This window comes from Microcaecilia unicolor, chromosome 5, assembly GCF_901765095.1.
Source record: "Microcaecilia unicolor chromosome 5, aMicUni1.1, whole genome shotgun sequence".
Taxonomy (NCBI): Eukaryota; Metazoa; Chordata; class Amphibia; order Gymnophiona; family Siphonopidae; genus Microcaecilia; species Microcaecilia unicolor.
The window spans coordinates 359234410-359305228 of NC_044035.1; the positions used below are offsets into that span (position 1 = coordinate 359234410).

Below are 70819 nucleotides of genomic sequence, written 5' to 3' on the forward strand. Positions count from 1 at the left end.
GAGCTCCCTCAATATCCTGGGGTGGATCCTGTCCGGTCCCACGGCTTTGTCCACCTTTACATTTTCAAGTTGTTCATACACACTCTCTTCCGTGAACGGTGCTATATCCACTCCATTCTCGTATGTACTTTTGCCAGTCAATCGCAGTCCTTCTCCAGGATTTTCTTCTGTAGGGTTGGGAAAAGGGGCAGGAGAGACACAGCTCAGGCTTGTGGGAGAAGAAATAGGGACGTGTGCTCGTCTTTTTTTTTTAATTTTCTTTGGCCAACTAGTTACAAATAGGGTCCTGTTGGGAAGACAGAACGTACTCTAAGCACTACACAGGGAGACAGGGGTTTCTCTTATTGTTTTTTATTTGTAAGGTAGTAGGTACCTCCAGACTGTGTTCTGTGTTCCCGTGGTATGTTCCGCAAGCAAGCGACAAGCTGGCTAAGAAAGAAGGTTTTGTTTGAAATGACTTTAGTGTGTTCACCCATTTTTTTTATAAATTTTCTTCTTGTTTTTATGAAGCTGAGTACTTGGGCTAATTCATGGTAACAGCAGAACACTACAGCATCTATTCTTACCCGTATGTGCGAGGGATAGCTGCTTTGGGCAGTAAATCGCCTGAAAGGAAGCAGACACAGAAAAACGGGTACTTAAGGGAAAAACAGTAAGCGTTAATTAAGAACAATATGGCACTGGGCATAATCCAGTACCTCACGCCTTGAAATGCTGAGCTAGCAAGAGAAAATAAAAGGGAAATGGTTAAATACTTGGGGGGGGGGGAGTGGGGGAAGGAAAAAAATGTTAACAGTTGAAATTGTTTGTATCTTAGAAGTTTTTTGAGGCCTTATCTTCAAATTTGATTCCTACAAGATCACTATTTAATCCAACACCTCGTTACCAGATTTTGCAATAGTCCCTATAACCACCAAAATCAGAGAGGCAACTATTCAAATGTGAAAAGCCTCCCCTGTGCTCATTGAAGGTTATCCGTGCTGTATTCAAGCTTTACATGTATGGGTGTGAAGCTGGGAAGACCAGCACCTTCACAGCAATGGGCGTTACTCTCGGAGACTTTAAATGCTAATATTGCCTCAGGAATGTATTAGAATGAGGGGTCTTAATTATGATTGATAATTGACCTGCATAAAGGGTGGGGGGTTGTGTTTTTCTGTGTTTTGTAAACACAGCTGAATACATTTTTGAATTTTTTTTTTTTGTTAACGCTTTTGGGTGTTTAAGGGGAATCCTGTAGCCCCCCCCCTCCCCCCCCCCCCGCTCCCCGCTCGGAGGCCTGTGGGTCTGTAGTGGCATTCTCTTTTGAGGTTCTTGCTTATATTGTAGTGTTTGTTTGTTTTTTAACCCTTCCTTGTGTGTGCAGAAATGCCAGGCCAAAGGCTTCGTGTGTGAACTCTGTAAGGAAGGCGACGTGCTCTTCCCTTTCGACAGTCACACCTCCGTATGCCAGGACTGCTCTGCCGTTTTCCACAGGTGCGTCCCGGTCATCGCCTTCCTCAAGACATCTGAGGCTTCTCCACCTGCAACGTAACCAGTTCTTACCCACTCAAAAATGTTAGGCCAAAACCTCTTCCATACCTTGGAACTGATCTTTTCCTTAGGATACCACATAAAAATGCATCATTTCAGAAGCAGTCGCCAGCTGGAGATAGTTAAGCAGGAGGAAGAGGCCTTCACGAACATTCCCACCAAAGTGCTGTGTGATAAAAATCAGTGCGCATAAGTTGATAGATGTACACATGGAGGGGAGGAGAATGAGGAGTAAGAAGCGGCAGGGAGTTTGCTAAGTGATATGAGGCACAAAGTTGGTTGGTTTTTTTTTTTAAATACTTGGTAGATTTTGGTTCCACATGGAAGACTAGGTTTGGGTCTAACATTGATCAAACTGTTCGTAATTCCGTAAAATTCTTGCATCCCTCAGGGGCCAGAGTTTAACAGGGTCCTGCCAGTTTTAACATGTAGTTAATGTGCATTATCTCTGGCAGTAAACTGTCCCCCCCCCCCCCCCCCCTCCGAGCGTACGAGGCCCAGTGCAAGCAAGGGAAAAGGGAGGAAACACAGTCCGAGACCCTTCTGGGCTCGTAGCTGAAGTGCAACTTTCCAGTGTTGCTCCCGTCTTCTAAAGGATTACTTAAATATTGGAAAAAGATCACTGAGCAGGGCAGTGACCCGGGAGCATTTACGTATGTTGAACTTTTGGGAGGTGGGGGGAGGTGATATGATGGTATGCGGCGCACATGCTGCTCTTTATCTCTGCACGGGTGGGATCTTTTCACTTCAGGAAGCGTGAACACAAGTAGAAGTGAGTTGGACTGGTTGTTAAGATCAGCCAGAGCTACTCAGACGGGAGACCCAGAGCAGGCAGACTGGCGGAAGGGGTTGTCTTGTCCTGTGACCTACTGAAGGTCTCTCTTTTTAAAGCAAGGTCAAAGTATCCCCTGTCAGGGCTTCAGTGACTGGAGAGTGAGAATATTATACACTCGTATTTTTTTTTTCTTCTCTCCAGGGACTGCTACTATGATAACTCTACCACCTGCCCAAAGTGTGCTCGGCTGAACCTCAGGAAGCATGCGGTGGTCCAGGAGCCCAGTCCAGATGCCCTGGAGTAAGTTACTTGCATCTGTGGCTCCAGCACTGACCAACACCAGCCTTCTCAGGGCGCCAGAATGCCGGGCGATGGCACTCTGCAACTGCTTCGGTCAAAACGGCGGCGCGTTCTGCCAGAAAGAACTTGTCGGGGCTGGGATGGTTGGATTTGACGGATGCGGTATTTGTTTAGGACCTTTTTGAAGAGGGGGGTGGACGGGCTGGACAGTACAATATCTCATCCTTCCTTGCAGTGCAGCCCCCCTCCCACCCCTTTTCAAGAGTGACGTGTCGCCGGGCTGTGTTGTGTGTGTGGATATCACTAGCGAGAGTGGGAAGCACTAAAAAACGGGGTGAAGGTGAAGATGGCTAACGGTGCTCTGCTTCCAACAGGCTGCTAACGGCTGTGAAGTCAAAAACATGCACAAATGCATTCTTGTTTTTCATTTTTAAACAACCACATCGATGACGGGACCGCAGGACCCTGCTGGCCATGTCCTGTGCTACATGTCAGAGGGAAGAGGCCTGGCTGGATCAGTTTATTAATCACTTCCTTTACTGTGTAGTATTGAAGTAGTCTAATTACATTCACCATCCAAGCATGGTAGACTCCGTCGCTAACGGCACATCCCAGTGTGTCTCTTAACTTGGGTCACATTTATCGGGGCCTCACAAACCACCTCAACCTCTTTGCCAATGAGAAGCGAGAGCTGCCTTTGCTGAAGCTCCGTCGTGCTCAGCTGTTCTCTAGGCTTCGAGGGACCAGGAGCGTACAGTTCTGGAAGCTTCTCACTGTTGCCCTGTGCCAGCACCTGGGATCTGCCTAAAGACGCCCATATTTCCTTCAGAGCAGGGTGGTCCTGTTGGGGAGTAGCTGGATCTCTTTACACCTGAAGCTGCAAAACAGGGGCTGTGGGAGCAGGAAACAGAGCTTGGCAGCCCAGATGGGGAGGTGTTGGTGGTGCTGAACTTGAAGGGAATCAGTGGCAGGGGCTCAGGAGCCGTGACTCTGAAAGAGGCATGTTGGAACCTTTCCCCTACGTACGTGCTTGCTTGCATGTCTGTCTGTCCCTAGTTAACATTTAATGTATGTAAATAAGTCAACTCATCCCTGTATATATACATATAGGAATCTCATGGTATGTTCAACGTACACTACTGGTGTAATGATGGCTGCGTCTGGGGTCACTGCAGTCTAGCGCTTAAAGACATTATTTCTTGTTCAGTATTATGGATGGAGCTAATGAATTTATTCCCAATCACGTCACATCTCTGTAGCGGGGCTTTGTGCTTGATCGTGGCTGACTTTAAGGCAGTATGCGACGCTCCAGCGGACCTTCGATACACTGGGGAAAACATTTTAAACCAGATCTTAAGTGGATTTATAGCTTTAGTTAAGGAGCCTTTCGCCAGTCGCTCGAGGCCACAGGCCGCTCAGCTGTCGGGGACATTTGGTGTCTGGGATCAGTCTGCTGGTGAAAGTACTGGATACCCACCTGGGAATTCTGAACTGAAACTGCGTGGAGGGCACTAGTTTTTTTTTTTTTTTTTTGGGGGGGGGGTCCCCAATCCCCGCCAGCAAAGGTATTTGTTTTTGCGAGGTGGTGGGGGGAGGGCGAGGCGGTAGGCAGTGGGGGGAGGCGGCGGTGGCACTCAAAATGTGCCCCCAACCATTTAGACCAGGGGTGGGCAACTATGTCCTTGAGGGCCACAAGCCAGTTGGGTTGTCAAGATTTCCACAACGAAAGTGCTTGAGATTGATTTGCATGTACTGCTTCCATTTTATGCAAATAGATCTCAATTCCGTATTGATTGTGGAAATCTTGAAAACCTGACTGGGTTGTGGCCCTCGAAAGCTGTGGTTCCCACGCTTGATTTAGACCTCCCCCCAATCTTTCCCATTTATAGAAAAGCAGCTGAGAAGGGAGATTTCCTGCCTTGCGGCTTTAATGAGGGAGGGGGAAAGTAGCAGTGCTGTCTGAAAACGCTTCAGTCCTTCCCTCCCTCCCTCCCGCATCCTGGTTTTTATTGAAGCCATAGATTCCAGCTCTTGCAGGAACCTGAACACCTCTGTTGACCCCACACTGAAGGAGTTTGCTCATTTCACTTTTGAGTTTTGAAATTGTTTTGCTTACGATTGAAGCTGCTGTTACTTACCATCCTTTAGGATGTACTTCAGTTGGCTCAGACATGTGATCACTGATGCTCGTACGTGAAAGATCTACCATTCCACTGCGTGTAGCCGTCCACAGAGGATTTGTCAGTCATGGATAGCGGAAGATGCTAGGTGACAGGTACATGTTTGAGTGCTAAGTACCGTTAAGGAACCTCCATCAGGGGATGTGATGTCCTCCGCGGCGTAATGGGCATCGTACCTACCATTAAGTGAAAGGAGGTAGTTGTGGCTTAAATTTGCTTTTCACCTGAAAGGGCGAATGAGTAAACTCCATGCAAGATCTATATCGATTGAATTTATCAGTGGCCTTGGAACCTCCTAATCTAACACTCTGCCATATCTTTATGGGAAGTAGTTCTGCTTAAATGAGAAGTGTACTCCGTAATGAGCGCAGGACTGTGTACAGCCCCTCGGGCAGGATCCAGCTGCCCCGTCTAGAAGGTACCAAATGTTGGTTGGTTTCCTGGGCCAGAAAGAACTGGAAAAGGAGCCAGCAAGGGAGGTTCCACATACTCCAAATGGGATCCCATGAAGAAGATTGTAACAATATTTATAAGTAGATCAGAGTTTATTAAATTATTTTGTAATCTGTGTGTATCACTGGAACCAATGAGTATCTCTAATAAATGTAAACAGCTCTTTATATTTTGGTATTCGGAGATTGATTGTAATGCGGTGTTGTGCTTTTACTAGCAACAGTTTCATGAAGGGGACCCTTATTTTTTAACTTTTTATTAACTTTTCCACATGGTGTAGGAATAAAGACGCCCTGAGCGTCGGCACCCAAGAAAAATCTCAGGTGTCATTGTAGACAATACACTGAAATCTGCCAAAAAAAGCAAACTGGATGCTAAGAATTATTAAGAAAAAGGGATGGTGAATAAGACTGTGAAAATATTATAATGCCTCTGTATTGCTCCATGGTGCAACCTCGCCTTGAGTACTACGTTCAGTTCTGGTTGCCGTATCGCAAAAAAGATGTAGAAGAATTCTAAAAAGCTCAAAGAAGAATAACCAAACTGACCCATATGAGGAAAGGCTAAAGTAGGCTTGGAAAAGAGATGGTCACCTTTCTTTGAACCTTTTCACGTGCTACTACATCTCTTTGGAAATACGATGACCAGCATTGCACACAGCACTCAAGGTGAGGTTTCATCATAGAGCAATACAGATTGTCTGTGCCCCGCTCTGCATCACCCACACGTTGCCCATGCTAGCGGACTCTGGTCTGCCTACTTTGTTCTAAAATAGTGACTGACAGCTGGATGTGCTGTGTACAACTAAAAGCGCTTCCCCTTTAAGGGCTGACACCAAAGTTCAACCTCCAGCTCCTTGTGTAGGTGACCTCAGGATGCCCCACCCTTCCACTCACAGATGCACAAAGGTCCCCATGTAGCCATCTGAGTAATACATTAAAGGCTTCTAATGAGCATGCCAGGCGATGCACAGCTCCAGAGCAGCCGTAAGATCTGATCTAGGTTTTATGTCCATGCTGGAGCTGCTGGAGGGAAATAGGTAGCTGCAAAGGCTGCCTATTTGTGTTTCCTGTCTTTCCCCTCCTGACCCCCTCCCAACAAAAGATCTCTTAAATATTCCCTGTAAACCCCAACACCCCCCCTAAGCAAAAGAACACTGGTGATCCAGTGGACTTCCTCCTACCCTCCATTGTGGTCTACTACTACTATTTGACATTTATAGAGCGCTACTAGGGTTACGCAGCGCTGTACAATAAACAAAGAATGACGGTCCCTGCTCGAAGGAGCTTAAAATCTAGAGGACAAGACGGACAAGGAGAGCAGACAAGCAATAATTGGAGTAGACAATCAATAGTTGGAACAGTCTAGGTTACTAGGTACAATGTTAGGTTCCGAAAGCGACATTGAAGAAGTGGGTTTTGAGTAGAGATTTGAAGATGGACAGTGAGGGTGCTTGGCGTATGGGCACAGGGAGTCTGTTCCAGGTATAGGGTGAGGCGAGGCAGAAGGGGCGGAGCCTAGAATTGGCGGTGGTGGAGAAGGGTACTGAGAGGAGGGATTTGCCTTGTGATCGGAGGTTACGGGTAGGTTACGGCTAGTTACCACACACATACATATACCCATGGACCTTGGATTTGCAGGAGGGCAGGAGCAATGCTCCCTGCCTCTAGCCCCCTCCCAGTGCATCCCACAATGCACCAGGTGGGAGCTGAGCCCAGAGGCAAGACGGAGGTGGCGTTGCTTCTGCCCTCCTGTGGATCTAAAGGGAGTTTTTAAGAGATCTTGGGGGGGAGGGGGCAGGTGGGAGGCAGTGCACTGGAGCACTAGGGGTAAGCTGTGAAATGCATTTGACAGCTTCTAGTCGCAAACAGCGATCTATGCACAAAAGGGGCTCTGTGTACCTCATTTGCATGTTGCTGTTTTTGAGCCGGTAACTTTCCAGTAACAGCCGTATTTATCAGGTTCCGCTCTGCATTGCCCCTCAGTGCTTTGTTGGTCTCTGCAGTGTTTGGGCTGCGTCTTTCACTCCACCTCAGTGCAAAAGCTCTTGGACTGTCTTTTTAAGAGGTAGATCTAGTAGTAATATTGCCACTGCAGTACTGTTTAACCCTCCAGTGCCCAGGGATGCAGCGGTTGCACAGCAGACTGGAGTTTTCATGGAGGCCAGTGAAGCCAGATGGAGTTGTTTGTTTTTCATTGTCAGTTGAAAGAAATGTCCTAGACTAGGATGGAAGGAGAATAACTTTGCATAGGGGAAATGGACGTATAAGTTTGTCCATTTAAAAATATGCACTGAACACTTTGTAAAATACATATAACCCTACTGAAGAAATGTAGGTATTTGATGCTGAGTACAACACCTAAGGCTATTTTGTAAATGAATGTTTAAAAAAGGGGGGGGAAGCGCTGCATTTAAGTAAGGCAACATACCTGCGTAGGATGTGATTTCTCTATTTGCACGTCTGTGGCACCAAATTGCTAACTTTGTTTTCCCTGGGGAGGGGAGGTAAGGAAGCCCTGTCCTCATTTCCTCCCCACCAGCAAACACAGAGTCAGCCAGGATTAGCTGAGAGTCTCGAAGCAGCTGTAAGTGCCAGAGGATAAAAGTTCGGCTGTAAACGCTGCCATCCTAAAATCAGGAGGGGCACCTGTACTTTGAAGGATGGCCTTCGACCTGCCTCGAAATCTGTACAGAGAAGCAGCACCTTTTCTGAGATCACTACATCTTTGTTTATGCAATGCACAATCTCCCTCCCCCATAATATCAAGGGGAAATCTTGAGATGTGCTGCTACTCAAATTGTACAGATCCTGTGTTCTCCTTTGCTTAAACAATATATAATACATTGGAGAAAAAAAAACCCATCTTCCAAAGCACAGGGTTGGACCTGGAAACTCTGTAGGCTGAGCACGTCCCAATGTGCTGCAGGGAAACACCCCAAGTAGGACATTAAAACGGCTAAATCAATATTTATTGAAAGTCAGCAAAGCTCTTGAGCTGGAACAAGACTGTGTTAAGATATTGCTTCTTGAAGGGCAAGGCCCTCTGCTAACAGATTTGTTTAATGTCTCAATTTCTTTTTAAGTTAGTACCTTTATACCTCCACATGCAACTAGGAAGCCTTCCTGCCCATAGGAGGTAAACTGCTGTGGAAGCTTTGAGCTGCTCTAGATGTCATCAGGAAATGAATTGTCTCTCCTGAACAGAAAAAGAGCAGAAACATTTACCTGGACATCACATAAAAGTCACTTTTGATCGAGGCAGATCATTGCGGACTCATAACTATTCTTCTGAATTGAAAAACTAAACCACCAAATGGCAACCAACTGTCCAAAGGTTTATGAGCTAAATGCTACAGCTTTACAGTGATTTGGTTTTCACGGGTCCATTTCTAGATCCACATTACACCGGAGTCAAAACTGGAAACAAAACAAAATGTGGAAATCAATCTACTGCCAATTCCTGATTTGTTCCATAGTAAGTCATAAATGACAGCAGTCTGCCCAATGGTGATTTGTCTATTTTGGGTAGACACACATCCAAATTCCCAGCTGGAACCCAACACGTTCCCTCTGCAACACTACAAGCTCACCCCTTTTTGGACCTTCTCAAGCCCTGCGACTGTATCGGCATCCTCACCTATCCCTTGCTCCGGTCACTTTCATATCTGATTTCTGTTAGAAATACCTACCCAGCCGAGACCAGAGGCACAGCTTATGTGGTGCATGAAGATATCTTTGATGCCAAGAATGCTTGTGATCACTTGTCAGGATTCAACGTATGTAACAGATACTTGGTTGTCTTATACTACAATGCAAACAGGGCTTTCCAGAAAATGGATACCAAGAAAAAAGAGGAACAGCTCAAACTGCTAAAAGAAAAATATGGGATCAACACAGATCCACCCAAATGAGTTTGGAACTTTTTGTGTGCTTTTTTTTTTTTAATTTAAGAAAAATAAAAGATGGTTTAGGAAGACCTGAAAAAAAAAAAAAAAAGAAATACCTACCCAGCTGCACCTCCCTCCTCCCCAACAATCTGTGCTTGACATGTCCTGTTCGTAATTTTACTGCCTCTTCAGTTGCAGAAACCCTCTCCTTTTCTCTACTCTCACAGCCTTTCGCTTGACAACCAAGTAGAATCTTGGAACAAGGCCTTAAATGCCACCTATAACCTAACCAGGGCCCGTGGGAGAGACACCTCACCCCTAGCCCATGCTGGGTGGAGGTTTTTTTTCTTCCCCATAAGCTCCATTCTGCCTCTTTCCTCCCCTTCCCTTAGGGATCTCAGGCAGCAGATAAGCAGCCTGGTCACACTGGTCCTTTCCTCTCTTTCCATGCCTAGTTTTCCCATAGCCCAGATCTGCCTCCTTTCCTCCCCAAGAATAGGGGGCGAGAGTGAGGTGACCAGGATTAGTCACCCTATCCTGAGCCTTCGACTACTGAACTACCAAACACAAATCTTATCAACCTCCTCCAATTCCCATGATCACAAGTCAGCCACAGCACAACACCGTTCCAGAACTGAACCTGGGCACTATCCAGTGTGTTTTTTTTCTAGTGAAAAAGGTGCTGGTACTCAAATGCCAGGCCATTCTTCAGGGGTGGGGTGATCACTGAGGGACCCACCCCACAATAGCCAGGCCCCCTGCAACCAGTCACAGAATCTATGACAAGGCAGAATTGGTGTGTTGAGCTTGAGCTCTTTCATTAAAACTTGGGGACCATGGGTCAATTTTAGCAGACAATGAAAAAGGTGCCGGTACTAAGTACTCCCACATACCCCCCTCAAAAAAAGCCCTGGCACTATCACTGCTGGTGAAGGGCTGGTGCTGTGGGTTTGTCTCAGGAGTAGGAGTTGTGTTTTGGACCGGGAGGGGGTGTATACGAATGTCAGACTCTATCCCACTATGGGGTTGCAGGAGTGGTGATGGGGTCACCTCAGTGATGCAGGAACAAGAGTGAGTTTTACAGATTTATCTTTGCTCCAAGGCTACAGAACTGAGGGAAGGGGCAAGAGAGAGTGATGAAAGGATTGGAGTGAGGGATGGGGAACACCCCGCTGCTCCCCCCCACCGGGCAGATAGTTACATAGTAACATAGTAGATGATGGCAGAAAAAGACCTGCACGGTCCACCCAGTCTGCCCAACAAGATAAACTCACATGTGCCATTTTTTGTGTATACCTTACCTTGATTTGTACCTGTCTTTTTCAGGGCACAGACCGTATAAGTCTGCCCAGCACTATCCCCGCCTCCCAACCACCAGCCCCGCCTCCCACACCCGGCTCTGGCACAGACCGTATAAGTCTGCCCAGCACTATCCCTGCCTCCCAACCACCAGCTCTGGCACAGACCGTATAAGTCTGCCCAGCGCTATCCCCGCCTCCCAACCACCAGCCCTGCCTCCCACCACCGGCTATGAAATGAGGAAAGCAGGATTTTTTTAGGGTGTCACCAATGTTTCCTCTAAGGATTGGCCCGGTGTGTGCAAAAAGTTTTTCATGTGAGCAACAATTTTTCAATTCCATTATTAGCAATGCATTTCTGTATATAGCACAAAAAAACCCTGTAAAATCTGTGAGCGACACTCCTAAAATGTATGTGAAATCGCTCATGTGCTCTACTTAGAGGGAACATTGCTTGTGCTGCCCCTGGGAGCCCTAACCACTGCCTCCCTCTCTCCTCAGCATTTCTGGTCCCCTGACTCCTCCCCATTCAACTGCCTCAGCAATTTGAAATGACCTATGGGAACCAGTGTATTAAAGTAATACCATTACCTTTCAGGATGGTGGCTATCTACCCTTTTTCCTCTAGGGCAGGCCTTGGGCCTCCACAGCCCAATTCAGTTTCATGCATGAGATCTTTGCAAATTTATCTCATGTGTATTTATTATCGTATACTACTATGAGATCTCCCTTATTCCAATCCAGGCACAATCTAATGCCTAACTATCAATAACATGACTGCTGCTCACTTGATTAGGCTATTTAAACCACAGCATATATTGTCTTTAATGTACTAATGTACAGCACCTCATCCTTTATAAGTCTGGGGGCTGTTTAAAATTGTGCCTGGTAATGGGTCTGTGGTCCTTCCACTCTGTGGTCTTGCGTTTTTTTTTCATTGTACTCTGTACTGACATAAGTGGGTAACTTATGACCTTTGTTTACCGGGGGTTAAGTTTAGCAAAGCCCAAATTCTAGCTTCTTAGTTTTTGCAGCAGAATCCACTCGCTTAGGCGTCTGTAGTAGGGCTACCAGAAAGCACCGCTGATGGGTCAGACACTTCAGAATTAGGGACTGGGGCAATGGAAACACCTATGGTATCACGGAGCAGTGCTTCTGAACCCTCTCCCGGAGGCCCACCTAGCCAGTTGGGTTTTCAGGATTGCCACAATGCCATACCACAGGTAGCCTTTATATCCTGAAACCCCAACTGGCTAGGAGTGTCTCCAGGAGAAGGCTGACAAGCACTGGCAAACAACACTTCTAGAAAAGCAAGATCAGGCTTGGCAGCAGTTTGTAGTAGGCGAAGGGAACATTGTCTCCCCCCACCCCCTCCAAAAAATGTTATAGCTGTTAATACTGGAAGGGTCTGTACCTACTCAGTTCCAATATGACTTCATACCCTCTGCCCCATTGTACACCCCAGTTCTGTAGAAATCCTGACACGCTGGAGCTACATTTACAAGAGGAAAGGGTTCATTAATTCTAGGAACAAGTACAAAATGTCTCTTGTGGCTGTGAACTCAGCTGCAGTCATAAAACCAATATCGGGGAAACGCAGGAGCAGGATCTGAGTTGATGAACGCTGAATGAATTAAGAGCACATGGTATGAGCGCAGAGAGGGTGTGGTGAGAGTCTGCATCCGAGTGAACCGGATGGTAGTGAGGATCAGCGTTAAGTCTTGCTCTGTCTTTGAAAATACTGGAAGTGTTTATGGTCTTTTCTATTTTTAGTACTTTGATCCACTTTTCACTCTCTGAATGTTATCCTTTTAATTGCATCTTTCACTTCGCTCATCCCTTTCCCCTGAGACTGTCATTGGAATGCTTTTATGCTTCACTTACATTCTCTGATATTGTCATGTTTTGCTTGTACTGTTCTGGCCTGAGGAAGGAGGCTTTGGCTTCCAAAAGTGTTATCAAAGAATGTATTAAGTTAGTCCAAGTGATAAGTATCCCCTTATTTTCCATTTCTGTTTTATTTGGATTTATTAACTAGAGCAGAAACTGATTCCAGCTGTTACATCCCACCCCTCAGAGCTTCCAGTCCACAGAAGTCACTTCCACCGAGAATTTCTCTAAGCAAGATTCAGTAGAAAGGCCCCGGTAGGGGGTAAAAGGGGGGAACGTTAACCATAGCCTCTAGCAGATGTAAGTTTCACAAACTGGCATATTCCAATCACTACATTATAAAGTAACAAAAACAAAAAAAATAGAAAATATGATACCATTTTATTGGACTAAATGCATTTTTCAATTAGCTTTCAGATGTCAAACCCTCCTTCCGGTCAGGACAGAATACTGCTGTTACGGTATCCTGTCCTGATCTGAGGAAGGAGGTTTTAGTCTCTGAAAATTACTTACAAAGATATTATAATTAATCCAATAAAAACATAACACCTTATTTCCATTTTTATTAACATTTATTAACACATAGTAACATAGTAGATGACGACAGAAAAAGACCTGCACAGTCCATCCAGTCTGCCCAAGAAGATAAACTCATATGTGCTACTTTTTGTGTATACCTGACCTTGATTTGTACCTGTCCTTTTCAGGGCACAGACCATAGAAGTCTGCCCAGCACTATCCCCGCCTCCCAACCACGAGCCCCGCCTCCCACCACCGGCTCTGGCACAGACCGTATAAGTCTGCCCCAGCTACCACACTACTTTATGTTCTTTCTTCTATCTTTGTTTTGTGACCATTTACTTTTTTTTCAATTGTGTTGGTCCCAGTCTCTGGTTTCTGCTTTCCTTGTCTCCCCTTAACTCTCTTGCCGGGATTTCCTGTCCATTTTGTCATTTTTCTCTCCTCCTTTTCCTTTGTTTTATTCAGTTTATTTTCCCTCTTTTTACTGTGTCTACCTACAGTTTGCCATCTCTTTCAATCACCCTGGTTCTCATATTCCATTTCCTCTTATTCCCCAGTCTCTCACTAACTCTGTCCTTTTCCCCCCCAGTCCAGCATCTGCCCTCTTTCTTCCCCCTTCCAGTTATCAGTCCTGTCTCTACTCTTCCATCCAACATCTGCTGTCTCTCTACCCTCTTCCATTCAGAGTCTGCTTTCTTTCTCTGCTCCCTTCCATCCAGCATCTGCCCTCTTCTCTCCCCTTCCAGCATTATCCCTGTCTCTTCCCTCTTCCATCCAGCATCTGCCCTCTTCACTTAACCCTCCATTGCCCCAGGTACAAACTTAGATTGTGAGTTCACTAGGGAAAGAGAATGTACCTGCATATAGTAAATGTAATCCATGGTATATCAAGTTCCTTCCCCCTTTCCCCTTCCATCCTGTCTCTCCCCACTTCCATCCACTGTCTCACCTCTCATCCAGTGTCTGCCCTCTTTCTCTCCCTCTTCCATCCAGCATTTGCCTCTCTGTCCTCCCCACTTTCTTCCAGCATCTGCCCCCCCTCTCCTCCCCACTTCCATCCACCGTCTCATCTCCCTACTTCCATTCAGTGTCTGCCCCTCTGTCCTCCCCGCATCCAGCATTTGCCCTCTCTCTCCCCAATTCCATCCAGCTTCTGCCTCTGTCCCCCTGCTTCCACTGCAGCTCCTTGTGACTCTGGGTAAGTCACTTAGCTCTCTATTGCCCCAGGTACAAAATAAGCACCTGTATTGATTATGTAACCCACTTTGATTGTAACCACATCCCCCTTTCCTGTAAACCTGTATCTGGTCCTGGATGGATGGCACAGCTCTTTTGTATGCCTGTCTAGATCTCGTGTAAGACTGCCTCTGGTCCTGGGTGGGTGGCACAGGTCTCCTACAAGCCTTTGTGGGTCTGGATAGATGTCACAGCTGTTGTGTAAGTTTGTCTCTGGTCATGGACGAGTGTCACAGCTCTCCTAAGCTGCTCTCTGAGAACGTTCTCCCTCCTGATCTTCTGTGGGGACACAGTTACGTAGCTGGTTAGGCTGAATGAAGATCAGAGGTCCCTCACATTTAAGTTGTGGTTGTGTGTTTTATTGACTTGGCAGATGAAAGATTTGTCATAAGTTTTAAATCCTGGTATTCTCTTTTCTATTGCCTCATAAGTAAATCATGATCTTTTCTCAGAAGAACAATTCCTTTATTGCACTGGTAGAGCAGTACTAATTATTTATAAGGATGAATACGCCTGTGCTTGTTTCTGCTTGACTAAAGCTTAAATACTAGACTGAGTTTGGGAGCTGTGCTAGAGAGCACTCCTGTTCTACCTTCATGTGAAACCTTCAGCATATAGGGGGTAATTTTATAAACTTGAAATGCTGAAAACAGGCTCTTATACAATTAGGTCTAACAGTATGTGCAGTGCAATCCACTGTGTACTTTTACAGCAGTCTGTGTAGGAGAGGAGTTAGGGTGGTGCCTGGGTGGAGTCATGTTCAGGGGAGGAGTTAGGGTGGTGCCTGGGCAGAGTCATACTCAGGCGAGGAGTTAGGGTGGTGCCTGGGTGGAGTCATGTTCAGGGGAGGAGTTAGGGTGGTGCCTGGGCAGAGTCATACTCAGGCGAGGAGTTAGGGTGGTGCCTGGGCATGCTCAGGGGAGGAGTTAGGGTGGTGCCTGGGTGGAGTCATGTTCAGGCAAGGAGTTAGGGTGGTGCCTGGGCGGAGTTATGCTCAGGGGAGGAGTTAGGGTGGTGCCTGGGCAGAGTCATACTCAGGCAAGGAGTTAGGGTGGTGCCTGGGCGGTTATGCTCAGGGGAAGTTAGGGTGGTGCCTGGGTGGACTCATGCTTAGGGGAGGAGTTAGGGACCCAAGTCCACTCTCTTTCTCCTTCATTCTCTTATTAGCTTCCATCTCTTTTCTCACCACTTTTGGGTCTCACCTACACTGCCCTCCATTACTCTTCTATTCCTTTGTCTCCCATCTCTATCCTCCCATGTTTCAAACCTCCTCTCTACTGTGGCACCATCCACGTCTGTCAACGAGGCTGTTTCTTCTTACAACAATACTCTATCCTCTGCCTTAGACACTCTTGCACCTTTGATGACCCGCCCTGTAAGGCGTACAAAACCCCAACCTTGGCTGACTTCTAATATCCGCTACCTACGTTCCTGTACCCGCTCTGCCGAACGCCTCTGGCGGAAATCTCAGGCCCTTGCTGATTTCTTACACTTTAAGTTCATGCTGACCTCCTTCCAATCTGCTCTTTTACGTGCCAAACAGGATTATTATATCCAACTGACCAACTCTCTTGGCTCTAATCCTCGACTTCTCTTCACCACATTGAACTCTCTCCTCAAGGTGCCCCCTCCCCCAACTCCCCCTTCATTATCTCCTCAGACCCTTGCTGAATTCTTTCACAACAAGGTTCAAAAGATAAACCTTGCTTTCTCTACCTCACCAGCTCTCCCTCCACTAGTCCGTTCCCCTCTCTCTCCTTCCCCTCATTCCCTTTCCTCCTTTCCTGAAGTTACTATTGAGGAAACTACACTTCTCCTTTCTTCCTCAAAATGTACCACCTGTTCCTCTGATCCCATTCCCACCCACCTTCTTAATGCCATCTCTCCTACTCTTATTCCTTTTATCTGTCACATTCTCAACCTCTCACTTTCCACTGCGACTGTCCCTGCTGCCTTTAAACATGCTGTGGTCACACCTCTCCTTAAGAAGCCTTCACTTGACCCTACTTGTCCCTCTAATTACCGACCCATCTCCCTCCTTCCTTTTCTCTCCAAATTACTTGAGCATGCTGTTCACCGCCGCTGCCTTGATTTTCTCTCCTCACATGCTATTCTTGACCCATTACAATCTGGTTTTCGCCCTCTCCACTCAACCGAAACTGCGCTTACTAAAGTCTCCAATGACCTATTACTGGCTAAATCCAGAGGTCAATATTCCATCCTCATTCTTCTTGATCTTTCCGCTGCGTTTGACACTGTCGATCACAGCATACTTCTCGATACCCTGTCCTCACTTGGATTCCAGGGCTCTGTCCTTTCCTGGTTCTCTTCCTACCTCTCCCTCCGCACCTTTAGTGTTCACTCTGGTGGATCCTCTTCTACTTCTATCCCTCTGCCTGTTGGCGTACCTCAGGGTTCTGTTCTTGGTCCCCTCCTCTTTTCTATCTACACGTCTTCCCTTGGTTCATTAATCTCATCCCATGGCTTTTCCTACCATCTCTATGCTGATGACTCCCAAATCTACCTTTCTACCCCTGATATCTCACCTTGCATCCAAACCAAAGTTTCAGCGTGCTTGTCTGACATCGCTGTCTGGATGTCTCAACGCCACCTGAAATTAAATATGACCAAAACCGAGCTTCTCATTTTCCCCCCCAAACCCACCTCCCCGCTCCCCCCGTTTTCTATTTCTGTTGATGGCTCTCTCATTCTCCCTGTCTCCTCAGCTCGAAACCTTGGGGTCATCTTTGACTCTTCTCTCTCCTTCTCTGCTCATATCCAGCAGATTGCCAAGACCTGTCGTTTCTTTCTTTACAACATCCGTAAAATCCGCCCCTTTCTTTCCGAGCACTCTACCAAAACCCTCATCCACACCCTTGTCACCTCTCGTTTAGACTACTGCAATCTGCTTCTTGCTGGCCTCCCACTTAGTCACCTCTCCCCTCTCCAGTCGGTTCAAAACTCTGCTGCCCGTCTCATCTTCCGCCAGGGTCGCTTTACTCATACTACCCCTCTCCTCAAGACCCTTCACTGGCTCCCTATCCGTTTTCGCATCCTGTTCAAACTTCTTCTACTAACCTATAAATGTATTCACTCTGCTGCTCCCCAGTATCTCTCCACACTCGTCCTTCCCTACACCCCTTCCCGTGCACTCCGCTCCATGGATAAATCCTTCTTATCTGTTCCCTTCTCCACTACTGCCAACTCCAGACTTCGCGCCTTCTGTCTCGCTGCACCCTACGCCTGGAATAAACTTCCTGAGCCCCTACGTCTTGCCCCATCCTTGGCCACCTTTAAATCTAGACTGAAAGCCCACCTCTTTAACATTGCTTTTGACTCGTAACCACTTGTAACCACTCGCCTCCACCTACCCTCCTCTCTTCCTTCCTGTCCACATTAATTGATTTGATTTGCTTACTTTATTTATTTTTTATCTATTAGATTGTAAGCTCTTTGAGCAGGGACTGTCTTTCTTCTATGTTTGTGCAGCGCTGCGTATGCCTTGTAGCGCTATAGAAATGCTAAATAGTAGTAGTAGTAGTAGTAGTAGTAGAAGGGTGTTTACAGCAAACCTCTTAATAGAACTAGTCACAAAAATTAACGGGGAAAACACGGCACCACCATTCTGATCAATAGCTTAAGTCTCATAACTGCCATTGCTTAACAAGAAAAACTTAGTTTTGGAAGATTTCTTTCACTCACGAAGAAGTGGGGTGACCAATCCAACCCCCCCCCCCCCCCATCCACAGACAACACAAGGGCACCAGTAGGTTAACAATAAAATAACATGTCTTAAAGGTAACCCACATTGATAACTCATCCCCTTAATTAAAGAAAAGAGAGATGTCTCTAGAAATGGAAATCATTGCTACATGTGAAAAGTGAGCCAAATACAGGACAATCTAGCCATTGTGACATCACTGATGAGGTTGGCTCTTATTGGTAGAATGAGGCAATATGACATCACAATATCAGTCTGGTTACCAGAGACTGAGGCCCAGATAAATCAACCAAACGTAAACGAATCTAAAACGTAAAATAACTTACCGAATTTGAAAAAACAAAGAATGCATGAAGAATGCACTTGCATTCACTAACCCTTCGTTAAAAACGTCGATAGTCGGCCCGTTAAGCATGCGTAGAGCAGTCGAGCGTTATGCTGGCTGCTCTGCGCATGCCACAAACGTAAAAACAAAAACAGTTGGCCAGAACGTGCAGACCTGTCATCCTGATGCCAACTGCAGCCTGGGACACCACCATCCTCCTCCTCTGTTGGGCGTGTTTTGCTTGTCAATTAACTTCATTCCCCGCACAAGGGAATACAGCCCCGCCCGAGGTCGCCGCTGTCCCGGCCCCCCCTCCCTTCCTCTCGTCTCCTGTCTTTCTCCCACAGCTCCGTCTCCCACTATCCTCCGCCCCCATGCCCCGCCCCCGCCGCCCCCCCTGAGGTCGTCGCCGCCACTCCCCCCCTCCACCGGGCCCCCCCCCCATCTTACCAGGCTGCAGCGCCTCTCACCTCTGTGTGAAGGCGCTGCACGGGCAAGAAGAACAGCTGATCGCCTCTTCGCTGTCTTCAGACGTCTCTCCTTTCCTGCTGGGCCTGCCCCCGTCTGACCACTCCCCCTCCCCACCGCCTTTGAGTTAGACATGAAAAACAGCGGTAGGAACTTCAAGCTACTGCAGGCCATGGGTTAGCCTCAGCAAACATAACTCTTCAGAAACCAACTGGGCCAATATTGACAGGTTGATGGAGGCTGTGTACCAACCAGTAGTGCAACAGCGACCTACACAGTTGGATGTTTAAGTAAACAGCCTCGCTGGCTTAGGTGATTGCTTGTCTTGTCGAAGGGCTTGGTGGAGATAGTGGGAAGGGCTGATGGGTGTTGCATAGCTGAAAACTAAAGGACACAGTAAAAACGGACTTGAACAAGAACTAACCCTGTAAGTGGTCAAGTTTCTACAGTTGGCAGTAGAAATGGCCTTAGCAATAGGGACTGAAATAACTGGACTGGCTGGATGGTCTTTTTCTATTATCCGTCATGGTACTATGTTATTGATATTGACTAGAAAATGCAGGTAAGATGTTATTATTGGCAATTCTATATATTATGTTACATATTAACAAAAATGGAAATACCTGAAAATAAGGTGTTTGACCTACTACCAAAGCGTTAAATTGGATGATGTATCCAATTATAGACCGGTTGCTTCATGGAAGGTAGAGTAGCTTCTCAGCTGGATCATTGTAATGTTCTAGATGGTTCTCAATGTGCTTTTAGAAGTGGGTTCAGTATGAAGAACTCTTGACCACTTCATTATCAGAAAAGAATTAGTGTAGGAAAGAGGGTGTTATTAATGCAGTTTGATATGTCCAGTGCATTTGATCTGGTGGATCATGATATTTTGTTGACTCTGTTGAATTATTATGGCATTTATTTATGAACATATAAAACCCCCCAAAAAGCAAGTAAGACTCTTTACGTAATCCTAATTTAGGTATAGAGGAAAAGACTTCAGAGACTTGGTCACAGCTGATGTCTGATTGATTAGCACAGCTGACCGGTTCGTTCAGAGTGTGTTAAATCTTAATACACACGCTGGCTAGTATCGTCATTAGTCTAAAAAACTTCTGATGACTCTCTTAAATACAGTTATTATTCTAGGAAGTGCAATACTACAATACTAGTACTTAGCTGTGGTCTGTATCGAGACTATTGAGAACACCCACGCCCGACAGCGAGCTCCTGTTTCGCTCAACACTTCATAAGGAGCTGGACCTCACGTCTTCTCACAGCAAACTCACAGGAATATAGTTAAATATAACATTAAGAATGTAGTTAAATATAATATTTATTTATTTATTTATTTATGGCATTTATACCCCACATTTTCCTGTGCAGTTTCGAGTTCAATGTGGCTAACAAGCTAAAAAGAAGTCATTACAAAATATGAAACAAAATACATAAACCCACACATATCAATAAGGAAAGAATCGTAAATATATGAAGAAATTCAATAATAAAGCATATATGGGAGAATGGAAGGGGGAGATTAAGTTCCAGGATCAATTGACAGAAATGTTTTGAAAACGAAAGATTTCAAAACCTTACGAAAAACCAAATAATCAAGTTGGGTTCCTATATTTTTTGGCAAGGAATTCCACCACTAGACGCTTGTAAACTACTTTCTTACAGGTAAGAAAATCAAGACACAGGAAGTCTCTTACGCCAAAGATTGAATTGTGAGAAGGCAAAGTAACAAGTGGCAACATATAGTCAGGAGAAATATCAGATGAAATCTGAACTATGAGAGCATTGAAAGGGTGGTTAATGATTGGTTTAGAGGACTTATGACTTTGAAATCCTACAGTATGAAAATGGCGGGGGTCATGTCATCCTCCTGTGCTTCTGGTTGTGGAGTCCCACAGGGCTCCCCAATATCACCGATATGATTTAACAGAGAGAAGATTACATTTTTGGTATTAAGAAGTGCCTTTAATACGCTTCCTGTTACTGTGACCATTGATGACGTGCTGTAGTGCAAGGAAGTTAAAGAAAACAGGAGACGGGGTGTTCCTATCTAGTCCATTATACCGTAGGGTTACCATATTTTGTCCCCCAAAAAGGAGGACACATGCGCTGCCCCCCACCACACACCCCGCCCCCTTTCACGCCCTCGCTCCGCCCCTGTCACATTTTTCCCTCCCCCCTGTCACACACCCCGTCACCCCTCCCCCTCCCCGTCACCCCCTCCCCTTACCTTACTACTGCCCTGCATCCTTCCTGTTGCTGATCTCAGCGCCGATTCAAAATGGCCGCCGAGAGTTGAAGTCTCACGAGGTCACTTCAACTCTCGGTGGCCATTTTGAATCGGCGCTGAGATCAGCAACAGGAACGATGCACGCAGGGCAGCGCTCCAGGCAGGAAAGAGGAGGCTTTCCTGCCCCGGAGGAGGAAGAGGTCACTAGACCACCAGGGCAGTAGTAACTAAGCGGAGGGGAGGCTAGCAAATCTAGACTGAAAGCCCACCTCTTTAACATTGCTTTTGACTCGTAACCACTCGCCTCCACCTACCCTCCTCTCTTCCTTCCCGTTCACATTAATTGATTTGATTTGCTTACTTTATTTATTTATTTTTTGTCTATTAGATTGTAAGCTCTTTGAGCAGGGACTGTCTTTCTTCTATGTTTGTGCAGCGCTGCGTACGCCTTGTAGCGCTATAGAAATGCTAAATAGTAGTAGTAGTAATAGTAGTAGTAGTCTCTTGTAACCAGAGCTAATATTGTGATGTCATAATGCCTCAGGCCACCAATAAGAGCCAACCTCATCAGTGATGTCACAATGGCTTGATTGTCCTATACTTGGCTCACTTTTATTACATAGCTCTTTGAGCAGGGACTGTCTTTCTTCTATGTTTGTGCAGCGCTGCGTATGCCTTGTAGCGCTATAGAAATGCTAAATAGTAGTAGTAGTAGTCTCGTAATCAGAGGTGATATTGTGATGTCACAATGCCTCAGGCCACCAATAAGAGCCAACCTCATCAGTGATGTCACAATGGCTTGATTGTCCTATACTTGGCTCACTTTATTACATAGCTCTTTGAGCAGGGACTGTCTTTCTTCTATGTTTGTGCAGCGCTGCGTATGCCTTGTAGCGCTATAGAAATGCTAAATAGTAGTAGTAGTAGTCTCGTAATCAGAGGTGATATTGTGATGTCACAATGCCTCAGGCCACCAATAAGAGCCAACCTCATCAGTGATGTCACAATGGCTTGATTGTCCTATACTTGGCTCACTTTTATTACATAGCTCTTTGAGCAGGGACTGTCTTTCTTCTATGTTTGTGCAGCGCTGCGTACGCCTTGTAGTGCTATAGAAATGCTAAATAGTAGTAGTAGTAGTAGTAGTAGTCTCTTGTAACCAGAGCTAATATTGTGATGTCATAATGCCTCAGGCCACCAATGAGCCAACCTCATCAGTGATGTCACAATGGCTTGATTGTCCTATACTTGGCTCACTTTTATTACATAGCTCTTTGAGCAGGGACTGTCTTTCTTCTATGTTTGTGCAGCGCTGCGTACGCCTTGTAGTGCTATAGAAATGCTAAATAGTAGTAGTAGTAGTAGTAGTCTCTTGTAACCAGAGCTAATATTGTGATGTCATAATGCCTCAGGCCACCAATAAGAGCCAACCTCATCAGTGATGTCACAATGGCTTGATTGTCCTATACTTGGCTCACTTTTATTACATAGCTCTTTGAGCAGGGACTGTCTTTCTTCTATGTTTGTGCAGCGCTGCGTATGCCTTGTAGCGCTATAGAAATGCTAAATAGTAGTAGTAGTAGTCTCGTAATCAGAGGTGATATTGTGATGTCACAATGCCTCAGGCCACCAATAAGAGCCAACCTCATCAGTGATGTCACAATGGCTTGATTGTCCTATACTTGGCTCACTTTTATTACATAGCTCTTTGAGCAGGGACTGTCTTTCTTCTATGTTTGTGCAGCGCTGCGTACGCCTTGTAGTGCTATAGAAATGCTAAATAGTAGTAGTAGTAGTAGTCTCTTGTAACCAGAGCTAATATTGTGATGTCATAATGCCTCAGGCCACCAATGAGCCAACCTCATCAGTGATGTCACAATGGCTTGATTGTCCTATACTTGGCTCACTTTTATTACATAGCTCTTTGAGCAGGGACTGTCTTTCTTCTATGTTTGTGCAGCGCTGCGTACGCCTTGTAGTGCTATAGAAATGCTAAATAGTAGTAGTAGTAGTAGTAGTAGTCTCTTGTAACCAGAGCTAATATTGTGATGTCATAATGCCTCAGGCCACCAATGAGCCAACCTCATCAGTGATGTCACAATGGCTTGATTGTCCTATACTTGGCTCACTTTTATTACATAGCTCTTTGAGCAGGGACTGTCTTTCTTCTATGTTTGTGCAGCGCTGCGTACGCCTTGTAGTGCTATAGAAATGCTAAATAGTAGTAGTAGTAGTAGTAGTCTCTTGTAACCAGAGCTAATATTGTGATGTCATAATGCCTCAGGCCACCAATAAGAGCCAACCTCATCAGTGATGTCACAATGGCTTGATTGTCCTATACTTGGCTCACTTTTATTACATAGCTCTTTGAGCAGGGACTGTCTTTCTTCTATGTTTGTGCAGCGCTGCGTACGCCTTGTAGCGCTATAGAAATGCTAAATAGTAGTAGTAGTAGTCTCTTGTAACCAGAGCTAATATTGTGATGTCATAATGCCTCAGGCCACCAATAAGAGCCAACCTCATCAGTGATGTCACAATGGCTTGATTGTCCTATACTTGGCTCACTTTTATTACATAGCTCTTTGAGCAGGGACTGTCTTTCTTCTATGTTTGTGCAGCGCTGCGTATGCCTTGTAGCGCTATAGAAATGCTAAATAGTAGTAGTAGTAGTCTCGTAATCAGAGGTGATATTGTGATGTCACAATGCCTCAGGCCACCAATAAGAGCCAACCTCATCAGTGATGTCACAATGGCTTGATTGTCCTATACTTGGCTCACTTTTATTACATAGCTCTTTGAGCAGGGACTGTCTTTCTTCTATGTTTGTGCAGCGCTGCGTACGCCTTGTAGCGCTATAGAAATGCTAAATAGTAGTAGTAGTAGTCTCTTGTAACCAGAGCTAATATTGTGATGTCATAATGCCTCAGGCCACCAATAAGAGCCAACCTCATCAGTGATGTCACAATGGCTTGATTGTCCTATACTTGGCTCACTTTTATTACATAGCTCTTTGAGCAGGGACTGTCTTTCTTCTATGTTTGTGCAGCGCTGCGTATGCCTTGTAGCGCTATAGAAGTGATAAATAGTAGTAGTAGTAGTCTCTTGTAATCAGAGGTGATATTGTGATGTCATAATGCCTCAGGCCACCAATAAGAGCCAACCTCATCAGTGATGTCACAATGGCTTGATTGTCCTATACTTGGCTCACTTTTATTACATAGCTCTTTGAGCATGGACTGTCTTTCTTCTATGTTTGTGCAGCGCTGCGTACGCCTTGTATCGCTATAGAAATGCTAAATAGTAGTAGTAGTAGTCTCTTGTAACCAGAGCTAATATTGTGATGTCATAATGCCTCAGGCCACCAATAAGAGCCAACCTCATCAGTGATGTCACAATGGCTTGATTGTCCTATACTTGGCTCACTTTTATTACATAGCTCTTTGAGCAGGGACTGTCTTTCTTCTATGTTTGTGCAGCGCTGCGTACGCCTTGTAGCGCTATAGAAATGCTAAATAGTAGTAGTAGTAGTCTCTTGTAACCAGAGCTAATATTGTGATGTCATAATGCCTCAGGCCACCAATAAGAGCCAACCTCATCAGTGATGTCACAATGGCTTGATTGTCCTATACTTGGCTCACTTTTATTACATAGCTCTTTGAGCAGGGACTGTCTTTCTTCTATGTTTGTGCAGCGCTGCGTATGCCTTGTAGCACTATAGAAATGCTAAATAGTAGTAGTAGTAGCAATCTGCCCGTTTGTCCGGATTTCTGGACAGGCCGTCCTATAGCCTCACTAATCCACTTCACCAACCCATTCAGTTATGAAAGCCCACCTTCTATAATTACCCTAATAAATCCCTTCCTTCTTCTTTCTTCCCTTAATTAATCTCTACACAATACGAACTGTACCTGATATACTGGAATAACTATGTTAACAATACTATGTAAGCCACATTGAGCCTGCAAATAGGTGGGAAAATGTGGGATACAGATGCAATAAATAAATAAAAAGTCCCTGACTATGCCCATTAAGATACTGCTGGTTCTGTAACACATCAGAGTGGGGGTGTCAGAAATCCACAGCTGGCCTTAATTTGGCAGCTCTGGTATAGCAAAAGATTTTAATCCAAGCTGAATTTAGCCATGGAAACGCACATTTATTTTTAAAAGAACCACTGCTTAAAAGCATGGTGACGGTGATGCAGCTGGAGTGACAGCTGGTAGAGCCCCAGAGAGAAGGAGGTGACTGCGGGGAGACCAGGCATCAGCTGTTGTGGCCCAGCAGAGGAGGAAGCGACTGCAGATGACACAAAAGGCTCAGAACGGCATCGTGTGATCGTTTCTAGCGAGATTCTCAGACTTTCAGTTATAATTGTGCTGTAGCTGTAGGTGTTACAGGGGTCTGGTTCATTATATCTTAGAAAAGGCCTGATAGAGCAGCCCTTTCACTGAAGCACACCAGGGCCACCAAGAGACTGAGCTGGGGCAAGGCCCCCCCAGGATCGCTCCCCCACCCCTCAATCGCTACTGCTATCGCCTCCCTCTCCTGCTCCCAGGCCGCTGGCACCGTAGTTCCCAGTCTCCACCTACCTACCCTCTGCTCCCTTTTGCCTGCCATTCGACCCCCTTCATTTAAATAATAAAAATAAAATCTCTAAACCAGCAGTGCAGCGCCTTCTCTGCAAAAGCGGCAGATCGCCTCGGTTGGGCCTTCCCTCACTGTGTCCCGCCCTCACGGAAATAGGAAGTTACGTCAGAGGAGGGCGGGACACAGTGAGGACAGGCCCGCCCGAGGCGATCTGCCACTTTCGCAGAGAAGGCGCTGCACTGCTGGTTTAGAGATTTTATTTTTAAATGCAGGGGGCTCGGTTGACAGAAGGGAGCTGAGGGTAGGCAGGTGGAAACGGGACTGTGGCACACGAGCAGGTAAAGTACCAAAAAACGCTTTAATGAATGTGCAGTCAGCCTTTTCTTATGCGCTAAAACGAGAACTCTGCTATTCAATTAGAAAACCAACATTTTCATCCTCATCCATCCAAGATATAGGTACCTGGCAACATTACAACACTATGTTGACAGATGTTCCAAATGCAAAACTTGAAAAAATGGTCTTTCAACAATTTCTGAAACCTTTTAAGGGAAACTTCGCCCTTTATAGTACCTGGCAAAGCATTCCAAAAAGTAGGGACCAGCGTCATGGTCCTACCATGACTTGGCGACATCCAAGGCTGACCTGCGGGAGCACTGAGGAGTCTGCAGCTGCATCCGCCTTTGCATGGAGCCAATTTCGAGATTTGGACGGGCCGGTGTCTGTTTTGAATGATGGCAGATGCCAGACCCGATTTAACCCCGCCAGTGTTTCAAACAGATGCTCTGGCATCAAGCTGCCCTAGCTTACAATTTCTCGGTTTGCTGTGGGTTTTGAGCATGTTGATGCTTTTGTCTTTGAGGGCTTGGCTTTGGCCTTTGCTTATGAGTGATTCCAATGCAGCATGTTGCTGCTTGTGTCTTCCTGGGCTTGCCTTTGCCCTTGTGTTTTGTGTGCGATTCCTGTGCGGCCTTGTACTGCCTCTAGGCGTCTGTGGGCCTGAGCCTGGCTGGGGTGTTCTGGTTTGTGGCCTTGTCTTGTCTGGTCTGTTTCATTTATTTCAAGATCGCTGCCTTTGCTTTTGGGCCGCAAGCCTGACTGATCTACTGTTCTCTCGAATGTCAGTTTCTTACCTGTATACCCTACTTCTTTTTCTTGCTTCGTGCTTAGGTTCCAGTGCAGCCCAAGTGGGCTCCGTTACGCTTGGGTTCCAGTTTAGCCTTGTGGCCCGTATGTGGTGTTTTGCCTCTTCCTTCTGTGTCTTGCTCTCTGGTTCTATTTTGCGTCTTGGGCTTTTTTGCTTTTTAGTTTCCTTTTGCTGGCGAGGGTTCGGTCTGACATAGGCCCTGGCCTTTGTCCAGGGGCTTACTACCAATCCATAACAAGTAGTAGATCTCCTTGAAGCCCAATGAGCCTTTGACAAGGGGCAGCATCAATCGAACCTCAAATGCCACTCAGGCACATACAATGACATAAGGCCACAATGGGTTAAAGGAAGATCATCATAAACCACATTATGGGCCAAAACCAACAAATGTAAACAGTACTATAAATGTCACTGGCAGCCAATGATGATGAAGGTAAAGTTGAGTTACATGATTAATCCTTCGTGCAAGCCCAACCATTCTGCAACGTTTGAAGCTTCTTTTTATAAAACGTTGTAATTCTGGCCAAGACCACCTTACCGTAGTGTAAGTGAGATGCAAACAGGGCATGCGTTCAAGCATGAAAGGACGGTTCATCAAACAGACCCCTTCCAGAGCGTAACTTAACCATTACGGATTACCCTATCAGCCTGACTGCCAAAAGTAAGCTGATCATCTATATTCACCCCCAAATAGCTAAATTCATCTACAATCTGAATTGATGTATCCAGCAAAGAAATATTAGCAGAAGGACAAGATGTCCTATCCTTCAAAACAAGCTTATGGGCACATAACCGTTGCATCCATACATAGCTATAAGGGGCTTGTCCAGATTCCTGGGAAATACATGATAGAGCAAAAGAATGTGATCAGCAAATGACTCAAGAACCGAGAGAAAGGGGATTAAAATACATTCAAAAGTAAAGGAGAATGGACAGAGCCCCAAGGAAGCTCACACTCCAGTTTACAAGTTCTTGAACAATCATGGCCAACTAACACAGCAAAAGTGCGGTTGGCAAGAAAAGAAGTAAACCATAGGCGTAGACTGGGGGGGGAGAGGGGGGGCAATGCCCCCCCAAACGACGCGAGGCGCCGCCGCGCCATTAGTTTAAAAAAAAAAACACATGCAGGCACGCGCTCCTCTCCGTCCGCTTGGCTTCCCTGCCCTCTCTATCTGCGTCCCGCCTTCCTCTGACGTCATTTCCTTTTGGGCGGGACGCAGACAGAGAGGGCAGAGAAGCCAAGCGGACGGAGAGGAGCGTGTCCGTCTACCCCTCTCTCTTCCTCCCTCCCTCCGGCGCAGGCAGCAGTCTTTTTCAGCGTTCCTGGCAGCGGTAGCAATGTACACGCTGCCTTCGGCTCTGCCCCAAAGCCTTCTCTTCAAGTTCCTGTTCCCGCATAGGTGGGAACAGGAACTTGAAGAGAAGGCTTCCGGGGCAGACCGAAGGCAGCGTGTACATCGCTACCGCTGCCAGGAACACTGAAAAAGCTGAAGACTGTTGCCTGCGCCGGAGGGAGGAAGGAAGAGAGGGGGTAAACGGAGTCACCATCTTGGACCTCACGGGGGGGGGGGGAGCAGAGGGAAGATGGATGGGACGGAGGGATGGTGAGCAGAGGGAAGGAGCAAGAGATGGATGGGACTGGGAGGGGTGGGGAGCAGAGGGAAGGAGCAAGAGATGGATGGGACTGGGAGGGGTGGGGAGCAGAGGGAAGGAGCAAGAGATGGATGGGACTGGGAGGGTGGGGAGCAGAGGGAAGCCTACTGGAAAGAAGACACTGCATAAAACAGAAGACACTGGGATCAAAGCGAATAGAAAAACTAAATGATCAGAAAACAAAGGTAAATAAAAGTATTTTATTCATAATTTATTAATTGAAATGTGTCAGCTTTTTGAAATGTGCATCTGTGATATTTTGCCTGTAAATTTCATTTCCTTCCTCCATATTAGCATATTCATTTATGCAAATGATATGCTAATATGCTCCGCCCATTCTTTGCCCCCCCAAATGAAACAGTCAAACTACGCCTATGAAGTAAACTAAGCCAGTGACGTGGTCACGGGTGGGCCACCCCCCCCCCCCCCAAATCTTCTTTAGAGTGGTTGGTGGGGATCCACAAGCCCTGCCAGCCAAAGACTTCCTCCTCACTGAACTGACTCTTAAAACTTGGGCTACTGACAGAAATGTCCTCGTGCAGCCACCCTCCTCCTCCCCCCTCTGAGCATGTGCAGAGGCCGCCAGCAGCAGCGCAGGGACACTATTGGCCAAGTTTTAAGAGCCCATTCAGTGAGAAGGAGGTCTTTGACTGGCATGGTGTGCGGATCCCCGCCAGCTCAAGTATGTCTTTGAGTTTGGGGGGGGGGGGGCACCACGGAGGAGGTGGTAGTGAAGAAATTTTGTTCCCGCCCACTTTACTTTCAGGCCTGCCCTAAAATTGGCCATCTGGCTACGCCACTGAACCAAGCCAGCATGTTGCCCCTCTAGCCCCAGAGACTTTAGCCTAGATAAGACCAGGGCGTGGTCAATAAGGTTAAAAGCAGCTCTTTCAAATCAAGACCTATCGCCGAAACCAGAGTCTAAAATCTCCCAGACCTCACTCAAAAATGCATTGTCGACTCAGTACTATGCGCCTAAAAGCAGATTGATGTGGACGGAGCAGATTATGAGTCTCTACGTAGTTAGTAAACTGCCCTACCGCAACCTTCTCAATTGTTTTAGCAAGAGGGGCCCCATGGAACTGCCGCAATCGACCATTAGAATTGCTGCACGGAAGGCAGTCTGCAGTCTATGTCTTTCCATTTGTCCCACACTGGCATCCAGAACAGGACTTTTTCAGCGATGCCAAGTTAGCCAGTTCCAGGCTGGAGACTTTGGGGCCAATCCTGGTTTTGAACTTACATCCTGAAGCAGTGTGGGATATGTAGTGTCTGATCCTGCCCTTGAAATCAGTGCTGCAAGTCCCATAATGCACTAGGATGAGGTGATCAGAAATCCAAGACTACTACTACTATAAATCACTTCTATAGCGCTACCAGTTGTACGCAGCACTTTACAATTACTACTACTACTATTTAGCATTTCTATAGCGCTACAAGGCGTACGCAGCGCTGCATAAACATAGAAGAAAGACAGTCCCTGCTCAAAGAGCTTACAATCTAATAGACAAAAAATAAAGTAAGCAAATCAAATCAATTAATGTGAATGGGAAGGAGGAGAGGAGGGTAGGTGGAGGCGAGTGGTTACGAGTCAAAAGCAACGTTAAAGAGGTGGGCTTTCAGTCTAGATTTAAAGGTGGCCAAGGATGGGGCAAGACGTAGGGGCTCAGGAAGTTTGACATGAAGAAGACAGTCCCTGCTCAAAAGAGCTTACAATCTAAATCAGAACAAGCAGACAGGACCAAAAAGGAGAAGGGAAGGACAGGACAGACAGAAGGACACACAAGGATAAGATAAAAGTGACAAGTCAGGAGTCGAAAGCAGCATCAAACAGGTAGGCCTTTAGCCCGGATTTGAAGGCAGCCAGGGATGGAGCTAGACGTAATGGCTCAGGAAGCCTATTCCAGGCATAAGGTGTGGCGAGATAGAAGGAGTGGAGTCTGGAGTTAGCGATGGAGGAGAAGGGCGCAAGTAGGAGAGATTTGCCTAGCGAACAGAGTTCTAGGGAAGGAGTGTAGGGAGAGATGAGGGTGGAGAGGTAGTGAGGGGCTGCAGAGTGAATGCACTTATAGGTCAACAAGAGGAGCTTGAATTGTATACGGAAATGGATAGGGAGCCAGCCAGAAGCTCCAGCCTGGAACTGAGTAACCTGACATCTCTGCTTTTATGGGGTAGCTCTGAGGCTTTGGAATAATTGCTTGATTGGGATGCAAAGAGGAAGTGATTTTGTGAACTTCAGGCGCATTGTGATAATGTTTTGAATCTCAGTGCTTTTTTGCTTAATGGCCTTCTTTATTTAGGAACAATGATCCTGATGTTCAAAAGCACTTTTCCATAGAGCAGGTAGCAATGTTGAGTATGTGTTAAATATTTTAAATGCCACAGCCAGTATTAAAAAAACAACAACCTGAAAACACCATTTAAATATTGACCATGTTTTATTTATGGAATGTCTGTTTCTTTTGTGTGTAATTGTCCTTTGGCTATTACTGTTATTGTATTTTGACATTTTTTTGGGACCACCCAGCAACAAACAAACAAATAGAAATGAAGCAGATCACATTAGCCTGATGGTGATGGAGGAAGGTCAAATTGAGCGACTGTACAAGGGGGCTTATTGAGTAGTTTGGAGGTGGGGACTTGTGACCCATCCAGAGTGCTGCATTCCATTCGTTTTCATCGTGTAGAACCACCTAGAGGTTGTGCTAATTCCTCATCCGGATCTCAGGACCAAATGAGGCAGGTGCTTTCACGCAACAAGGGCGGAAATGTTGCACACTCGCACACGGAAACAGGAAAGTGCAAAGGGAACACAGTCTGTACAAACAATGTGTCCCCGGTTTTACTTCATATCTACTGCACCGCTGACCAGAGGAGAACTGCAGGGCATCAGTGCCCTGCAGCCGGTCTCTGCGACAGCTGCTGTGGCCCAGAGGAGAAGGGTTAGAAGTGCTTGGTTGCTCTCATCCTGCTGGCAACAGGGATTGGGGAGGGGGAGTGTTATGAGACTCCAAGCACCTGTCTGCCAATATCAGATGGGGGGGGGGGGGGGGAGGGAGGCAGGAGGCAAGTGAGGAGACGGCAAAAAGAGGAGAGCAAACCCCAACAGTGAGGAGAGGGTGACCTTCCACAGATTATACATCATCTACCATTACACTGGTTCATTTGATATTCTAAAGCCCCCTTGGTGTCGTACCATAAATCCCATCATCACTTTCTGCCAGCTTAAGCCATTGGATAAGGACTATTTCATAGTCGCTAGCACCTGCTCGGCAGCTTCCCTTTGAACTTGACCATGTGGGTAGTGTAGGGTTCAGCTGCTCCACTGGGTAGTTTCAGCCACTCTGGCAGTCCTGTGCAGGGCGGGCGAGTCTTCAGAAAATGGCTGTGTTAACTGGATGGGAAGATGCTGGTAGCACTTTAAGTCTTCTTAGGCAGACTGGATGGGACCGTACAGGTCTTTATCTGCCGTCATATGCCACTATGTTTAGTAACCGGGCCCCACTGTGCAGGCTCCCAGCTAGGCCAGTTAGATAATTCTGGAATAAATGTCAATCTAAGCTTAGTAATACGTTTTATTGGACCAGCTATGCCTGTGTGATTAACTCAAATCAATCAAGTTTCAGTGACCTGGTACAACTCTGGCAAACTAATCACACATGCAAGTCAGGGAAATAAAAAGAAATCACCCTACAACATCTGTAACGATGGAAAAGGTCTGTTACAGGCTTAAGACTCTGACATTAGCACAAGCAGATCCAAAAATAAAATGGCTTTTTTGGTTAAATCTGCCCCAGATAAGGAATTCATTCCAGCGATTCTCAGTACAGAACATGTTCAGGAGCAAATGCTCATCGGCACAGTTTCCTTCAAGCTTCTGGACGGTAAAGAGCACAGCAAGTTAAATGTGAATATTTAAGTAAAGTCCAATACATTTCAAAACACAACACCTTTCTTAAAGGGCCCAGTGCACCTTTAGTCTACATTACTAACACTTGAAAACTTAGACAAATGCAATGTAATATAATATTACTGTTTTTAGATGTTGCAGACCTAAATTTTCAATTGTTGGTAATGAAGATTAGATATGCTGGAGTTTTAGGAAGTATATTATGTCGTTAAATGTGAATCAGCAGCTTCAGGGGAAGTATACAGACCCCTAGCTAGGGTTACCATATTTTGGCCCCTGCCCCCGCCCCCTGTCATACATTCCCCTCCCCTCAGGTCACATATTCCCCTCCCTTCCCCTGGGTCACCTCCCCTTCCGTCCCCTTACTTACTATCTACTTCCCTGGTGGTCTAGTGACCTCTTCGGGACAGGAAGGAGCCCCCTCTTTCCTGCCCGGAGCTCTGTCCTTGCCCTGCATCCTGTTGCTGTGACGGTCTCGGGATTCAAAATGGCCACCGAGAGTTGAAGTCTTGCGAGGCCGCTTCAACTCTCAGCGGCCATTTTGAATCCCGAGACCGTCACAGCAACAGGATGCAGGGCAATAAAGAGGGGGCTCTTTCCTGCCCCGAAAAGGTCACTAGACCACCAGGGCAGTAGACAGTAGGGAAGGGGAGGCTACGATAGGCCCGCCGCCCGCCCGTTTGTCCAGAAATCCAGACAAACGGGCGGACTGGCAAAACCCATCTGGACATGTCCTCAAAAAGAGGACATGTCCGGGTAAATCGACATATGGTAACCCTACCCCTAGCAATAGAGGCAGACTGACCATTCGGGCAGCCGGGCAGTGCCTGAGGGTCCAGAGGCTCTGCCTTGTTACCTGCCGCCACACATGGGTCCCTGGTGGTCCAGTGGCCGCTGCCACTATTCTCCCTGGTTGCACCGCTGTGTTTACAAAATAGCTGCCAAGAGGCGAGACTAGAGTTACCATATGTCCAGTTTTACCTGGATATGTCCTCTTTTTAAGGACATGGCCAGGCAACCGGGCGGGTTTTGCCAGCCTGCCCGTTTGTCCAGATTTGCAGACAAATGGGCAGGCTGGCAGGCGGGCCCAGCGGTGTCCTATCTGCCCCTGCGCTTACTGTACTGCCCTGGCGGTCTAGTAACCTCTTTGGGGCAGAAAAGAGCCCCCTCTTTCCTGCCCGGAGCACCTGCAGACTGTTGTTTGCTGACTCCGGTCCCGATTCAAAATGGCCACCGAGAGTTGAAGTGGCCTCGCAACACTTCTGCAGAAATCTTGCAAGGTCACTCTTGGCAGTCATTTTGAATCGGCGCCGATACAGGAGGGAGCAAGACAGTCTCTGCAGCCGTTCCGGGCAGGAAACAGGGGGTTCTTTCCTGCCCCAAATAGGTCACTAGACCACCAGGGCAGTACAGTAAGGTAAGGGGAGGCTAGGACACCCCTTAGGGGGTGTGTGACAGGGGGACGGGGTGGGGCGGTATGTGACAGGGGGCGGGGAGGGACATGTGTCCTCTTTTTTGGGGGGTGAGACTACTGTGGGAAGTCTCAGCAGCCATTTTGTAAACAAAGCGCTGCGCTGGGCAGGAAAGAGGGGACTTTGTTTCCTGCCCCCAAGTAAGCCACAAGCCTTCAAGGTGGGGGGGGGGGGGGGGGGAACAGGACAGTGGCAACTCTGCTGGAGGGAAGCAGTATGGCGGGGGCACCGGTGGCAGCGGCATGGCGGGGGGGGGGGGGGGCGCCCCTGCCTATCAATGTTTCTCTTTTCTGGACATCCATGGGCAATGTGGTTACTTTTAAAAATGTTCATTGTGTCCACTGAAATCTTCAGCTTCTTAAGCATCTACGATTTCCCTTTCCTGCAAACTGGTTGTGTAAACGATAAGTTTCACGTTCTCAGGGACAGAACAGAGGAGAAGATGATGAAGGACCAAGCTGTTGATTTAACATATGGAGCTCATACCGTGAAGAGCTTCACACACACACACATTAGACCGCTGGAAGGTGGCACAGGCTTCCAGCATGTCAGGATTTTCCTCATGAACGGATGGATGGAAGAGCAATGTCACCACACACTGTAGGATGCGCGATAGCAAAATCAGCTGGACACTAACGGTCCTAGGGATGGTGGAGTCTCCTGGTCAATTCATGCAACTTAAGCTGGCACTTGGCACATCAGCTCAGGCAAAATAAAACAAAATGGGGCTTTGGAAACTGCATGGACAGATGAAAACAGTCATGTTAGAGGAAGGCGTTAAGGCCACTGGAAAATTAATGTGCTTCAGGGCACAGGTGGCAGTGGCTCTGCACTGCTTCTCTTGCCAGCTACAGGGTCATGGCTTTGATATACCACATCTATTACATGCAGGTACCTTCTCTGGCCCCAGTGGGCTCACAATCTAAGTTCTGTAGCCAGAGCAATAAAGGGTTAAGTGACTTTCCCAAGGTCACAAGAAGCCACACCAGGAATCCAAATAGTTTCTATTCCACTATTTGAGCTCCCCATGGGCCCTGGGCTTCCCTAGACAGGGAGGGGGGATTATGGCAGAAAGGAGCAGTGACAGAGCCCACATTGACATCCTCCCGGCCTGCTCCATGCCCAGACAGTAAAGAGGCAACTGGATTCGTGTGCTTTGTCCTTGGCTGCCAGATTTGGTGCATAGCGTCAAAAGGCATAAAGAAGCCGCCCATGGGTCAGCCAGTCCCACCTTCGTCTCCTGCCACTGAATCCTTCAGAGCCAGCAATGAATTATAGACATTTCTTTCCTCATGCGTCCCCCCCACATCTGATGCAGGTCTCCCTTCTGGGAGCTGGGAGAGACAGTGTGTGTATAGGGATGGTGGTGGGGGGGGAGAATTCTGGCACTGAAACATTTCCAACAGTCTGGGGGAAGAAGTAGTGTAACTTTAAATTAAGACAGATTCACTTCCAAAAGAGTTTTCTCTTTCCTGTTTTTCTTTCCTTTTAAAGGGCAACAGCACAAGCTCCTGCTTTGGCACCTTTTTTTGGTCGAGGGAGATCCAGCAAGATGGACACCCCCCTATTCATCCTTAGCTCTTTCCACAGTGAGGTAACTGTCTGTGGTCCCCGTCTGAAGCTCCAGCTCACTCAGATGCTTCTTCTCCCGGCCCTGTTCCACTCTCGTCCTGGTCCAGGAAGGGGACCTCAGATACCCTCCACGTGATGTGGGGGGCTGGTGTGACCCTGCAACCAAGAAAGAGACAGGAAACCCTCAGGCATGTCTTAGCAGAAGCAGTGCCCCTTTCGTGTGCCAAACGAGCCCTCTTAGCCGTAGATGTTGTCAGGGCTACCGCAAGTCTATAAATGCACAAGAGGTCTTGAACAGCTTTTCAAAGGTATTTCAGACACAATGGACATGGCAAAGCCCCAGTTAGACCAGGACAGAGCAGAACATTTAGCTGCCTGTTCTCTTAGGTTTCTGTGGCTGACATCATGATTGTTGTCGTAAGTGGAACCGATGTTTCAGCTTTGGTGCTCTGGCCAGTGGCGTACCTAGGGGGGCGGACACCTGGGGCGGATCGCCAATGCGCCCCGCCCTCCGGGTGCAGCGCCCCCCCCCGGATGCAGTGCGGACCCCCCCCCCCCGGTGAAAGGATACCCCCTGCAAAGGAACCCCCCCCCCGGTGCACGCCGCTGGGGGGGTGCCGCGCGCACATGTCCTCCGTTCGTTCCATGCTTCTTCTCTGCCCCGGAACAGGAAGTAACCTGTTCCGGGGCAGAGAAGAAGCATGGAACGAACGGAGGACAGGCGCGCGGCACCCCCCCAGCGTCGTGCACCCACCGCCCCCCCTAGGAACGCCACTGGCTCTGGCTTTTTTCAGGGTATACTACAAGCTTTGCAGTTTGTCTTTATAGTGGGTTCTCAACTGGCTGGGGTTTGAGATGGGTGGTTTCCTCCGAAAGGCAGGAATTCTGGTAAGAAAGTTCATGGGTCACAATTTTAAATTGCGAACAATTAACTTTTCCTGCTTCCCATTTCTCACAGAATCTGCCTTCCTGAGGAAATCACCCACCCCAAACCCCCAACCCATCAGGTCTGAGAACCCCACTATCTAAAGACCAGCGCACACGTCAAAGCGCACCCTGAAGAAAGCACCAGTCCGACGGCTGAAACGTCGGTTCCACTTACGCAGATGCGGCAAGACCCAGACAACCCCCCAACAACAGTCCAGCTGCCTGTTCATCACCCCCATTTTAAGCTATGGAGTCTCCTTCCTGCTCATCTCCTGGAGGATGCATCCAGTGGATCTGAGGCGCCATTAAAGTTAACAGATCGCCAGCAACAATCCCATAGAGGAAATGTGCAGATGAGAGAACGTCTCTCTTGAACCCTTTGATCTGCTGCTCTGTGGACAGCTGGAACACAGGCACTTCTAACTTTTGGTTAGACATCCTTCAAAACAGATCCATACAAACGTCTAAACAAGGTGTTTTAGGCATTATATTATATATTGCATTAAAGGTGCACCAACTCAGCCTTTGAGAGCTACCAACAGATTTGGTTTTCAGCTACTAGGATATGCAGATTAGCCTGATGGATAGTTAACGACCCATATCCTGAAAATCAGAGCTGTTCATAGCCCTCAAGCAGGTACAAATGGGCCAAGGGTTCCTTTGCTGAGGCAGGAGAGAAGTCATGGGACCCTGCAGTACTTTACAATGGACAGAATTCTGATCTTAGCAAAGTGCTGCCTTTCAAAGCTATACAAATGAAGACTTGGAACAGCAGGGGGGGGGGATGTGGGGCAGGAACAGGTGTATTTCCACAGCTCTGTGTGCTGGGGGGGGGATGTGGGGCAGGAACAGGTGTATTTCCACAGCTCTGTGTGCTGGGGGGGGGATGTGGGGCAGGAACAGGTGTATTTCCACAGCTCTGTGTGCTGGGGGGGGGGGTGTGGGGCAGGAACAGGTGTATTTCCACAGCTCTGTGTGCTGGGGGGGGGGATGTGGGGCAGGAACGGGTGTATTTCCACAGCTCTGTGTGCTGGGGGGGGGGGATGTGGGGCAGGAACAGGTGTATTTCCACAGCTCTGTGTGCTGGGGGGGGGGGATGTGGGGCAGGAACAGGTGTATTTCCACAGCTCTGTGTGCTGGGGGGGGGGGGATGTGGGGCAGGAACAGGTGTATTTCCACAGCTCTGTGTGCTGGGGGGGGGGATGTGGGGCAGGAACGGGTGTATTTCCACAGCTCTGTGTGCTGGGGGGGGGGGATGTGGGGCAGGAACAGGTGTATTTCCACAGCTCTGTGTGCTGGGGGGGGGGGGGATGTGGGGCAGGAACAGGTGTATTTCCACAGCTCTGTGTGCTGGGAGGGTCTCAGTACTGGACTAGTGGAGTGGGGATGCAGAGCAGGAGACAGGTGCGTTTCCAGATCTGATTTTTTTTTTTTTTTTGGGGGGGGGGGTCTCAGTACTGGAATAGCAGGGATGGTGCATAGCAGGAACAGATGCATTTCTAGAGCTCTGTGTGCTGGGGGGGGGGATGTGGGGCAGGAACAGGTGTATTTCCACAGCTCTGTGTGCTGGGGGGGGGGGATGTGGGGCAGGAACGGGTGTATTTCCACAGCTCTGTGTGCTGGGGGGGGGGATGTGGGGCAGGAACAGGTGTATTTCCACAGCTCTGTGTGCTGGGGGGGGGATGTGGGGCAGGAACAGGTGTATTTCCACAGCTCTGTGTGCTGGGGGGGGGGATGTGGGGCAGGAACAGGTGTATTTCCACAGCTCTGTGTGCTGGGGGGGGGGGATGTGGGGCAGGAACGGGTGTATTTCCACAGCTCTGTGTGCTGGGGGGGGGGGTGTGGGGCAGGAACAGGTGTATTTCCACAGCTCTGTGTGCTGGGGGGGGGATGTGGGGCAGGAACAGGTGTATTTCCACAGCTCTGTGTGCTGGGAGGGTCTCAGTACTGGACTAGTGGAGTGGGGATGCAGAGCAGGAGACAGGTGCGTTTCCAGATCTGATTTTTTTTTTTTTTTTTGGGGGGGGGGGGGTCTCAGTACTGGAATAGCAGGGATGGTGCATAGCAGGAACAGATGCATTTCTAGAGCTCTGTGTGCTGGGGGGGGGGGGGGGGGATGTGGGGCAGGAACAGGTGTATTTCCACAGCTCTGTGTGCTGGGGGGGGGGATGTGGGGCAGGAACGGGTGTATTTCCACAGCTCTGTGTGCTGGGGGGGGGGATGTGGGGCAGGAACAGGTGTATTTCCACAGCTCTGTGTGCTGGGGGGGGGGGATGTGGGGCAGGAAACAGGTGTATTTTCCACAGCTCTGTGTGCTGGGGGGGGATGTGTGGCAGGAACAGGTGTATTTCCACAGCTCTGTGTGCTGGGGGGGGGGGATGTGGGGCAGGAACAGGTGTATTTCCACAGCTCTGTGTGCTGGGGGGGGGGGATGTGGGGCAGGAACGGGTGTATTTCCACAGCTCTGTGTGCTGGGGGGGGGGGATGTGGGGCAGGAACAGGTTGTATTTCCACAGCTCTGTGTGCTGGGGGGGGGATGTGGGGCAGGAACAGGTGTATTTCCACAGCTCTGTGTGCTGGGAGGGTCTCAGTACTGGACTAGTGGAGTGGGGATGCAGAGCAGGAGAGAGGTGCGTTTCCAGATCTGATTTTTTTTTTTTTTTTGGGGGGGGGGTCTCAGTACTGGAATAGCAGGGATGGTGCATAGCAGGAACAGATGCATTTCTAGAGCTCTGTGTGCTGGGGGGGGGGATGTGGGGCAGGAACAGGTGTATTTCCACAGCTCTGTGTGCTGGGGGGGGGGGATGTGGGCAGGAACGGGTGTATTTCCACAGCTCTGTGTGCTGGGGGGGGGGATGTGGGGCAGGAACAGGTGTATTTCCACAGCTCTGTGTGCTGGGGGGGGGATGTGGGGCAGGAACAGGTGTATTTCCACAGCTCTGTGTGCTGGGGGGGGATGTGGGGCAGGAACAGGTGTATTCCACAGCTCTGTGTGCTGGGGGGGGGGATGTGGGCAGGAACAGGTGTATTTCCACAGCTCTGTGTGCTGGGGGGGGGGGGATGTGGGGCAGGAACGGGTGTATTTCCACAGCTCTGTGTGCTGGGGGGGGGGATGTGGGGCAGGAACAGGTGTATTTCCACAGCTCTGGGTGCTGGGGGGGGGGATGTGGGGCAGGAACAGGTGTATTTCCACAGCTCTGTGTGCTGGGGGGGGGATGTGGGGCAGGAACGGGTGTATTTCCACAGCTCTGTGTGCTGGGGGGGGGGATGTGGGGCAGGAACAGGTGTATTTCCACAGCTCTGTGTGCTGGGGGGGGGATGTGGGGCAGGAACAGGTGTATTTCCACAGCTCTGTGTGCTGGGGGGGGATGTGGGGCAGGAACAGGTGTATTTCCACAGCTCTGTGTGCTGGGGGGGGGGATGTGGGGCAGGAACAGGTGTATTTCCACAGCTCTGTGTGCTGGGGGGGGGGATGTGGGGCAGGAACGGGTGTATTTCCACAGCTCTGTGTGCTGGGGGGGGGGGATGTGGGGCAGGAACAGGTGTATTTCCACAGCTCTGTGTGCTGGGGGGGGGGATGTGGGGCAGGAACAGGTGTATTTCCACAGCTCTGTGTGCTGGGAGGGTCTCAGTACTGGACTAGTGGAGTGGGGATGCAGAGCAGGAGAGAGGTGCGTTTCCAGATCTGATTTTTTTTTTTTTTTTTTTGGGGGGGGGGGGGGGTCTCAGTACTGGAATAGCAGGGGTGGTGCATAGCAGGAACAGATGCATTTCTCTGTGTAGGGAGGGGGTCTCATTAGTGGAACAGTAGGGAGCATGGTGCAGGGCAAGAGACAGGTTCATTTGCACAGCTCTCTGTGAGAGGGGGGAGTGGTCTCGGTACTGGAATAGCAGGAGGAGCTTCAGGGTATTGGCTAAACTTTGGTTTTCTAAAAAAAAGGTATAAAATAAGAAATTCAGGGCCATAGCATTTGAGCATTTTCCATTTCTAGATAGTTCTCTCCTTCAGACTCACTCGGCTGGATTTCCATACGTGCTGCAGCCACAGTGCGGCTGAACCTCATTAGCAAAGCAAGAATAGCAATGAACAAAGCACAGCTTGTATGGCTCACAAACACTCCAGTCCTCAGTGACTGGCACCATGAGCTGGGAATCAGGCAGTGACTTCACATTAACATCAGTGCCCCCCCTGCTCCAGCATGTCCAGTCTCCTCTATCCCTCCAACAAAACCACCCAGAGCCCAGAAATTACCTGCTGAGGTAGTAAGTGACACAGCCTGTGGTCATTAGCACCTCAAAGCCAAAAGAGAAGTAGCTTACGCAAAAGGAAAAAAAGCGACATCACGCTACGGCTGAGCTACGCCGTAACTAAAGGGAAAAACCGACATCACGATACGGCTGAGCTACGCTGTAACGAAAGGAAAAAAAAACAACAACACGATACGACTGAGCTACGCTGTAACGAAAGGAAAAAAAAACAACAACACGATACGGCTGAGCTACGCTGTAACGAAAGGAAAAAAAAACAACAACACGATACGGCTGAGCTACGCTGTAACGAAAGGAAAAAAAAAACAACAACACGATACGGCTGAGCTACGCTGTAACTAAAGGAAAAAAAGCAACATCACGATACGGCTGAGCTACGCTGTAACTAAAGGAAAAAAAAACAACAACACGATACGGCTGAGCTACGCTGTAACTAAAGGAAAAAAAAGCGACATCACGATACGGCTGAGCTAAGCTGTAACTAAAGGAAAAAAAACGACAACACGATACGGCTGAGCTACGCTGTAACTAAAGGGAAAAAAACGACATCACGATACGGCTGAGCTACGCTGTAACTAAAGGGAAAAAAACAACAACACGATACGGCTGAGCTATGCTGTAACGAAAGGAAAAAAAAACGACAACACGATACGGCTGAGCTACGCTGTAACGAAAGGGAAAAAAACGACAACACGATACGACTGAGCTACGCTGTAACTAAAGGGAAAAAAACGACATCACGATACGGCTGAGCTACGCTGTAACTAAAGGGAAAAAAACGACATCACGATACGGCTGAGCTACGCTGTAACTAAAGGGAAAAAACCGACAACACGATACGGCTGAGCTACGCTGTAACTAAAGGGAAAAAAACGACAACACGATACGACTGAGCTACGCTGTAACGAAAGGAAAAAAAGCAACATCACGATACGGCTGAGCTACGCTGTAACTAAAGGAAAAAAAACCAACAACACGATACGGCTGAGCTACGCTATAACTAAAGGAAAAAAAGCGACATCACGATACGGCTGAGCTAAGCTGTAACTAAAGGAAAAAAAACGACAACACGATACGGCTGAGCTACGCTGTAACTAAAGGAAAAAAAACGACAACACGATACGGCTGAGCTACGCTGTAACGAAAGGAAAAAAAAAACGACAACACGATACGGCTGAGCTACGCTGTAACTAAAGGAAAAAAAGCGACAACACGATACGGCTGAGCTACGCTGTAACTAAAGGAAAAAAAGCAACATCACGATACGGCTGAGCTACGCTGTAACGAAAGGAAAAAAAAACAACAACACGATACGGCTGAGCTACGCTGTAACTAAAGGGAAAAAAACGACAACACGATACGGCTGAGCTACGCTGTAACGAAAGGAAAAAAAAACAACAACACGATACGGTTGAGCTACGCTATAACTAAAGGAAAAAAAACCAACAACACGATACGGCTGAGCTACGCTGTAACTAAAGCAAAAGGTTTAGTGACACCATTACCAGACCAAGATCAAACCGTAATCAGGGGCTGATGCAGAAAAGTAACACAACTACACATCATTTTCTGGGTGTAGAAAAAGGTTTTGTGCTGAAGCTAACCCTGCATTAGACACCGGCTCACAGCATATTAAAATGAACGGTAATGAGACTAACCGATTCCTCACCAATGCAGAAGACTTTAAGGCAAGCACAACGCAGGAACCTGAAAGCCAGGTCCGAGGCGGAGAAGAAGGGTTACCTTGTTCTTCTGCAGTAGTGTCTGAGAATTTAATGCCCAACAGTACCCACAAGTTGTTTTTTTTTAACGGGAGGAGCAGACAGCTCTGCGCACGGGTCTGAGCGGAAAGAACTGTATCTGCGCTTCTGCTGGAACTTTATTCTGTGCACAATCAACATACTGGTGGCACAAAGTTTACACACAGAACAGCATTCCAAACATTTATTTATTGGGCTTTATTAACCACCTTTATGAAAAGATTCACCCAAGCTGATCCAGACGGGCCCATTTTTTTTTTTGGCTCGGACATGCACATAATGCAGAACCTTCTGCACGTGTCCGCTGTGCTCTCACGATTAGCACACAAGTTCTGCATGTATCAGATTTGCATATGGATTAGTTTACTTCACCGCCACGCAAATCTTTGGCTTGTGTTCGAAGGCAGGCGCTCAACCATTTGTGCATTGGCTCCTGAAACAGATTAAGACTCTGCCTTTCCAGTTCCGATGGGACATTTTTTTGTGCTTGGGTTCTCCTCTACCATGCTCATCAAATAAACTAATTTAATACCAGTGTGTACAATCACCAACGAGGCAGAGAGAAGAACAAAGGCCGCTGCACCATAACACATGGACAAAATGAGCTACAAGATGGAGTGGACCGATAATCAGTGCAGCGATTCTCCAGCATCTCCTGCAGTCACACCCAGCCAGTAGTGTATTTAGGGTAGGTGTGTCATAGCGTACGCACCCCTTCAGACCTGCCCCCCCCCCCAATTAAAATCTTCTTGGCATGTTCACCCAGCGGTGGCAGCACGGAGCAGGCCGCAGGCAGCCTATGAGTACCGCTGCCAAGAGGATTTTAAGAGAGGGGTGGGGAGCAGAACGGGGGGGGGGGGGGGCGATGCACACCTGAATGTAACTCACCTTGAGCTACTACTGAAAAAGGTGTGAGCAAAATCTAAATAAATAAAGATTTTAGAATTCTAAAGAATAACAAGATTCCATGTAGAACCCCAAAGAATATCAAGATTCTGGAATCCTAAAGAGTGACAAGATTCCATGCAACATTCCATGTAGAACCCTAAGTAGTGGAGGAGTGGCCCTAGCGGTTAGAGCACCGGTCTTGCAATCCGGAGGTGGCCAGTTCAAATCCCACTGCTGCTCCTTGTGATCTTGGGCAAGTCACTTAACCCTCCATTGCCTCAGGTACAAACTTAGACTGTGAGCCCTCCTGGGACAGAGAAATATCCAGAGTTCCTGAATGTAACTCACCTTGAGCTACTACTGAAAAAGGTGTGAGCAAAATCTAAATAAATAAAGATTCTAGAATTCTAAAGAACAACAAGATTCCATGCAGAATTTCAAAGTGTAGCAACATTCCATGTAGAACCCCAAAGAATAGCAACATTCTGGAATCCTAAAGAGTGACAAGATTCCATGCAACATTCCATGTAGAACCCTAAAGAGTAGCAGTAGTGGAGGAGCGGCCTAGTGGTTAGAGCACCAGAGGTGGCCGGTTCAAATCCCACTGCTGCTCCTTGTGATCTTGGGCAAGTCACTTAACCCTCCATTGCCTCAGGTACAAACTTAGATTGTGAGCCCTCCTGGGACAGAGAAATATCCAGAGTCCCTGAATGTAACTCACCTTGAGCTGCTACTGAAAAAAGTATTTGACTGCTTTAATACTATAAGCACTGCATATTCATTCCTGCAGTAATCCTGAAAACCCAAAGGATGCCAACACTTCAAAATGATTGGGTTTCCGTCAGGTAATTGTGATCTGGATTGGCCACTGTTGGAAGCAGGATAGTGGGCTGGATGGACTGTTGGTCAGACCTAGTAGGGCTACAATTCAAATCGCCTCCCCCTGGATACAATGAAGGCGTTTGCTCAGCACCCACCAGCTCTCATAGAGCCGGCTCCTATGACTAGGCATTCCTCTGGGGAGAGGGCCAAGAAGCTGAGAATCAGGGAAGCCTAGTGGAGGAGTAGCCGCTACTCACTTAACCCTCCACTGCGCCCACTAGGGACAGAAAAAAGTACCTGCATCTAATATACTTAAGCTGCTTTGGTTTTACCCACAGAAAGGCGGTATATCAAATCCAAGACCCTCTAGTTCCCTCACTGACACTCCTTGTCACTATCTGCCATTCCCTCAGTCCTACAGATTGAACCCTGGCCAAAACAGATCCCACCCTCTGACTACTCCTACCCCCAACCTCTTAAAATTCATGTATCAGTACCCCATCCCAAACACCTCCACTCCTACCCCACCCTCTGACTTAAAATGCTGGTACCACACCTACCCCCACCTCCTCCAACATGCAATCCCAGCACACACTGCTGTAACTGTCTATTGCTTATGTTTGATCTAGTCTTACTGTACACCGCCTTGAGTGAATTCTTCCAAAAAGGCGGTAAATAAATCCCACTCCCTGAATCTAAGGCCGCTGCACACCGAAGCTCACATCCCAGCCCCTAGTCCAGCCCATGCTGGTAAGTTTGGAGGTTAAGCGCTGACACCAGGTATGATTGATTAAGGAAGACTTGATGATGGCAGAGAAACGCCAGAGAATGTAGGTGACCAAGCCAGTGGCTTCTAACCTTGTAACGAGACATTCCACGCCCCTGTCTCCGTGCATCTGAAGAGCTTCCTTGTTCTCTCCAAATCTGACTGGAGAGCACTGGAAGGGAGTGGGGGGGGGGGGGGGCAGTCAGTGCCTAAATGACTAAACCAGGGATCAGTGTGGCACAGAACAGCAGTGTCAGAAGGTGGCATGGAAGCTTCAGTGCCTGGCACAGGGTGGAAAGGAAGCTGCAGCACACAGGACAGCATGGCAGGCAAGCGACAGCAAGAGGCACTGCGTCTGGGCATGAAACACCGAGTAAGTGTACCCAGTGGCTGCAGTAGATTACTGTCAGACAGTCCGTATTTGGCTCACTCCCAGTCCTCGTTCGGTTTGAAGTTCAGGTTTTGTAAAAGCAGCTGGCTGGAATCCTCTCTTGCTACCTAGAACCAAGGTACCAATCACCGAACGCAGGGAATAAGGACCCCTTCTGCCCCACACCCAGTGCAGCCTCACCTCCCGCGGGATCCGTCTGTGGGGTTTCATCATCAGAGTCGGCAAAAACTTCAGCAAGCTCCTGGTCCGACATGTCCGTCAGTTCTGTCAGGTCCAGCAGGTCAAAATGAACCTCGAGAGAGGAGACGCTGCTGAGAGGCTCTGGGGGGGGGAGAGAAGAAAGACAGAGGGCATTATTAGTAATAATCTAGTCATTCATTATAGGTTCCAATAATACCACACCTGGGCTCGAGGCCTTTGGCTTCACGGCTGTCATATACAGGTTCAAGAAAACACAAAGCTGAAGCCCTCTCTTAAGGGTGGCAACTGGAATAGGATTTAATCTTTACTAAAAGCAGCAGCTCTGCCTCAGAGAGTAGCTGTAACTCACAGCTTCACACCTCTGCCAGCTGATCTCACCTCTGCAGGTGTAAAGACCCTGTAGCAGTGCTGTGTGTTTGTGAGCCCAACATATGCAGCTCTGACATATGGAGGGAGGAAGAGACAATCTTGGTTCCTTAATGACTGCTCGATTGTTAATGTCATGGGACAGGAAGCTTCTGCATGTGTTAAACACAGCTCATGGTCCTTCCCAGAGACTACAGAAGGTGCAACTCCTTCAGCCGAGGACAGATGCCAGGGTTGGGCCATCGCAAAGACTGAGCTTTAAACTCAGAGTGAAACGAGTCAGGCTGTGCATCCAGGGTATAACCTGGAAAGATTTAAAATGACAGGAGTAACCTAAAAATCATATTGGCCTTCCTTTGGTGCTTCTGGAAGGGAGAGTGGAAGCAGTACCAGAGCTTTTTGCAAAGGAATTTGACCTGGTAACTGAGCAACCAGCTGCGAGGTGGGAGGGAGGAAGGATCAGACTTCTTCTTACTGGTGAGGGTGGGGTGGGGGGGGGGCTATTTGGCTTTTCTTCTCTCAGAAATACCCCTCATGAAAGGAGCGATTGGGATCAGTGCACTGGAACAGAGGCTCTAATGAGTGCGAGAGAGCACCTTCCAATGAGTGCAACTCGGGGCTCAGAGAGAGTGTGAGAGAGAGAAAGAGAGCGCCTACCAATGGATGCAACACTACCTATGCTATACAAGCCGGCGCTGAATCCTGAAAAATCAGATAAGAAGGGAAATGGTAAATAAAATTACACCCCCTAGAAAACAACAAAAATGCAAAGCCACCTCGATCAACAGGCAACCAATGTTTTACAGCACCGTGTGGTTGAACACGCTTAACGACAGGACGCACTTTACGACAAGCAGCCCTACGCACACGCGTGCTGTTTGTAGCCTGGCGCGTATGATTAGTGCGCATGCGTCCTGGCTACTTAGCTTCATTTAACTACGCTGTCTACAGGGATTAGCGCCGCTGCATATATTAACTTCTGATCATGCCATAGCACTACACCGTGCTACTACGGTGTTGGAAGAGCGGTACTTCCAGAGCGCTATCTAAAATAGCGCCAGGGTTTGATCATGAGGGCATTAATGAGTGATAGAAGGGGCTCAGAGAGCCATCAAAATGGATATAACATAGTAACAAAGTAGATGACGGCAGAAAAAGACCTGCACGGTCCACCCAGTCTGCCCAACAAGATAAACTCACATGTGCCATTTTTTGTGTATACCTTACCTAGATTTGCACGGCACAGACAGTATAAGTCTGCCCAGCACTATCCCCGCCCCCAACCACTTTTTGTGTATACCTTACCTAGATTTGCACCTGTCTTTTTCACGGCACAGACAGTATAAGTCTGCCCAGCACTATCCCCGCCTCCCAACCACCAGCCCCGCCTCCCACCACCGGCTCTGGCACAGACCGTATAAGTCTGCCCAGCACTATCCCCGCCTCCCAACCACCAGCCCCGCCTCCCACCACCGGCTCTGGCACAGACCGTATAAGTCTGCCCAGCACTATCCCCGCCTCCCACCACCGGCTCTGGACAGACCATATAAGTCTGCCCAGCACTATCCCCGCCTCCCAACCACCAGCCCCGCCTCCCACCACCGGCTCTGGCACAGACCGTATAAGTCTGCCCAGCACTATCCCCGCCTCCCAACCACCAGCCCCGCCTCCCACCACCGGCTCTGGCACAGACAGTATATGTCTGCCCAGCACTATCCCCGCCTCCCAACCACCAGCCCTGCCTGGATGTGACATTCTAATGAGGGAGACTTGGTATCTCTGTACAGGGAGCCAGAGAGAAAGAGGGGGTGTAGCTGAAATTCAGTCAATATGGGGAAAGGACCAGTCACCTGTCTCTAGTGAGTCAGTAGCCCTACCTACCAGAGGGAAGAGGTCCCACAGCCAGTACCGAATACAGGGTACACATCTGGACTAGTAATCTATGAGGCAGAGATCCTGGAATCAGTGGCCTACCACAGGGAAAATATTCCAGCATTATTACTCACGGCGTCTCTCAGCGACATGGAGCAGTCCCGAACTGGGAATGGGAATTCCCACTTCTTCCTCTGCTGTGGGGACAGCGCACACCTCCTGGACAGCCACATCTACAGGAACAGCATTGCGTGATGAGCTCTGACCTCTTCTAATGGTTTCTGTAACCAGCAAATAAGACAAGGATTACTCAATTCACATAAAAGGTCAGATCTTCCGAACCAACGTTAAGAGTTTTACCAATTAGCAGGAGTCCAGCATGATGCAAATGGGAGGAAAGCCCTCCATCTCTCGCCCCCTTCTCATTCTGAATGTAATGATCTATCAAAATAATCCATTCATTGTCACCAGCTGAAAAGAACTGAACTTATATCATAATACAGAATCACCCAGCAAATTAAGCTAAAACCTTTACTGTAATAGACCCTTTCCTGCCTTCCAATCATGAGATCTCTTAGGCAGAGGATGAGATGATGAATGATGTGGATGGACAGACTGAATGAGCCATCTGGCCTTTATCTGCCCTCAGGTTTCTAGATTCACAAAACCAAAATACAAAAATTATCATACAAATTTTAAAAAAGGGGGGCCCACACAGGGTTTGGAGGTGCAGTCAAAATGTATTAAAATTAGTCCAATAAAAAGATTACCTTGTTTACATGTTCTATTATAAACACTTATCAACACAGCTACAATACTACTTTATCCTAAAGCAAAAAAATAAAAATATATATTTTATTTACAGTTTGTTGTCTCTGGTTTCTGCTTTCCTCATCTTCTTTTCACTGTCTTCCTTCCATCCAGCATCTGTCTTCGTTCTCTCTCTGCCATCCAGTGTCTACCCTCTCTGCTGTCCCCTCCATCCAATGTATGCCCTCTCTCCCTGCTCCTTCCATCCACATCTGTCCTCTATCTCTACCCCTTCCATCCACCATCTGCCCCTGTCTGCCCTCTCTCTCTCTCCCCCCCTTCCATTCACTGTCTGCCCTTTCTATCCATTCCATCCACTGTCTGCCCTTTCTCTCTGCCCCTTCAATCCACCATTTGCCCTCCCTCTCCCATCCATCCAGGGTCTGCCCTCCCTCTCGCTCCCCCTTCCATCCAGGATCTGTCCCTTCTCTCTGCCCCCAGTTCCAGCCCCCTTATCCCACCTGCCCCTAGTTCAAGCCCCAGCCCACATCTCCCACCTGCCCCCCCTTTTCAGCCCCCAGTTTCAGCTCCACTATCCCACCAGCCCCCAGTTTCAGCCCCAGCCCTTTTCTCCCACCAGTCCCAAGCTTCAGCCCCCAGCCACTTCTCCCTGTCTCCTTTTCAGCCCCCAGTCCCAGTACTAGCCCCCTTATCCCACCTACCCTCCTTTTCAGCCCCCAGTTCCAGCCCCCTTCATCCACATGCCTTGCATTAGGGCCCCCCTTTTCAGCCCCAGACCCATTCTCCCACCTGACCCAGGCATGCCCCATTTTCCCTTATGGCCCCTTCTCCCATCTGAGAACCCCCTCCCTATCCCCCTTCTTCCATCTGAGAACCTCCACCCCAGTCCCCTTCTCTCATCTGAGAACCCCCTCCCCTCCCCACCCCACCCCCCTTCTCCCATCTGAGAACCCCCTCCCCACCCTACCCCAGTCCCCACCTCCCATCTGAGAGCCCCCTTCCCACCCCCCCCCCCCCATCTGAGAACCCCCTCCCCACCCTACCCAAGTCCCCATCTCCCATCTGAGAACCCCCTACCCTCCCCAGCTGAGAACCCCCCCCCCGACCTGACCTGTCTACCAGCTCCGTCAACAGACGACAGCCCTCTTCTCCTGCCACCACCCTGCCTTTAAAAAAAAATCTGTGAAGTGGCGTCGCAGGCAGCGCCTCACGTCTGCCCTGCTTGTAAAAGAAGCAAATCTCCTCGTCATCGTCGGGCCTTCCCTCACTCTGTCCTGCCATCGTGGAAATAGGAAGTTACCTCAGAGGAGGGCGGGACACAGTGAGGGAAGACCTGACGATGATGAGGAGATTTGCTTCTTTTACAAGCAGGGCAGACGCGAGGCGCTGCCTGCGACACCGCTTCACATATTTTTTTTTAAAGGCGGGGTGGTGGCAGGAGAAAAGGGCTGTTGTCTGTCGACAGAGCTGGTAGGCAGGTGGGGACTGCAGCGCCAGTGGCCGTTTGGGTGGGAGCTCCCCCCCCCCCCCCCCCCACACACACACCTGCTGACACCCGGGGCGGACCGCCCCCACCGCCCTGCCCTTGGTACGCCACTGGGATGAAAGTGAAAGGGGACAGATTTAGGAGAAACCTGAGGAAATACTTGTTCACGGAAAGGGTGGTGAATTCATGGAACGGAATTCATGGAAGTGGTAGAGATGAAACAGTCTGCGAATTCAAGAAAGCTTGGGACAAGTACATAGGATCTCTAAGCAGGCGATAGAGAGAGAAGATGGCTTTGGGTGGCCAGACTTGATAGGCCATAGGATCTTTTATTTACCGCCTTTTTGAAGGAATTCACAGCAAGAATAAGTCAAACATAAGCAACAAGCAATTACAGCAGTAAAAATATTCAAACAATAATACAAAGTATGGCAAAGTACTATTTACAATATCTGCCTTAAACATAGTAAACGACGGCAGAAAAAGACCTGCACGGTCCATCCAGTCTGCCCAAGAAGATAAATTCATATGTGCTACTTTTTTATTTGTATTGTCCTCTTCAGGGCACAGACCCTATAAGTCTGCCCAGCACTATCCCCGCCTCCCAACCACCAACCCCGCCTCCCAACCACCAGCTCTGGCACAGACCCTATAAGTCTGCCCAGCACTATCCCCACCTCCCAACCACCAGCCCCGCCTCCCACCACCGGCTCTGGCACAGACCGTATAAGTCTGCCCAGCACTAGTCCCGCCTCCCAACCACCAGTCCCGGCACAGACCGTATAAGTCTGCCCAGCACTATCCCCGCCTCCCAACCACCAGCCCCGCCTCCCACCACCTGCTCTGGCACAGACCGTATAAGTCTGCCCAGCACTATCCCTGCCTCCCACCACCGGCTCTGGCACAGTCTGCCCAGCACTATCCCCGCCTCCCAACCACCAGCTCTGGCACAGACCGTATAAGTCTGCCCAGCACTATCCCCGCCTCCCACCACCAGCTCTGGCACAGACCGTATAAGTCTGGCCAGCCCTATCCCCGCCTCCCAACCACCAGCTCTGGCACAGACCATATAAGTCTGCCCAGCACTAGCCCCGCCTCCCACCACCAGCTCTGGCACAGACCGTATAAGTCTGGCCAGCCCTATCCCCGCCTCCCAACCACCAGCTCTGGCACAGACCGTATAACTCTGCCTAGCACTATCCCCGCCTCCCAACCACCAGCTCTGCCACCCATTCTAGGCTAAGCTCCTGAGGATCCCTTTATGTTTATCCCACGCATGTTTGAATTCCGTTACCGTTTTCATCTCCACCACCTCCCGCGGGAGGGCTTTCCAAGCATCCACCACCCTCTCCATGAAAAAATACTTCCTGACATTCTTCTTGAGTCTGCCCCCCCCCCCCCCCCCCCTTCAATCTCATTTCATGCCCTCTCGTTCTACCGCTTTCCCATCTCCGGAAAAGGTTCGTTTGCAGATTAATACCTTTCAAATATTTGAACATCTGTATCATATCACCCCTGTTTCTTCTTTCCTCCAGAGTATACATATTCAGGTCCGCAAGTCTCTCCTCATACGTCTTGTAACGCAAATCCCATATCATCCTCGTAGCTTTTCTTTGCACCGCTTCAATTCTTTTTACATCCTTAGCAAGGTACGGCCTCCAAAACTGAACACAATACTCCAGGTGGGGCCTCACCAATAACTTGTACAGGGGCATCAACACCTCTTTTCTTCTGCTGGTCACACCTCTCTCTATACAGCCTAGTAACTTTCTAGCTACGGCCACCGCCTTGTCACACTGTTTCATCGCCTTCAGATCCTCAGATACTATCACCCCAACATCCCTCTCCCCATCCATACCTAGCAGACTCTCACCGCCTAACACATACGCCTCTCTTGGATTTCTACTCCCTGATCATTGGGGATGAATGCGTTAAGCGCCAATTAGCATGCATTTGCAAGCTAATTGCGCTAGAAGCCCTGTTTAGCATGCATTTGCATGCTACTTGCGCTGAGAGCCCTCGAGTGCGCTGTTTCAGGCGCTCGAGGGCTCTGATCATGGGTCGGCTGCAAACTCTGGCGCTAGTATGGCGTTAACAGCCTCTAGCGCCAGAGTTTGCTTTTGATCATGAGGGCCTAAGTGCATCACTTTGCATTTCTTCGCATTGAATTGTAATTGCCAAACCGAGCTTCTCATTTTCCCCCCCAAACCCACCTCCCCGCTCCCCCCGTTTTCTATTTCTGTTGATGGCTCTCTCATTCTCCCTGTCTCCTCAGCTCGAAACCTTGGGGTCATCTTTGACTCTTCTCTCTCCTTCTCTGCTCATATCCAGCAGACCGCCAAGACCTGTCGTTTCTTTCTTTACAACATCCGTAAAATCCGCCCCTTTCTTTCCGAGCACTCTACCAAAACCCTCATCCACACCCTTGTCACCTCTCGTTTAGACTACTGCAATCTGCTTCTTGCTGGCCTCCCACTTAGTCACCTCTCCCCTCTCCAGTCGGTTCAAAACTCTGCTGCCCGTCTCATCTTCCGCCAGGGTCGCTTTACTCATACTACCCCTCTCCTCAAGACCCTTCACTGGCTCCCTATCCGTTTTCGCATCCTGTTCAAACTTCTTCTACTAACCTATAAATGTATTCACTCTGCTGCTCCCCAGTATCTCTCCACACTCGTCCTTCCCTACACCCCTTCCCGTGCACTCCGCTCCATGGATAAATCCTTCTTATCTGTTCCCTTCTCCACTACTGCCAACTCCAGACTTCGCGCCTTCTATCTCGCTGCACCCTACGCCTGGAATAAACTTCCTGAGCCCCTACGTCTTGCCCCATCCTTGGCCACCTTTAAATCTAGACTGAAAACCCACCTCTTTAACATTGCTTTTGACTCATAACCACTTGTAACCACTCGCCTCCACCTACCCTCCTCTCTTCCTTCCCGTTCACATTAATTGATTTGATTTGCTTACTTTATTTATTTTTTGTCTATTAGATTGTAAGCTCTTTGAGCAGGGACTGTCTTTCTTCTATGTTTGTACAGCGCTGCGTATGCCTTGTAACGCTATAGAAATGCTAAATAGTAGTAGTAGTACTTAGACCATTCTTCTAGCTTCCGCAGATCTTTTTTCACGCTTTCCACTCCCTCCCGGGTGTCCACTCTGTTACAGATCTTAGTATCATCCACAAATAGGCAAACTTTACCTTCTAACCCTTCGGCAATGTCACTCACAAATATATTGAACAGAATCGGCCCCAGCACCGATCCCTGAGGCACTCCACTACTCACCTTTCCCTCCTCCGAGCGAACTCCATTCACCACCACCCTCTGGTGCCTGTCCGTCAACCGGTTCCTATGTTGCTTTCACCACTATCCTCAACCACGCTGGGCAGTACATATATACTGTCTGGGATGCAGTGTACAGTATAAGAAAAACTAAAGTGAAAGCCTGATCAGATCTTCCACAGGCCAGAAGCAATGAGAACACGCAGTGACTCATGACTCTTACACGGGCAAAGAGCACACGATGAAACTGTGAAGATGATCACGAGGGCTGTCCCTGCTGCAATACCACAGAGTCCAGCTTATGTCAGGCATTCCCCCCTCTCATACACGAGGATCTTCCATCCCCATACCAGGCTGTTATTGTTTTGCACAGGTCTGAGTTAAGAATGCAGACAGACAGACAGACTGCATTTCTTATCAGCCAAGGCCTGAGATGACCATGTTGTTTTCCTCACAAGCTATCTCCTTCACTCTGTTTCTCCATCTTCTCACTTTGCTTTCCAGAATCACTTTCAGTATTCAGTGGATGACCCACATTTTTCGCTCTGCTGAATCACCGACACATGCGATACATTCTGTCATTGAGGCATACGAGGTTAAGTGATGCGGGAAAGGATATACCCGTACAGAACATTTCATACTTACGAACGTCCATCTAAATGCAGTGGTTCTCAACCCTTTTTCAGTCGGGACACACCTGATAAACAACGCTTGCATTCGTGACCCTCAAGGACCTTTGGTCTGATACAGTATGGCAATTCTTATGAATTAAATGTAAACATGCCCTGCATCCACAAGAACCCTCTACCCCCTCCCCAACAACAGATTCAGATCATAAACTAGGATATTAGTTACCATACAAAAAATATTATGTCATGTGCATTCCTATAAATTCTGATTCTCATGCCATCTGAATAAATGCACTGCATAAATCTCTCCACTAACAGGCAGATTGTGAAATAATACAAAACCTGAAAAAAATCCTAACTCAACATACATGTAGCAGACCCACCACAAACATAACACAGGGCCCTAGAACTACTGGTAAAACAGAACACGTGAACTGCTACAGAGATCTACACAGAAAACTACAAGCAAACAGAACAGCACACCTCGGTCACACACAAAACAGACAGAAGAAGGGATCACAAATTAGAAACGGAAATATAAATACAAAAATTGAACTGGGAAGCCCAAGTCAAAGTAGGCGAAATAGAACAGAAATGCATTTCCAACAAAATGCAAAGACATCCATGATGTAGTGGAGGGAAGGCTCCCAAAATCTACCTCATAACATCAAAATACACACTTTTGTTTATGTCTGGGCATTTTATTTTTCTAAGAATGTCAGTCCCAGTTGTCTGAAAATCTCCCTATTTTAGATGGTTTTGTGCTCAGTGCATCTTTAAGTGCCATTTTCAAACAAAAACTGTCCCTAGGGGGCGCTGCAGTGAACTTCACATAAAAGGTCCCAGGTACACATCACATCCCTCTTATATTGTATAGCCAGCCTCCAGGAATAGCAAACAAAAAAGGTACTGTACCCAACTATAAACCACTACAAAAGCCCTTATGCCTGCAGGTGTCACCTCAATGTGGGTTCAGTAGGTATTTTGTGGGTTTTGAGGCAACTCACACTTTCCACTACAAGTGTTCCAGTTAAGAGTGAGATATGGACCCGAGTCCCCTTCTCTACAGTCCACTGCACTGACCACTAGGCTACTCCAGGGACCCGCTTGCACCTCTGAGAGGACTGGTCACTATATCTACAGCTGTCGTAGAGCCTGGTATGTACTGTCACTTTCACCTCTTGGGGGTGGGGTGGGAGGGGGATCAGTGACCACTGAGTGATTAAGGGGGGGGGGTCATCTTCATTATCCCTCCAAGGGTCATCTGGTCAGTCTGGGCACCTTTTTGGCACTTAATCATCATTGAAACAGGTCTAGCCAAAAAAAAAAAATCCTATTTTTTGCTCTGGATTTTTTTTACTATGTTCCATTATTGCAAAAAAAAAAAAAAAAAAAAAACGTCCAGATTGTAAGCCCACCCTAGTCCCACCCAAAACATACCTACAACATGCCCCCTTGAGATGAACTGCATATAAAACCATCTTAAAAATTCGTTTTGAAAATTTGGCATATGAAGTCCACACACACAGTTAGTAATTTTACGCACATTATCAATAATTTCACCACATTTATACCTTTACTCACATAACAATTTCATAACTGTTCTGCTGCCTTATTAATCTTCCCGCTGTCTCTTTCCATTGTTCTTCTCAATTGTTCTACTTTCTCAAGGATACTTGACTTTCTCCGCATAACTCCTCAAAATGTAATCTATAACCAAGTTGTTACAAATTGTACTTCCATCTTCCAATGTATTGTAAGCCACACTGAACCCGCAAATAGGTGGGAAAATGTGGGATACAAATGCAATAAATAAATAAATAAAAATAATTTTTTGGAAAACCATCCATCTGCCACTTTGTTTTTTTCTTTTGCTGTTTTAAAAATGAGCCCCAAAGCTTTCAAACCTATAGAGCCAATGCTGAAAAACTAATACCAGAGGTAAAACGGGTTAATGCAGGATTATGAGCTGCAAATTGTATTTAAATGCTTTCAAACTGATGCTAATCAGGTGTTATTCCCTCCCAATGCCCAGAAGCAAATGATGCCCCTTTAAACACAGGAAGGGTTTGAGGAGAGGATTTCTTGTAAATGTCTCACATTACATACATAGTAATATAGTAGGTGACGGCAGAAAAAGACCTGTATGGTCCATCCAGTCTGCTCAACAAGATAAACTCATATGTGCTGCTTTTTGTGTATACCTTACCTTGATTTGTATCTGCCATTTTCAGGGCATAGACCGTAGAAGTCTTGGCCATCACCAGCTCCGCCTCCCACCACCGGTTCCGCCACCCAATCTCGGCTAAGCTTCTGAGGATCCATTCATTCTGAACAGGATTCCTTTATGTTTATCCCATGCATTTTTGAATTCCGTTACCGTTTTCATAAACTTGCTATAAACTATCTTTCTTTTGCATGTGGCTTATGTTCAAAAAATTTAGCAATGAGAAAGAGAAAATATAATTTTCACCTAGTGGGAAAAAAACCATGGCATATCAGTGTCTTCTGTGCTTCTTAATAAACTACTCTAATAGATATCAAGCCTTCAAAATTGCTAAACTGCTGGTTTTGCTTCTTTTGCAAGCAGAAGGAAGCCCGTGCAACTTCTAAGCGCCAATAGTGAGAAAATACACGCGGCCAAGTCCAGGCAGAAGCGAAAGTGACGGCACACATTGGAACCTGTTTACCTTTAAAAATTTAAAGCACAAGTAATTTTTAAAAGGTTCATATCTATCAGCGCAGAAGTGTGCTTGCACTTGTGGTAAGCACGGTTCTTGTGCGCATGTGCCAGGCACTTAACTCCCCCCTACTTTGTTTCATAGTGCCATTTAACCATGCATAAAATGTACATGTAATCAGCTTTGTGTATCCCTTCATTAATTTTCTGCACAAACATTTGAGCATCTCTCCCCCGAGTCATTCTTTTTTTTGGGGGGGGGGAAGGGGGGAGGGACAGAGATCTTGTAATTCTCCCTGGGCACAAAGTGGTCACTATTTTATCTTGACTAATGAGGAATAGGAAGTTGCTCTTTCTGACTTAGAGGACAGCGTAAGAACAGAGGGATCCCTCTCTTCCCTGGGCAGCTGAGGGTACAAAAGTATTTCCAACAGCGGCCAATCCAGGTCACAAATACTTGTCAAAATCCCAAAAAAGTACAAAACATTTTATACTGCTTATCCTAGAAACAGTGGATTTTCCCCAAGTCCAATTTAATAGTGGTCTATGGACTTTTCCTTTAGGAAGCCGTCCAAACCTGTTTTAAACTCTGCCAAGCTAACTGCCTTTACCACATTCTCTGGCAACAAATTCCAGAATTTAATTACACGTTGAGTGAAGAAAAAGTTTCTCTGATTTGTTTTAAATTAACTACTTTGTATTTCTGTGGTGGATCACTGTAGCTGAGGAATGTGTGTGTATGGGGGGGGGGGGGGGGATTCAATCCCTCTTTCTATTCCCAGAGCTGAGGGTATTTCTCTGGTGGATCAGTTTCTGTTCTGGGATTGTTGAGGAATAGGGGATCCCTTTCTGTTCCCCAGACGATGGGCCACTGCTGGGGGACCTAAAGACAGAAGGTAAAACTCCCTGTCTTTGAAGAGTGGGGGATGGGGGGGTGCATGTTGCTGCCTGGCTCTAGGCAGCAGAACAAGAGGGGGCCCTGTTTCTAATTTGGGAAGTTGCTTGTTCTTTAGAAATAAATGCCGAGTCTTTCCAGCAGACTGACATTTCATTACAATATTTTTCAGTTTGTTCCTATTCATGAAGCAGAGGAGTGGCCTAAGGGTTAGAGCAGCAAGTTAAGAGCCAGGTTCAAATTCCACTGCTCCTCCCTGTGACCTTGGGCAAGTCACTTAACTCTCCTATAGTCTCAGGTACAAACTTCGGATTGTGATCCCTCCAGGGACAGGGAAATACCTAGTGCACTCAAATGTAAGAAAACAGATTAGCTAAATTCAAATAAATGCATTGCCTTAGTAGGGGAAAGTACTGGAACATTTCCCTAGTCCTAGAGGGTTTCCTATCTAAGGAGCCTTTCACTGGGCACTGATGGAATTAGCAGACGCTACATGCCAAGAAACCCTTTTTATACCCAGGAGCTTCTTAGCATGTGAAGTTTTAAGTTTGTAGCTGAGGGAATGGAAGGTTAAGTGACTTGCCTAAGATCACAAGGCATTGCAATGGGATTTGAATCAGGATTCCCAAATCTGGCCCTGGAGGCACCCCAGCCAGTCAGGCTTTTAGGCAGTGGCCATCCTAGGTCGGCTGCCACCCAGGGCGGATCGCCGCTACGCACCCCCCCCCCCCCCGGGTGCAGCGGCGTCCGTCCCCCCAGGGTGCAGCATGACACCCCCTCTCCCCTGGCGCATCAGCCCCCCCGGGAGCATTCTTGGCGCCTGTCAGCTCCACTGGCTCCCAGAACAGGAAGTAACCTATTCTGGGGCAGAGGGAGCCGGGAACCAGCGGAGCCGACAGGCGCGTGGCTGCTCTCTGCACCCTCCAGCAGCGTACACCCAGGGCGGACCGCCCCGCCCTTGCTATGCCACTGCTTTTAGGATAGCCACAATGAATATTCATGAGAGAGAGAGATTTGCATTCACTGCATGCAGCTCTTTCATATGAATATTATTGTGGATATTCTGAAAACCTGACTGGCTGGGATGCCTCCAGGACTGGGTCTGGGGAACCACTGCACTAGACTTTGATACATCAGCCATGATCAGGGATATTGGACAACCTGGTAAGTGTGTTCAAAGCTGTAAATATACCTTCCTGACTCTCCCACGCCTCCCTTATCAGAGGCGGAAAACTGCCTGGATAATTTTCACACTGGCCTGAAGGTGGTCTGAGAGCCAGCAGAAATCCCCGGGCCCCGGTGGCACCTCAGCTCTGGGACAGACTGTGCATCCTTCTGTAAAGATTCAAGAAACTCCTGGTATGAAAAGTGTTGTCAGGTCCATGTGCTCCCAAAGGAAGTGAATTACTGTGTAGGGAGAAGGATTAAAGCCAGTTCCTTGGTCTCAGGCTCCCACAGATGTTTGCTGCATTTCGTTATTGGTTCTTATATTCTCACCCTTTATTGTTCTCGTTCCCCTTTTTGCACTGTAATTACCATTATCCCTATCATCTGCCTGCCAGGTAAAGCTCTGGATGGGAACTGGCCACAAAGCTGGAGACAGACAAGGACTGCTAAAAAGAATAGCTCAGTCGGAAAAGGGAGCTGGAAGGAAATCTCCTTCCTATCCAGTTTCGGATTAACAACCCCGCGCGGGCTCCGAGTTCTAATCGAGGCCAGCCCTACCCATTGCCAGTAGTGCAAGAGCTGCGGCTTACCTGGGGTCCCAGCCCCCCCTGGGGACTCCATTGGACCTGCGGGAGGCACAGGCTGGGCGTCTTTGCAGCAGGCTGTGCCCGGGAGAACTGCAGTAGCCAAGTCCCACATTGCCAGAGCTGGACCGAGTGTGTGGCTTGTGCCAGGCACATCAGCAGCTCATCCCCTCGCCATTGAAACGCAAACTCTGCCTTGCATTGCAAATGAGGGGAGGGAGACTGCAGACAGAGGGGGAGGGGAGGGGAGGGGAGGGGGGGGGGTGAAGTGAAGCAGCAGCACCTCCTCCCTCTCCCCAGCTGAGCCGCAGGCAATTAAAGGAGCAGAGGACAGAGAGCTACAGTGTTGTGTTGTGTTGTGGTAGCATCAGACCCTCCCTAAGTTACAATAGATATATTTCCTGAAATGAAATCTCTCTAAGCTGTCTCTTTGGGGAATGTCTAGTGGAGTCGGGAGCACTGAAACCTGCAAAAGACTCACCTTGCTCCCGGTTCAAGGATTTTCACCTGCTCTTCTGGAAGCTTTACTGTTAATCTTCCTTTGAAAGTACCTTTCAGAACAGGAAAACCAGCTTGTCTCGGTTTATTTCCTTATCTCGATTAAAAACAAAGGACTGTACTAGACCGGGTGTTCATTGCGCCCTAAATCAGGCAGGAGAGAGAGAGAGAGAGCAGGTGTTGAGAATAAGAGTTATCAAGGCTGGGACCTTTCTTCTAACCAGGACATCTTCTGCACTTTATATTTTTCAGGGGCGTAGCTACGTGGGGCCACAGGGGCATAGGCCCCCGTAGATTTGGCCCTAGCACCCCTCCCCCCGCCAGCCCCTTTGACCCCTCCTCCCGCCGCCAACCCTCCCCCGCCGCCGCCGGGTACCTTTGCTGACGGGGGTCCCCAACCCTCACCAGCCGAAGTACTCCGGCACGGCCGCATTGCTGATCTGCAGGACGTCAGACTCACAGAAACAGAAGCCTGCCCTTGCAGATCAGCAACGTGGCCGCGCCGGAGAAGAGGACTTTGGCTGGCGGGGGTTGGGGTCCCCCGCCAGCAAAGGTACCCGACGGTGACAGGAAGAGGGGGTCAAAAGGGTTGGTGCCGGGGGGGGGGTCAAAGGTGGTGGTGGTGGCGGTGGGGGGGGGGTCTAAAATGTGCCCTTCACCTCGGGCTCTGGACCCGCCGAAGTCTGCCTACGCCCCTGCTACAGATGTAACGGATTTACAGGGAAGTCATCCTTAAGGGGTTGGGCGAAGGGTGTGCCGTGCTCTTCATTAAATTAGAAATGATGGTGTGTAGATGAGGAGCATCTGAGCTGTTCCTTTGCAGGCTCCACTTACAGGATCCTCTAGGCTTTTCCGGGCCTTTACTGAATAAGTCTGTGGCTGAAGGGAAAGTGGCAGCTCCAGGGAAGCTCAGCTTTTACAATGATAAGAAATACACCTGGCTGCCCTTCTTTCACAGTGTGCTCATCTCCCAACCTGAAAAATGCAGGTAACTGGAGGCACAGCTCATTCTACTACTTAACATTTCTAAAGCGCTGCTAGGGTTACGCAGCGCTGTACAGTTTAACAAAGAAGGACAGTCCCTGCTCCAAGGAGCTTACAATCTAATGGGCGAAATGACAAGTTGGGGCAGTCAAGATTTCCTGAGTAGAGGTATGGTGGTTAGGTGCCGAAGGTGACATTGAAGAGGTGGGCTTTGAGCAAGGATTTGAAGAGGGGCAGGGAGGGGGCCTGGCGAATTCAGGGTGTTTATTCCAAGCATGGGGTGAGGCATATCTAGGTCTCCAGTGTATCAGAGCTGCCAAGTTACCCAGTTCTAGGAAGTCCCGGTTTTGACCTTACATCCTAAAGCAGTGTTGGATTTGTATTCCCTGTTCCTACCCATTAAAATCAGCACTTCAGGTCCCATAATGCACCAGGATGAGGTTGTCAGAAATTCAGAACTGGCCTAAAATCTCCCTCCTGGAAGATCTGTAACAAGTGGATCATGTAATTCTTTCCAAATGCAGGTGCAGGCGGGTGTGTTTGTTCCTCTGTGCAAGTGGGTTATATCTACATAGTAACATAGTAGATGACGGCAGAGAAAGACCTGTACGGTCCATCCAGTCTGCCCAGCAAGATATCTGCATCGAATCAATGCTCAAACAGCTTCCCTAGAGAAACGCATTGGGCCATTTTGGGGAGGGGAGTTTATTTCCCTGTAGCCCCCCCCCCCCCCCCCCCCCAGTTCATTTTGGCTCATTTGGAGTGTGATTTACAGACATATTTTCACCCTTTATATAATTCCTTTCCAACATTCTTTTTGGTTGGAAAAAAAATAATTTCAAAATTAAAGTGGAGAGGTGTGGAAGCCGTGTTAGTCCACTCTTAAAGGTTATCAATAGAAATCAAACAAAATAAAACATGGAAAAGAAAATAAGATGATACCTTTTTTATTGGACATAACTTAATACATTTCTTGATTAGCTTCCGAAGGTTGCCCTTATTTCCGATCTGAGGAAGAAGGGCAACCTTCGAAAGCTAATCAAGAAATGTATTAAGTTATGTCCAATAAAAAAGGTATCATCTTATTTTCTTTTCCATGTTTTATTTTGTTTGATTTCTATTGATAAAAATTAAAGTGTAAATTTTCAGTATAACTTATTTTTAATTACATGAATCTTAATTTTGTTAATATTTTTAATAATAACACTTATCAGTATAACTTTTATTATTTGGAGAGGAGTTAATACTCATGAGAGAGGTTTGCATGCCTGTCACCTCCATTATATGCAACTCTTTCTCTCTCAACCATATTTATTGTCATGAAAAGCCTAGCCTCCTGCCTGGGGTCTATCCCCAGCACTGCTCAGGTCCACCTGCACCTGCTGCTTGTGCTCAACACTAGCACCCTCCTCCCACCGACTGCATCACAACTGCCTCTGGGCAAGTCTTCCGCTCTCAAATTATCCCCAGTGATTTCTAGGCTACCGGGGTCACATTCCCAGTGGTCCCACAGTTTCCAGAAAGCACTCACAGACCAAACACACAAACCACCAGGATTCTTTATCAGTCTAGACAAGCAGAGGCAATAAACTAAAAATGTTTATTGTCATGAAAAATTTGAACAATGAACAGAAAAGGAGCAGTCAGCAAAACAATAACAGGTAACTGAAATATTATAACTCTATCGAAACATTTCTTTACTATCTAAATAGTACCTCGGGAGATCAGGACATATGGTTATCCACAGGTTATCAAATATAACTGTTCACAGTGCCTCAGCGACTGTTCACGCTATCCAAAAATACTAGGACTAGAGGGCATGAGTTGAAGCTACAGTGTGGTAAATTTAAAACGAATCGGAGAAAATTTTTCTTCACCCAACGTGTAATTAGACTCTGGAATTCGTTGCCGGAGAACGTGGTACGGGCGGTTAGCTTGGACTTGGAAAAATTCCGCATTTTTAGGTATAACTTGTCTGGAATGTTTTTACGTTTGGGGAGCGTGCCAGGTGCCCTTGACCTGGATTGGCCACTGTCGGTGACAGGATGCTGGGCTAGATGGACCTTGGTCTTTCCCAGTATGGCACTACTTATGTACTTATGTACTTATCCTTCTCTCTTTACTCTTCGGCTAAGTCTGGAGAAAAAACCAGTACATCCTAGCTGAATTTTGAGCTATTAGGCCAATCAGAGCCCAGAACAACAAGTTTAAAAAAATAGCTGGCCACATCACTGCAGGTTACCTCTTATCTGTGTTAACTAAAGAAGGAACAGTCAATTCTCTGTAACAGCTTTAAACATAAACATGCACCACCTGCTGGCCAAACTACAGAAATACACTTCAAGAAATAATACAGTTTTACAGGCTTAAAAACCCACTGTTTTGTCACATTAAGGATATCTAGAAAACCCGACTGTGTGGACCCCTAGGACAAATCTGAGTACCCCTAGCCTAAGGCCCAACACCTGCCCACCCCTAGCCTAAGGCTCAACACCTGCCCACCCCTAGCATAAGTCTTCATTTAGAGTCAGTTATTCTAATTAAGATAAGCGAGGAGTTCTCTTACAGAGTTTTTTTTAAATGTTTCAACAGTTTTTATGAAAACAATACATAAATACTGAATGCATCAACGCTTCCATACAGAGACAAACCAAAACCTGTACTCATTAATGTTTAATTGTAGTAAGCTGTTTTCAAGTTTTGACATCTTATATCCCTTATCCCCCACTCCCCCCTTCTGTTCATGTAAAATGCTGCACATGGATGGAAGGATGAAGGGGGCAGGGCACAGAGGAGGTTTGCTGCATATGGATGAATGCAGGGGACAGAGCATAATTGGTGCACACGGGACACACACTACACTCACTCACAGACAGACACACACATTCTGTCTCTCTCTCAATCACACACTGTCTCTCAATCACTCTCTCTCTCTGACACACACTCTTTCTCTCTCACACATACTCTCGCCTAACAGTTCCCTTTAAAACATAATTACCATTAAAGGACAACCTTGCTAGTGCCTGTTTCATTTCTTTCAGAATTTTTACTAGTCTAATATAATAAAACGCACCGTGAACGTTCTGAAGACAACGTTCTGAAGTCACTCAAACACTCCCTGGCTGTAGGGTTCATAGATTCATGGTGTGAAGCCAGCCAGGCTGCCAGCCGTCTCTGCCCCGCCCTCGCGTCAAACGTCATGACGTCGAGGGCAAACGTCATGACGTCGAGGGCGGAAAAAAAAACAAACAAAGCGCAGCGTCAGGGAAGGAGGCGGCGCTCCCGACGTCTCTAGCCTTCCCTTCGCTGTGTTCCGCCTTCTTCTGACGTCAAGGATGACGTCAGAAGAAGGCGGAACACAGCGAAGGGAAGGCTAGACATCGGGAGCGCCGCCTCCTTTCCTGACGCTGCGCTGCCAGAACCGCCACCGAGGTAAATTTAAAAAGAAAAAAAAAAGGGATGTTGGGGGGAGAGAAGAGGGTGGGCAGTAAAGTTGAACAATGGGAGCGGGAGGGCAGGGGAGAAACGACAGCATGGATGCGAAGGGGGGGGCATGGATGCGAAGGGGGGGAGAAGAGGGCGGGACAGGCTGGGACATGGGAGAGAGAGGAGCATGGATGCGAGGGGGGGTCATGGAAGGGAGAGAGGGGAATTGCTGGAAAAGGATGAATGGAGGGGGCAGGGGACAGAGGAGCATGGATGGGCATGGATTGGGAGGGCAGGGCTCAGGGAGAGAGGGGAATTGCTGGAAAGGGATGAATGGAGGGGGCAGGGGACAGAGGAGCATGGATGGGCATGGATTGGGAGGGCAGGGCTCAGGGAGAGAGGGGAATTGCTGGAAAGGGATGAATGGAGGGGGCAGGGGACAGAGGAGCATGGATGGGCATTGATTGGGAGGGCAGGGCTCAGGGAGAGAGGGGATTTGCTGGATAGGGATGAATGGAGGGGACAGATGGGCATGGATGGATATGGATTGCAGGGCAGGGCTCAGGGAGAGAGGGGAATTGCTGGATAGGGATGAATGGAGGGGGCAGGTGACAGAGGAGCATGGATTGGGAGGGCAGGGCTCAGGGAGAGAGGGGAATTGCTGGAAAAGGATGAATGGAGGGGGCAGGGGACAGATGGGCATGGATTGGGAGGGCAAGGCTCACACTCTCTCTCTCATATACAATGTCTTTCTGACTCTCACTCTCACACACTCTGTCTCACACTGTATCACATTCACTCTCTATGTGCCACACAGTCACTCACACACTCACTCGGTCTCATACACTCACTCTCACAGAGAATCTGTGTCTCACACACACTCTCTCTCTCGCACACACACACACTCTCTCTCTCACACTGTGTCTCACATACACACTTGCACACACTCTCATTCTCACACACACACTCTCTCACAAACACACTCACACCCAGACTCACTGTCTCTCTCACACACACACACTCACACTTTCACTCTGACTCTCACACAGTCACTCTCACATACACTCTCCCAAACATACACACTCCGAGGAAAACCTTGCTAGCGCCCGTTTCATTTGTGTCAGAAACGGGCCTTTTTTACTAGTTTAGACATAAAGCCTAAAAAAACAGTCCAACCATAAAAAAACAGTCCAACCATATTTACTTTAATAATTAAACTACGATTTAGAATGAGTCTCTCTCTATTTGATGCTTCTTTATTTAATTGGTACTAATTTCATTAGTAATGGTTCAACGGAACTGACCAGTAACATTTCCAACTGTCGGCATTTTGCAAGCAGGAACAGCTTATTATCTATAAAGTCATATTTTCGTCATCAACTTATTGAACTTCACTCCTCATGCAATTCTTCCCTCCCCCTTGTCATACAGTTGAGACGGATTCATCGGCAAATGAATATCCAGGTATCGTAAAGATCCTTGAGCCCAAAGCAACGGAAAGCTATCACCCCATTCATTCCGCAGCCCCTCAGTGCTTGCTAGTGTCTCTGATTTTGCAAGGTTTAGTTGAATCCCAGAAAAATCACCATATTCCCAAGAACCGTCTTCCCAAGAACCGTCTTCCGTAATCTGGTACAATCATTAGTACTCAGTCATCTAGACTACTGCAACTCACTCTACGCTGGATGCAAAGAACAAATACTCAAAAAACTCCAAACAGCCCAGAACACAGCAGCCAGACTCATATTTGGAAAATCAAAATACGAAAGTGCAAAACCCTTACGAGAGAAGCTACACTGGCTCCCACTCAAAGAACGCATCACGTTCAAAGTAAGTACCCTAGTACATAAAATCATCCATGGCGATGCCCCAACCTACATGTCAGACCTGATAGACCTACCATCCAGGAACGCCAAAAAATCTTCCCGCACATTCCTTAATCTTCATTTCCCCAACTGTAAAGGTCTAAAATACAAATTAATGCACGCATCAACTTTTTCCTACATGAGCACGCAATTTTGGAACGCATTGCCACATAACCTAAAAGTGACCTATGAACTGACCAACTTCCGTAAACTACTAAAGACCCATCTCTTCGACAAGATATACCACAAAGACCAAAACATGTGAAACTCCCACATATATCTAGAAATGTTAATAATGCCTTCTGTTTTAGCATTATCATTTATTCCTTTACCATTCAACCCAAAATCTTTCTGTAACACTAAATGTTTACCCTCTTCTCATTTCCACTATCCATGATGTGTTGTAAGCCACATTGAACCTGCAAAGAGGTGGGAAAATGTGGGATACAAATGCAATAAATAAATAAAATAAATAAATATTCCGTTAGACTTTCCATAAGATGTGGCAGGGACTGATAAGGATCCGTTATGAGTATCAACAAATCATCGGCAAAAGCAGCTGATTTCAAAATGACATCCCGAACCCGTACCCCTCGGATATCTACGTTGCCCTGAATTTCCCGTAACAATGGGTCAAGCGTTAGAACAAAGAGGAGCGGCGAAAGAGGACAGCCCTGTCTAGTTTCCATATTAATAGGAAACCATTCTGAGAGCAGACCATTAGCATACACTTGCGCTTTGGGCTCAGCATATAAGGTTTTTATCACCTGAGCAAAGAATCCTGTAATACCATATGCCTTCAACACTCCAAAGAGAAAATCCCACTCCACCCTATCAAACACCTTTTCGGCATCAAAGCTGATTAGAAAGGCTGGTATCTGCTCTAAGTGAACCATCTCCAATGCCGCCAGTATTCGTCTCATATTCTTCGCAATCACTCTTCCACAAGTGAATCCCACTTGTGATTCCACCACTAAGGAGGGGAGAAATCTCGCCAGTCTGTTAGCCAAAATCTTGGCCAAGAATTTGGCCTCCGCATTCAACAAAGAAATGGGGCGATACGAATCTGGGTGGTTTACGGGCCTACAAAATGGCAAGTGCCCCTGTTGGATAGCTGCATTAAACACTTCTGTCAATATAGGACTGAACTCAGATTGCAAAAGCTTATAAAATTCATTCCGCAGTCCATCTGGCCCAGGGGCCTTACCCAAATGGCTTTGCTTGAGCACTCATTCCACCTCCTCTACAACGATAGGCTTGTTCAACACTCCAACTCCAAGTCAGACACCTTAGGCAAATCAATACTTGAAAGATAGGCTTCACTAGGCATCGTTGACTCAGTTTGTGGTGCATACAGTTGCATAAAAACATTTTTCAAAACTGTGTTGATCTCGGCATCACTATGTACCAGGCCTCCTCTATCATCTGTCAATTAGAGTTTTTTTACGAGTGCCTACACTCCTAGTTACCAGTCTAGCCAAGAGCCTCCCACTTTTATTTGCAAATCTATAAAGCTGATACTTGTAATACACAAAGGATTTCTTCTCTCTCTCTCGTGTAAAAGCTCATTCAAGGCTTCCTGCTCCTCTAATAACTGTCCTAACCCGCAACGGATGCCCCACCCCATACTGCCTCGCCTCTCTAGTTGAAGCACCTCCATATGCCTAACTTTCCTTTTAAAATTAACATAAGAAATGATCTATCCCCGAAGAACGCCCTTCGCCGACTCCCAAAAAAGAATTGGGTCATCCCTATGAGCTTCGTTTATTGTCTTTATAACCTTGCCACTTAGAAAGCAAGAACGGCAAGAATTGACTGTCCTGATAAAGAAAAGTAGGAAATCGCCATGTGCCAGTCAGGGATGAAGACCCGCCTATTCACATTCTAAATTATACCCAAACATGATCTGAAATCATTATGGGTCCTATCCGAGCATCCTCCACCAACGACAAGAGTTCCCGCAAGAGTAGTACATAATCAATTCTCGACATCGTAGAGTGAGATCAAGAAACATGCGTATAGTGTTTCTCCAAAGGTTGTAGTGTTCTCCACTCATCAACCATCTCCAGTGCAGCACATAACATAGGAATACCTCTCTCAATTCTGGCCAACTCTATCCCCGTCGGTTGAGATCTATACATAATGGGATCTACCATGTCATTTAAATCCCCTCCCCCCCCCAACAATATTGGCACCTCCCCAAAGTCATGAATCCTGCGGATAATCTGGACAAAAAAATGCCTTCTCACAATTATTTGGGGCATATATGTTGCATAACAAAATAGTATGTCGGTCGAGTACGACTGAGGCTAGGACAAACCTCCCCTCCGGGTCCACTACTACCTGTTTGGTTTCTACATTTAGGCCTTTTCTGATTAGCGTAACCACTCCTCCTTTTCTACCCACTGCTGGGGAATCAAAAATCTCTCCCACCTACCAACGCTTCAACTTAGCATGCTCCACCTTCGAGAGGTGTGTCTCTTGCAAGAATGCTATGGAAGCGTTTCGGTCATTAAGGGCCTTCAACAACTTTTGCCTTTTAATCGGGGAATGGATTCCCCCGACATTCCAGGTGACAACCTGTAACGCTGTCATATTTCACTAGTCTATTACACAGGGAAAAATGTTCGCTCGAACATTTGCTATATTGAGACAAGCACCTGCACCAAGAGAGTGTCCCAGCCTCCACTCCCCCGGCAAGAGACAGTGTGAAAAATATCCCCCAGAGCTTATATCCAAACGGTGACCCACACAGTGTTCAGATAACATACACACAGGAAACCCCCCTAACTCCCCCTCCTCCCTCTTTTGTTGAATCCCCATTCCTATCCCCTTCCCTCTCTGTTCCCGCCCCAACCCTTCCTTCCCCTTATGTTCCCCCCCCTAAACATTACCCACATCATGCTTCGCAGCATAACTTCCCCAGAGTTCAGAGCACCCCCCAAATGATGCTGGAGAGTTCATTCCCATGTCTTCCCCTCCGGTGCAACATCTCTCAACCCTATCAACCTGTACACGTTACCATCATGCAGATACCTCTAAACATACACCAACAAAACAAAGAAAAAAAAAGCACTCAAACTGTTAACCAGGACTGTCAATTAGAACTTGGCTATGAAGTCCTGGATCCCTTTAAAGTCTGGGCGTTACTTTTTATCGCCCTCTTGTGAGTTTATATGGTAATCCGTTGGAAAGAAAATAATCCTCAGGGTCGCATCCGATCACACCTACGCATCTTCGTAACAGCAGCCTACAATCTGTAGCCTTATTCGCTGATGGAACAGTTCGCAATCCACTGCATCCCAAAGGACTCCATTCCTCTGCATTCATTCAAAGTATCTTTATCCATTTTGTTGCGCTGCGGTCAACCTGTCCACGTACGCCCTCGCTTCCTCCACCCGTTCAAAAAATATCACTTGTCCGTTATTGATCAATTTGAGCTTCGCCGGATACAGGAGGCTAAATTTATATTTCAATCCATAGAAATAAAACAAAATAAAACATGGAAAAGAAAATAAGATGATACCTTTCTTATTGGACATAACTTAATACATTTCTTGATTAGTTTTTGAAGGTTTCCCTTGTTGGTCAGATCGGAAATAAGCAAGTGTTGGTGGATGACAGTATATATAAGTGAAACATCAAAGCATTTCAGTGACAGTCTAACAGGATGGGGGTGGATAGATGAGAGGAGGGTGACAAACCATAAAGTTGTATTGCTCTGTTTGTCACCCTCCTCTCACCTATCCACCCCCATCCTGTTAGACTGTCACTGAAATGCTTTGATGTTTCACTTATATATACTGTGGCTACTCCATAACCCAACCGGAAGACCACAGAGTTTTAATTACATTTCATTACTTTCTAAGAAGAAAACACTAAATAAATCACACATTACACCATATAAGCTAAAGACATTTTTTATATTAGACTAATATCCTTAATACCTTAGCAAGTTTTAAATTATTGAAAAACTCAAAAATACTAAGATGGACTCAGCAGTCCAGCAGCGAGAGGGGTGCTATTCAGTCTTTGCATGTGAGTGTCACGTGTATGACTATCTCCCAGTCCCTCCTTTCTTCTCCTGTTTTTCACCCTCCTAGGGCTGAGTGGTCCACTCAGTTACCCTGGACATGGCCCAACTCCTTATTGCACATCCCAGGGGCCAACAGCAGGAAGAGCTTTGGATTGGATGTCATCTCTTGCTGCCATAGGGCAGTTTCCTGGTAAAAGCCACCAGATTTTGTGATTTTTTTTAAATAGTGTGCCTGATCCCATGGAGATGACATGTGATTCAACGCTTCTTCTGCAGCTGACTTGGAACAGGATCTGTGGTGAAGAAGAAAGACCAGTGAAGTAAGCCATCATATCAAGCAGAAGTTGGGGTTATCCCGGGCCTGATCCAATGACAAAAGGTTTGGAGCAGGATTACATTTGTGCCTGTGAATTTGCATTCTATTGGTGCTGGTTCTGGGTATCTATTTTCTAAAAACCATATAGGCACCTACATTGTCTTATTAAACCGTTTAATCATTAAACGTAAGGGATCCGATTGTTCTAGGAGGAATAGTGTTGGGTTGGTGATGATTTTGAATTTCATTATCAAAATGTTGAGAGAAAGTCTAGATCAAGTTTGTGTATGTCGTATCGTATCATACTTTATGCTATGAGTTTATCTTGTTGGGCAGACTGGATGGACCATACAGGTTTTTATCTGCCGTCATTTACTGTGTTACTATGTACCTGAAAATTATGGTGGGAGGAAAGGGTCTGCAAGGATGAAGGCTCACCCAGTAGCAGCACACCTAAGATGTGGCTGGCAGGGATCCCCAAGCCCCACCAGCCAAAAACTCCCAACAACTGTCCCTCCTTTATACTTTTTAAATAGCAGATCTTCACCTGCAGCGAGCAGAGACTGATACATACTGCTCGCACTGACCCCACAGCCTTTCCTCTGATGTATTCCATCCTATGCGGAAACAGGAAGTTGCATCAGAGGGAGGGAAAGCTGTGGGGCCAACACGAGCAGTGTGTATTCACAGCCAGCTTTTTGTGAAAATCTGCGATTTAAAAAGTATGCAGGAGAGGGGGTATGTTTGAAAACCATATGGTATG

At 47.5% G+C, this 70819-nt stretch overlaps 2 protein-coding genes across 4 annotated transcripts in view; one reads left to right on the forward strand and one right to left on the reverse strand.

Moving 5' to 3' along the window:
• The window catches only part of DEF8 (differentially expressed in FDCP 8 homolog), a 31985-nt gene extending 27840 nt beyond the window's left edge, over positions 1-4145 (forward strand). For all 3 annotated transcript variants that reach the window (XM_030204629.1, XM_030204628.1, XM_030204630.1), the window contains exons 11-12: positions 1367-1476; positions 2510-4145. In XM_030204629.1, coding sequence (XP_030060489.1) covers positions 1367-1476; positions 2510-2612 — 213 coding nt within the window. In that variant the 3' untranslated portion in view covers positions 2613-4145. The remainder of the gene's footprint in view (positions 1-1366; positions 1477-2509) is intronic.
• Positions 4146-33895: 29750 nt separating this feature from the next.
• Positions 33896-59099, reverse strand: DBNDD1 (dysbindin domain containing 1). Its single transcript, XM_030202757.1, has 4 exons — positions 58938-59099; positions 47573-47719; positions 45180-45320; positions 33896-35332 (listed from the first exon to the last, which is right to left on the reverse strand). Exons 1-4 carry the CDS (start codon positions 59044-59046, stop codon positions 35169-35171), a joined length of 561 nt encoding a protein of 186 aa, XP_030058617.1. The 5' UTR covers positions 59047-59099; the 3' UTR covers positions 33896-35168.
• Between the last annotated feature and the right edge of the window lie 11720 nt (positions 59100-70819).

Coding starts and splice junctions, on each gene's coding strand:
- DBNDD1 (XM_030202757.1), bottom strand. CDS start 59,046: ATGTGGGACTTGGCTACTGCAGTTCTCCCGGGCACAGCCTGCTGCAAA. Junction 45,321..47,572: donor CCATGTCGCTGAGAGACGCC/GTGAGTAATAAT, acceptor TCCCCCCCCCAG/AGCCTCTCAGCAGCGTCTCC. Junction 35,333..45,179: donor ACAGACGGATCCCGCGGGAG/GTGAGGCTGCAC, acceptor TCTTGGTTGCAG/GGTCACACCAGCCCCCCACA.